Genomic DNA, 72,089 nt, shown 5'->3' with positions numbered 1-72,089 from the left:
AAGGGAATGATGCTAAAGCTGAAACTCCAGTACTTTGGCCACCGCATGCAAAGAGTTGACTCACTGGAAAAGACTCTGATGCTGGGAGGGATTGGAGGCAGGAGGAGAAGGGGACGACAGAGGATGAGATAGCTGGATGGCATCACTGACTCGATGGACGTGAGTCTCAGTGAACTCTGGGAGTTGGTGATGGACAGGGAGGCCTGGCGTGCTGCAATTCATGGGGTCGCAAAGAGTCGGACACAACTGAGCGACTGAACTGAACTGAACTGAACTGAATACAAAATAAAAGGCTTTTGTTTTTAAAAAGCACTGTCAGAAAAGGCCTTCTTCAGCTCAAACGTATAAAGATATTTTCCTTTTCTGTTCCTCTTATTTATATATGCCTCTTTTGCTGCACTGCACGGCCTGGAGGACCTTAGTCTCAACCAGTGATGGAAACTGGGCCTCGTGCCGTGGTGTGGAGCCCTAACCAGTGGCTTGCCAAGAAATAAGAAACTCCTTTTTCTTTTTTTTTTTTAGGTTTTATTTACTAAGTCTAAATGTTTAGTAATTTCTCCCACTAGATCTATACACTTCTCTGAATTGACTTACAACACCAACCCGACAGTAAGTTTCTGTAGGAGAACAGTTACAACGATGCTCGCAATTAATGCCTTCCATGCGCCAAGTCTTTCACCTCCTGCAGAGAGGTAAACCCTCTTTCTCCACTTTTCCTCTGCGCCCGCCTTGCTGCTTTGGCCAGGGGAGTGCAGCCCACGGGATGGTGTGCCACCCTCAAGGGGCCATGCCCACATCTGCGCGCTCTCTGTATCAACAGCCTGGATCAGCCAATTAAAGCCTGAGGGACCACAGAGAGAAGAACCCACATTCCTCAGCTCGTGCCGTTTTGAACCCGTTTACAGCCAGCTCACCCTCACACAAGCAGGAGAGCCCAGCCCAGCCTGGAACGGCCCAGCTGGCTTGGGGATCCATGAGCGGTAACAAACGATTGTTATTTTAGATCACTGAGATTTTATGAAACAACAGTGCTATCTGATAGGCACACTCCGTTCTTATTCATACACAGTCTTCCTGGATTTGATTGTCTCCCATCGACTCTTGGCATGTTCCTGCAGTGTGTATTTCCACCTCACCACTCTACTAGGGATTTTCTGCCAGATTCTCGGCCACATCCAGTGTGAGGTGTGATCAATGACAGTTTTCTGTTTGGGACGTCACACACTCTTCCACGTCCCCTAAATGCTTCTGGGCGAGTTTTTTCTTTCCTTTGTAAACGTCCATCCAACACCTACTGCCCGCCTAGCACCACACTAAGCTCTCTAGCCGCTCAAAGAACTCTCATGAACTGATGTCTTGGGATAAAACAGCACAACCCTCATGGTGCTTCACATACTGGATAACTTTGTACTCAAGAAATATTTTTTTTTAATGTTTATATCCTGTCCTACAGCAAAGCAAAACTCACTCTGATAACCAGAGGCAGAGCAGCACCCTCTTTGGCTCAACAGTGCTAGAAAAGAAGGAGAAGAAAGGGGGAGAATAAGGTCCCATAGTAAGTACTGGGTTGGCCAAAAATATCCTTTGGGTTTTTCTGGGACATCAATAGAACCCCAAATGAATTTTCTGATCAACCCAATACCTACTCTGAAGCCCCAATACTTTGGCCACCTGAAGCGAAGAGCCTACTCATTTGAAAAGACCCTGATGCTGAGAAAGACTGAAGGCGGGAGGAGAAGGGGACGACAGAGGATGACATGGTTGGATGGCATCACCGACTCAATGGACATGAGTTTCAGCAGACTCTGGGAGATTGTGAAGAACAGGGAGGCCTGGTGTGTTACAGTTCATGGGGTCACAAATAATCAGACATGACTTAGTGACTGAATAACAATACCTACACTAATAACTCAATGATGCTATTTTTTATTTAATCAGTGTAAAAACTGAGTAGCCCTGTGAAAAGAAAATTTTCCGTTTTCTCAAATGTTCTGAAAAGCAGATATACAAGTTTCCCGAGAGGGTAGCGGTCTAGATGATCCAGCAGCTAAAGGGTGTTCTATTTCTAACCTTCTTTAAATTCTCATTCCTTTTTCCATCTTACAAAATAAAGTCACAGACTCACTCTACTGTCTCTCACTTTCTATATTAATAAAATTGTAGCATCTTGTGAGGTTTAATTAGATAATAAAGCACTTTAAGGCTCCTCCTTGGTAAGTCTGTGAGAGTGAAGAATATTGCTATTTTAATAATCATCATATGCACTGAAAGTTTTTCTGCTAAAATGTGCATACACACTTTTAAAATTCTGGACAATCACATCCGCTCTGGGTAGAGTGAAAAATAAGGACTGATGAGAACCTTCGTCCCTGGATGGATGAACTATGTCGTGCTCACTCGCTTTTTAAAATTTCTATTTGTATTCCATCTTCATTTAAATGTTTAATTAGGGAGGAACGCGTCTATGCATTATAATTAAATGCAAGCCCAGATTCTTCACCACAAAAGAGTCATTTTCCATTCAGTTTCTACTAAGTTTTGTTTTGTTCCCGAATGAATCAATGTGAAAATTAAGCTGGTTGTCTGAAAACCTTAAAAAGAAGTATAGCTTTCATAATACAAGGAAGATTAAAATGAATTAAAAACCTCAAAGCATATCCTTTTAGAATAATCACTCGCTATATTCTCGCAACTCTTAAAGGTAGCTTTCCCAGAGAAAAGAAAAATGAACAAAGAGGGCCTCTCGTTCCAGTTTATCTGCTTTAGGAGCTGAAACCTTTTCAGAGTTTGAAGTACCATTTTTCACTTTCAGTTGGTGAGCTGGTAATCGGGAGGTTGCGGGGCAGGAAGGGACCGCTGTCCTGCTTAGTGATGCGGGAGACCTGTCAGGGGCAGGAGGCTGGAGGTAGAGAAGGAACAAAGGATCAAGTTTAGATGTGAATCTTCTCCAGACAGTCTAACCCTTTCAGAGCTGCAGAACGTGGCTGGAAATCTTGTACGTTCATGAGAATGAGCTGACACTGGGAAGTCCTCGCTTTACCTGTTCAGTCCGCTCCATGAGAATGAGCTGACACTGAGAACTCCTTTACCTGTTTAGTCCGCTCCGTGCTTCTGTTTGCCAGAATTCCCCTGCAGTATGTACACGTGTGCAAACCCGTGTGCGCACGGTATAAAGAGGATGAAAATGGTTCCTTAGTGCCTCAACTGCTCTTCGCTGCTGTGGTTGTTCAGTCACTCCGTCATGTCTGCCCCCCTGCGACCCTGTGGACTGCAGCCCGCCAGGCTTCCCTGTCCTTCACTGTCCCCCAGGGTTTGCTCAAACCCATGTCCATTGAGTTGGTGATACCATCCAACCATCTCATCCTCTGTCACCTCCTTCTCCTTTTGCCTTCAGTCTTTCCCAGCATCGGGGTCTTTTCCAATGAGTCAGCTCTTCGCATCAGGTGGCCAAAGTATTGGAGTTTCAGCTTCAACATCAGTCCTTCCAATGAACACCCAAGACTGATCTCCTTTAGGATGAACTGGTTGGATCTCCTTGCACTCAAGGGACTCTAATGAGTCTTCTCCAACACCACAGTTCAAAAGCATCAAAGCATCTGTTCTTTGGCCAACACTTCACTTCCAGCACTTCAGCCAGAACCTTGAAGTTAAAGCTACCCCAGTGGTAAATAACACACCACTACCAACCTTGAAAAAGTATCATGGGTATGAGTTAAACTTGAACTGAACATAGGAAGGCTCATAGTTTAACAAAACATTTTCTTCACTTTGGACATTGATGTTTAGTTTTGGTGTATCTAACCACTCACTATGTTTAAAAGAAGAACTGATAATTCCACGGTTGTCTGGGCCCAAATCACACAGAAACACAGATGGTGTCTTAATTGCTGTGGTGTCCAGAAGCTAATGTGTATGAATCTGTCCACCAGCATTTAAATGGGAGTGTTTTTGACTTGTCTAATTGCAGGGGTAAGAACAGTAGAAATCACCAACCCATTGGAGTAGGAAATTGCAAGACCACTGACTGAATTGATGTCATCTTGGTTTATTTTCATGTGAACTAGAAAGTTGAGATAGATCCCAATGGATTTAGGTTATGCTGAAAACAGATTATAAGCAATCAATAGATAAACAGATAATTGTGTGTGTGTGTGCGAGCTCAGTCCAGTCCAACTCTTTGTGACCCTGTGGACTGTAGCCCACCAGGCTCCTCTGTCCTCAGGATTATCCAGGCAGGAATACTGGAGTGGGCTGCCGTTTCCTTCTCCAGGGGATCTTCCCAACTCAGGGATCCATCCCGTGTTTCCTGAGTCTCCTGTGTGTCCTGCATTGGCAGGCAGATTCTTTACTACTGAGCCACCTGGGAAGACTATGTATAATTACAGATAATTACTTTTTTTCTCCTCAGTACATTACACACTCAACTGCCCCATACACTTTCATCATGGTCCTATGTTAGATAGTCACACATGAATTGCATGAAACATTTCATTAAGGATTTGATTGATGACTTTACTTACACCCACTGAGTCCAAGAAATCAGAGTTTACTTAACCAGCAGGTTTGCATAGCCACAAAACACAGAAGAAGGCAACCTCCCCCACGCACGTGGATGCAATACACCAACCTCACCTCCCCAAAGTGATACAGAGTCTCCTTCTAACCAGACGCTGACATCTGATTCAGCTGCAGAATCTCTTGCCAACACTCTTTGCTTGTTTTGTTTTTTTTCTTTTTTTTTTTTTTGCTTATTTATTTTAACTTTTTATCTTGCATTGGGGTACAGCCAATTAACAATGTTGTGATAGTTTCAAGTGAACAGTGAAGGGACTCAGCCGTCCAGATATATGTATCCATGCTTGAAGGTTCTGAAGCACAGGAAGTCGGGAGAACTGGAAGGAAGTGCAGTGGGTTGGCAGCTTTGGAAGCCGGAAGAAACGGGCAGGAAAGCAGGGTGTGACACAGCCGGATTGGCAATTAAAGTAAAAGCAGAAATTGCCTAGCGTGGTCTAGAAGCCCTCTGACTACGAGCTGAGAGCAGCTAAGCCGGTTAATATTGAAAGCACATGACAGGAGCCTGTTGGTGGACAGTTAACTGCTTTCCGTCGAGGTGGAGGTAGACAGAGGCTAGCGTGCTTTACGGAAAACCAGCTATTATGTTAAGAACTAAAGGACTGTCTGTATTTCCCAACTGGAAACCTGGAATACTGCCCTCAACTTCTAAGTGTTTGCTTGTTATATTTATGCTTTATTTTTTAAAGATGAGTCCAGAGTTATAAAGCCTCACCAAGCCATTTCAAAATGATACAAATGGAAAGAAATGAATTAACATAATTCCTTTGGAGCATGCAAAAATCTACAACTCCCATATGTGTTTGCTTTCCTAGTCAACAGGCAATTAAAAAAAAAAATCTGTTATTTAAAGAGCATTGGCCTCTGTTTGGGGCTTCTCAGGTGGCACTAGTGGTAAAGAACGCACCTACCGATGCAGGAGACATAAGAAATGTGGTTCGATCCCCTGGAGGAGGCACGGTGACCCACTCTAGGATTCTTGCCTGGAGAACCCCATGGACAGAGGAGACTGGAGGGTTATAGTCCATAGGATTGCAAAGAGTCAGACATGGCTGAAGCAGCTTAGCATGCACGCACAGCCTCTGTTTATCAGATGAGAAATCCAGCCTATGTAAGGTTCAAATCTTTCCCCAAATCCTGTGGTATGACAGAAGATGCAGAAAAATAAGAAAGAAAAAAATGGCAACATCTTGAAAGCAGAGTAGAGGCCTATCGAGGGGTCAGAAGTTCTGAAGACTTTCTAAGAGACACAGGGAAACTGGAATTAAAAATAGAGAGGCTTGATCAATGTGGAGCCTTCCAGTGTTTGAGCATCAAAGCACGGTAGGAAACAGGCCTTGGAGGGAGTCAGATGTTCTTCACCAACAGGACCCAGAAAAGCTCCTATAAGATCTTGCAGAGAGGGAGGTCTTATAATTTTAGAGAAAAGTTGCTGTGAAGAAAAGACCAGCACACTTGATTTGACAAAATATAAAAACTGGAGCTTCCCAGGTGGCTCTGTGGTAAAGAACCTGCCTGCCAGTGCAGGAGATGCAGGTTCGCTCTCTGGGTTGGGAAGATCCCCTGGAATAGGAAATGGCAACCCACTCCAGTATTCTTGCCTGGAGAATCCCACGGACAGAGGAGCCTGGCGGACTACAGTCCACGGGGTTGCAAAGAGTCAGTCTCAACTAAGCATGAGCCCTTCCCTCCTGATAGAGATACTGCTAGAAAGAAATCCTCTAAATAAAAATAAAAGCCATAAAAAGTGTGACATTTGCCAAAGGACCTCTCTGTCATAAGACTGCCCGTTTCTGAGTTCTGTCTCTTCCCGTCCATCATCCTACAGAGACTCCCTTTGGAGTGGGCCCCACCTCTTCTCAGGTTTTCTTCCTCCTCCACGCCGCCCTATGGATCGTCATCTCGCCTGAATCTCAGTTAAGGGCAGCCTTTACTCTGCAGTGTAGTGAGGGGGAAAGCAAAAGCCGCTCAGTTGGGTCCGACTCTGCGACCCCATGGACAGTATAGTCCATTGCGGTGTAGGATCAGCCATACATTTGTGAAGAAGGCCACCCAAGGGTGAAGCGCATCACTCATCAGACAGGTGTGTGTGCTCATCTCAAACATGTTTGGTAGACTTAGATCTAAGAAGGGTTCAAGGCGAGGCCCACTTTCTGGGGGTGTGGGCTTCTCATTGCAATGGATTCACTTGTTGCAAAGCATAGGCTCTTAAATCCTTCCCATTTTAATATACTTCCAATTTTTATAATTCCAGGCCTGTAAGCAACATCTGTGGGGCTTACCTTGTAGCTCAGAAGGGAAAGAATCTACCTACAATACAGGAGATTTGGGTTCAATGCCTGGGTCAAAAAGATCCCCTGGAGAAGGAAATGGCAATCCACTCCAGTATTCTTGCCTGGAGAATCCCATGGGCAGAGGAGCCTGGCAGGCTACAGTCCATGGGGTCACAAACAGTTGGACATGACTGAGCCACCAACACATTCCCTTTCAAGCAACATTGTACTTCATTCTGGGCCAAAGAGGAGAAAGCCTGTACTCAGCTAATCAAGAGTAACAGTAGTGACCACTGGTGAAGTCCCAGTTTTTATCTGCTGCTGTTTAGCTTTTGTTTTGTCTTCTAATTCATGCACTATGTTGTCTATACTATGTAAACGATAGAAAACATAAAATATTATTTTCAAATAATGTATTTTATCCCAGACAATTAAAATATCAATGAAAGTGAAAGTCTCTCAGTCGTGTCCAACCCTTTGCAACCCCATGGACTGTAGCCCTCCAGGCTCCTCTGTCCATGAAATTCTCCAGGCAAGAATACTGGAGTGGGTAGCCATTCCCTTCTCCAGGGGATCTTCCTGACCCAGAGATCAAGCCCGGGTCTACTGCATCGCAGGTGGATTCTTTACCAGTTGAGCTATTGTGTACACAATATGTCTATAAAATGTCTCTTCAATCTCTTATTAGTATCATTATAAATTGATTACACTCCCGAGCAGAGTTTGAAATGCAACAATGCACAGGTTTTTTCCTCCTGGGCACTTGCATGTGTGAGCTGTTCTTTTGACATTTTTGTTTGCTGCACACGCCTAATCCCTGGGGTGGAGACTCCCACCTTTGGAAGCAGAAATGAATGTCCTCATTTTGTTAAGGTCTGTTCCATCAGGGCTTCTACCAACACCTGAGCCCTGAGCATCTGGTGTGCAGGCCAGAGAGCAGGAAGGGAAGATACTTATGATCACACAGGTAGGAGGGGAGCATGTAAGTATCCCCTCTCAGCCCAGGGGTAGCCGAGGAACTCCTAGAGGAACTGAGGAGCTTGCTGCCCAGCATGTCAGCAGCAGGGGGGTTGTGTTTCCTGGTCCTCTCTCAGACTCTGAGCTTCTCAAAGCGGGAGCCACACCTTACTCACCTCTCCCTTGTCCTCTTTATCCCCAATAGACACCTGCCACAGACGAGCTCCAACAGGACACCTGCCAGGGATAAGATGGATGAATGGATATATCTGACGTCAACCTGGTACAACGACGTGAAAGTGCAGGTGAACCGAAGGCTTCGTGTTTTTGTAGTTATTGTCAGTTCTTCATTACCTGACCAAAGAATATGCAGCATGTAATAGAGGATGAAAGCAAGCAGAACTTCCTCGAGCCCTAGAGACATGAAGTATGACAAAATGCCAGGAGCCAAGAAGGGAGATCTGGGGAAGAATTGAGGTTAGGGGCTGATAAATGGACGTCGTATGGCCTGCCAACCTTTGATTCCAGCTTCCATGCCATCGACACTGTCAACGATGGAGAGGTCATTTTATCTCTTTTGAGTAAATATATTTACGTGCGACAGCGTGACAGTGAGCAGTGATGGATCTACGACGCAAAATGCAGTCAAGGGAAAGCTGTCAATGTATTAATTACACAGTGAAGGGAAGCATCCATCCAGAGGCTAGAGGAAAATAAATTTGTCCTGGGGAAAGGCAGGTAACAGGCTGTGGAATGTACCATGATCTGGACAAGCATAAGAAAGACCGTGGAATTCCCATCTAACCACCACTTCAGTCATTGCTCTAAGAGAAAAGGGACTTTTAACACTTAAAACACACACACACAGACCAACTTGTTATCCTAAAATTGATGGCTTATTTGGACACTTAATTTTTATAACTGGGGCCAAGCGTCTTCGCATACCGTGTGGATTTCTGCAGAGTGGTGGAGGGGATAAAGGATGGTTACCTAAGATGCTCGCTTTCTCTCAGGAGCAATTTCAGCAGAGACCACTAATGTCTCAGGTCTCAGAGGAGGCAGGGGGTCATATAATCAAACCCACAAACTCCTGCAAGACGGCAGGAGCAGTTCCTCGGTGTGCAAGGAAACACGGAGCACAAATATTTATAGGTTGCTGCCCAAGACTTATCAGCACAGCAGTCAGCCCCGCTGCAGCCCACTAACAGCTTTCACTCATGTGCGCTGGCGTGGGTGAAATATCACAGCAATTATACAACTCAGGATGCTGGAGAGCTGGGCTTTAGGAATGGCTCCAGCAAATTGCTTCCATTTTTCAGTTCACAGTGAGAAGAAAGGCAGAAAGAGAGAGAGGTGAGAAAGAAAGCAAAGGCACATACCTAATACACGCTGTATATTCTGCGTGTGTACATATATAAATATATTAAGCTTCCCTTTTGTGCCTGGGAGAGAAAAGAGACGGAATCAGCAAATCAGCGATGATCAAACAGATTAAAGTCAACACTGCATGTGTCTCTGAGGAGCCAGTTTGAACATCTTTATTCCTGCTCAGCTACCTTCCTTGCCACGCTGGGTGAGGGAATGTATTTTATTAAAAACATTTCTTTTACCTGGAGATCCTGTCAACTAACTAACACGATGAAAAAAGAAGAAACTGAGAGTGTTCTTTGCATGCCAAAAAATAAGCTCATGAAGGAGATACTATTTTTTTAATAGGGGGAAAAGAGGAAAGAAATGAGCCTGGATATTCCCCCTGTGAAGTTTGGCAGCATTTCTGCTACCACGAGGACCTTCCCTTAGTTTCAAGGTACGTTGCCCGTCAAAAATAGACTTTGAGCTAAAAATGAGCAATTTGTTGTTGTTGTTGTTGTTTTTAATTCCCTTTCAAAGATATAAGGAGTCTCTTATTTGCAAACATTTTCATCACTACAACACTAAACTTTTTTTTTTTTGCTAGATAGCACTAGTAAATGGATTTTACTACTGTAAAATTCGTTAATTTAGTTTTTTGAATGTCTTTTTATTGATAAAGAGTCAGATAATGGGATTTAATCTATTTTGACCCAAAACTTAAGATTACTCTGCTATGTAGCTGAACTCTCTTTAATATCCATGGGGTGAAAGTGAAAGTGAAGTCGCTCAGTTGTGTCTGACTCTTTGTGAGCCCACGGACTGTAGCCCACCAGGCTCCTCCATCCATGGAATTTTCTAGGCAAGAGTACTGGAGTTGGTTGCTTGCCATTTCCTTCTCCAGGGGATCTTCCCAACCCAGGGATCGAACCTGGATCTCCAGCATTGTGGGCAGACGCTTTACTGTCTGAGCCACAGGGCAATAAAAGACCTTTAGTGTATTTTATTTGATTTTTTACTTTTGATTTATCCTTCTGGAATTTTTTAAATTTCTGGATATCAGAACATGACAATAAATTATAATTTCAAATTTCATTATTTTAACTAGTGTTTACTGCCCGTTGTCAAAAGAATAAAGATGTAAGCATTAATTTCTATTTTCTAAAGATCACAAAATATTTTCAAAGAGATTATTCCTTTACAAATTGAAACTTTGTGACATTTCCCCCCAAATCTCTAATTGCAAATTGAGTCCCTCAAAAGGCAGACAGCTACCTGGGGTTTGCATGATGCAAAGTCAGCTTGGCATTACTGGAGGAAAACTTATACATCACACATCTGGGACTTTTAAGCCCTCAGCTGAAAGACAGTGGTTGAGGGCTTCCCTGCTAGCTCAGCAGTAAAGAATCCACCTGCCAGTGCAGGAAACATGGGTTTGATCCCCGTCTGGGAAGATCCCACACGCAGAGCAACTAAGACCGTGTGCTATGTGACTACTGGACTGGGCTCCAGAGCCCATGAACCGCAGCTACCAAGCCCACAAGCCACAGCTACTTCACCCCAAGCCCCGCGCCCATGCTTCACAAGGAGGGAAGCCACTGCAGTGAGCCCACACACCACTACAAAGGGTAACCCCTGCTCTCCACAACTAGAGAGAAGCCCCCACGGCAGCGAAGACCCAGCACAGCCGGTGGTGGAACAGATTGCCACTGAATTTCACCACAATAGGCTTTTTTTGGGGGTTGATTTTTCTCACTTGCAAAACGGGGCGGGGGTCAACCTGCAAGACCTACCCCACAAGCCCGCACTCCTCCAGAGGGCTGTGCGGTCTGCACCAAGTCAGACAGGAAGCCCACAGAGTGAGCTTTGCTACAGGTGTGAACGCTGAGGCTGACAGAGCTCACACCTGCGGCCCGGAGCCAAGAGGTGGGAAGAGAACCTCAGTGCTTGTGACCACAAAGACCCTGAGTCTCCTGCTAGGCTCTGCCTCCTCGTGGTCAGTTCCGAGGCCCACTGTTCTGGGTGCTTTGTATGGTCTTTCAGCTTTACTTCCAGGTCTTTCCACTGGATACAGGTCACTTTCACTCCATCAGTCTCCTGTTTATCCCTCAGTTACAGGTTTCCAATCTGCCGGAGAGGATGCGGAGAAAATGTAACCCTCCTATACTCTTGGTGGGAGTGATACAGCCGTTATGAAGAATAGTATGGAGATTATTTTTAAAAAACAAGGAATAAATCTACCATATGACCCAGTGATCCCACTACTGGGCATATACCCTGAGAAAACCATAATTCTAAAAGACACATGTGCCCCAATGTTCACTGCATCACTACTTAAAATTAGCAAGACATGAAAACACCCTAAATGTCCATCCACAGATGAATGGACAACAGGATGTGGTGCACAGATGCAATGGAATATTACTCAGCCATGAAAAAGAACAAAACTGGGTCCATTCTAGTGAGATGGATGAACCTAGAGCCTATTATACAATGGCACCCACTCCAATACTGTTGCCTGGAAGATCCCATGGACGGAGGAGCCTGGTGGGCTGCAGTCCATGGGGTCACTGAGGGTCGGACAACTGAGCGACTTCACTTTCACTTTTCACTTTCATGCACTGGGGAAGGAAATGGCAACCCACTCCAGTGTTCTTGCCTGGAGAATCCCAGGGACGGGGGAGCCTGGTGGGCTGCCGTCTATAGGGTCGCACAGAGTCGGACACGACTGAAGCGACTTAGCAGCAGCAGCAGCAAGTCAGAAAAAGAAAAATATAGCATATTAACACATAAATATGCAATCCAGAAAGATGGCATTGATGAGCCTGTTTGCAGGGAAGGAGTGGAGACAGATGTAGAGAATGGACTTGTAGACACAGTGGGAGGGGAGTGAGGGAGAGAGTGGAGAGGGCAGTGTCAGGACACACACACTCTCACGCATAGAACGGCTAGTTGGTGGGCAGCTGCCGTATAACGCAGCAAGCCCGGTCTGGGGCTCTGTGATGACCTGCAGGGGTGGGAGGGGGAAAAGGGACGAAGGTTCAAGAGGGATGGGTGTGCACAGGTGAGTGCTGAGTCACTTAGTCACATCTGCTTCTTTGTGACCTCAGGGACTGTAGCCTGCCAGGCTCCTCTGTCCCTGGGACTCTCCAGGCAAGAATACTGGAGTGGGTTGCCGTGCCCTCCTCCAGGGCATCTTCCCAACCAATGGGTCGAACTTCAAGTCTCTTCTGTGTCCGGCACTGGCAGGTGGGTTCTTTACTGCTAGTGCCACCTACGACGCCCAGAGGGATGGCATATGTGTATAACTGGCTGATCCATGTTGTATGGCAGAAACCAACACAACATTGTAAATAAATTTTTTTATTAAAAAAATAAACTTAAATGGGACGGTAGTCCCAGTAGACACGTGTATACATATGGCTGAGTCCTTCTGCTGTCCATCTGAAACTATCACAACATTGTTAATCAGCTATGTGCATGCTAAGTCACTTCAGTCATGTCAGACTCTTTTCAACACCATAGACTGTAGCCAGCCAGGCTCCTCTGAACATGGGATTCTCTGGGCAAGAATACTGGAGTGGATTACCATGTCCTAGATCTAGGGGATCTTCCCACCCCAGGGATGGAGACTGCAGCTCCTGCATTGCCAGCAGATTCTTTACCACTGAGCCCTCCGGGAAGCCCCTAATTGGCTATACTCCAGTACAAAATAAGAAGTTTTTAAAAAAATAAAACAAACTTCACATCCAGAAAAAAAAGAATGTATTATGTCCGCTTTCACTTTGACCAATTGCAGTGTGCTATTTCCTCCACCAACTCCTCTTTCTCCTGCAGGGCTGGGCTCCTGCCCAAATCTTAGGGCCCTGGGACCTCCATAAAGTTTCCCTTTGTTGACTGAAGTAGTAAAGTGCTTCTTGGGGTGGGGAGGGTTGGAGGTGGGGGTAAGTGTGTGTGCGTGTGTGAGTGTGTGAGCATGTGTATAATTAGCTTTGATACCTCTCAATAACCTCACGAAGCAGATGAGTCAACAACTGAGACCTGGGTTTTATCAACAAGGAAACTGAGACTCAGGCATTAAACAGACTGGTCCCACACTGATGGGGCAGCCCAGATCCTCTGCTTCCTGGCTCCTTGTCCAGCCTTGCTTGTGACCCCGTAACCTCATAAGCCTTCCTGGGTCAGAACCCAGCATGACGTAAGGTGGTGATTTCTTCAAGTCCTATCTGAAAAGCTAAGTCTGGCCAATAAACCCAGAAACACCAGGCTCAATGAAATTCATATACACTTGGAAACTATTTCCCCAATAGAGCCAAAAGCTTAAAAATACCAGAAGATAGACCATCCCCGTGTAGTCTAATCACCGTTTGCTTCACACTTCAGGATGCCTGTGAGTAATGAGACTGAGGACTCCAGCATCCCCTTTGATCATTTGTTCTTTCGTGGTTTCCACCTGGTAACAAACCTGCTTCTGAGACAGGTTTTATTAATTGCATATTGTTTTGTGTTGCTAATGTTTCATTTCACTGACTTCTGGGTTTTTTTTTTCCTTCATTTGCAGATTCCGGTTGTCTTCCATGTTTAACCATTTCTTCACCAGACCAGGCAAGAACAGACCAGGCTAACTGCTTGAAAACATTTAGGAAATTCTAATAGAAGAGTTTTGGATTTCCCTGGTGGCTCAGATGGTAAAGAATCTGCCTGCAACGCAGGAGACCCGGGTTCATTGCCTGGGTCAGGAAGATCCCCTGGAGAAGGGCAAACCACTCCAATATTCTTGCCTGGAGAATCCCATGGACAGAGGAGCCTGGCGGGCTACAGTCCATGGGGTCGCAAAGAGCTGGACGTGACTGAGTTGGACATCACTTCACTTCCACCATTTCTTCATAGAGATCTTTTTCATCTGGTTTAATCTTTGAATGGGAATTGAAGTTGGCCAAACTGCTTGCTGCAGTCTTGTCAGCGTTTCTGCATTCAGAAGTCTTTGTTGATTCAGTTGCAGTCATAAAGATTTTTCCCACACAGTCTGTTCGACACTTTTGAGTTCAGTATGCACCCACGTCTATTGTGTTAAGCAAATAACCACACAGCACTGAAATTCCACTCATTGTCAATGCTGAGGCAACAAGATTTTCTCCAGTTCACCGCCAGCCAAAACTGCAGTTATCAGAGAGTCCTCTCCAGATGCAAACTGAAAAGAATCATGTGACCCAGAAAAAAGATTGGTCTTCAGGAAGTCTTTGGTTTTTGCCATGTTTGTCAAGACATTCCCAGAGGGAGGGGAAAATAATAAAGTAAAACGTTTTCTGGAATGAAGCCCATTTCAAAATAGAGTCTAGGAACTTTTAAATTTGTAGACAGGGCTTCTCAAAATAAGAGCCACAAAACTAGGGCTATGGCAAACCCAAAGGGATCAGAAGCAATTCAAAACAAGGGATTTAGTAACTTTTAATTGCCTCATTTTCAATTCAAAAGGGAGTGTAAGTGTTGATATTAAGCTATAGTTCATCTGCACCCACCAATCAGCTAGTTTGCTCTGACACATGGATCCTCAGAGATTCGCCATTACCTGGGGTTTCTGTCATTTCAGATGAATCTTCCACCTTGTTAGAAATAACACACTGTCCTTCCCTGCTCTACTCTGTTTCTACATTCTATCTGGGGAGACGGATTTACATTAATGTTCCAGAAAAAGCCTGGATAGGAAACAAAACCACGATCTTTCATTGTTGAAAAGGCATGGTGTAAAAACCTTGTTCTAAAGGCATCACTGACTCGATGGACGTGAGTTTGAGTAAGATCCAGGAGCTGGTGATGGACAAGGAGGCCTGGAGTGCTGTAGTCCACGGGATCGCAGAGAGTCAGACACAACTGAGAGCCTGAACTGAACTGAACTAAAGGGCCTCTGAGGGACTTCCCTGATAGTCCAGTGGCTAAGACTTCACCTCCAATGCAGGGGATGGGGGTTTGGTCCCTAGTTGGGATCACAATAAACTGGAAAATTCTGTAAGAGATGGGAATACCAGACCACCTGACCTGCCTCTTGAGAAACCGACATGCAGGTCAGGAAGCAACACTTAGAACTGGACATGGAATAACAGACTGGTTCCAAATAGGAAAAGGAGTACATCAAGGCTGTATATTGTCACCCCGCTTATTTAACTTATATGCAGAGCACATCATGAGAAATGCTGGGCTGGAAGAAGCACAAGCTGGAATCAAGATTGCTGGGAGAAATATCAATAACCTCAGATATGCAGATGACACCACCCTTATGGCAGAAAGTGAAGAGGAACTCAAAAGCCTCTTGATGAAAGTGAAAGAGGAGAGTGAAAAAGTTGGCTTAAAGCTCAACATTCAGAAAACAAAGATCATGGCATCCAGTCCCATCACTTCATGGGAAATAGATGGGGAAACAGTGGAAACAGTGTCAGACTTTATTTTTCTGGGCTCCAAAATCACTGCAGATGGTGACTGCACCCATGAAATTAAAAGACGCTTACTCCTTGGAAGGAAGTTATGACCAACCTAGATAGCATATTGAAAAGCAGAGACATTACTTTGCCAACAAAGGTCCGTCTAGTCAAGGCTATAGTTTTTCCGGTGGTCACATATGGATGTGAAAGTTGGACTGTGAAGAAAGCTGAGCGCCAAAGAATTGATGCTTTTGAACTGTGGTGTTGGAAAAGACTCTTGAGAGTCCCTTGGACTGCAAGGAGATTTAACCAGTCCATTCTAAAGGAGATCAGTCCTGGGTGTTCTTTGGAAGGACTGATGCCAAAGCTGAAACTCCAATACTTTGGCCACCTCATACGAAGAGCTGACTCATTGGAAAAGACTCTGATGCTGGGAGGGATTGGGGGCAGGAGGAGAAGGGGGCGACAGAGGATAAGATGGCTGGATGGCATCACCGACTTGAGGACATGAGTTTGGGTGAATTCCGGGAGTTGGTGATGGACAGGGAGGCCTGACGTGCTGCGATTCATGGGGTCGCAAAGAGTGGGACACGACTGAGCGACTGAACTGAACTGAACTGAACTGGGAAGCTAAGATCCTACCTGCCTCATAGCCAAAAAATCAAAAACATAAAACAGAAGCAACGTTGTAGCAAAGTCAATAAAGACTAAAAATGGTCCAGATTAAAAAATAAAAATCAAAATTAATTTAAAAAATAATCTTGAGGAAACCTAAATTGAAAAAGACGCATGTACCCCAGTGTTCATTGCAGCACTATTTACAATAACTAAGACATGGAACCAACCTAGAAGTCCATCAAAAGAGGAAAGGATAAAGAAGCCGTGGTACATATACACAGTGGACTGTTACTCAGCCATAAAAGGGAAGCATCTGAGTTAGTTCTGATGAGGTGGATAAACCTAAAGCCTATTACAGAGAGTGAAATGTCAGAAAGAGAAAAACAAATATCATATATCAACACATATATATGGAATCCAGAAAGACAGTACTGATGAACCTATTTGCAGGGCAGCAATGGAGATGCAGACACAGAGAAGAGACTCGTGCGCACGGTTGGGGAGGAAGGGGAGGGCGGGACGAATGGAGAGAGTCACGTGGACGCACGCACACCATCACGTGTAGCTAGACAGCCAGCGGGCGTTTGCGGTACGACTCAGGGAACTCAAACCCGGGGTCTGTAGCAGAGTAGAGGGGTGGGATGGGGTGGGAGGTGGGAGGGAGGTCCAGAGGGAGAGGACGTCTGTACACCTCTGGCTGATTTACGTTCATGTATGGCAGAAACCAACACGATATTGTAAAGCAATTATCCTCCGATTAAAAATGATTTTCTTAAAACAATAACTAAATAAATGTATATAGCATTCGTTGACCACAGGAATACAAAGCTTTTAGAACCCAAGATTGGAACTGCAAATCATGACTTAACACAAAATGAGAAAGGAGATTTATAAAACCGGCTAATGAATGGACAAGATTTATGCCCAGGGACCAGCTGCTGGGATGTCAAGCCAATTCCAGAGACTCTGAGGTCTCTAGGACATGACTCCAACCAGAGAGCTTTACTAAGACAAGAGTCAGGGTGCACCTCCTTGTCCGTGACAGCTCCTTCACTTCACTCACAGGGGAGGAAGATGGCACTAACATCCTTCATTTAGGAGCGTCAGGAAGAACCAACGGATTCCTTCTGAGTCTGCTCGTGTGTTAGCTATCTCTTGCACGTGCCTGCATGCATGCTCAGTCACGTCCAACTCTTTGCAACCCGGTGGGCTGAAGCCCGCCAGGCTCCTCTGTCCATGGGGATTCTCCAGGCAAGAATACTGGAGTGGGTTGCCATTTCCTCCTCCAGGGGATCTTCCTGACCCACAAATCGAACCTGCATCTCCTGTGTCTCCTGCGTGGACAGGCGGGTTCTTTACCACTGCGCAATATGGGATGCCAATGACCATCATATTCACAGAGGAGGAATTTTCATCACATCCATAGCATATTCATTATATTCATACACTGTTGTGAAATGCTGAGACGGGATGATATTCATTTTGACCCATTGAATCAGCATGTTTCTCATATAACGCCATCTTGGGGGTGAGGAATAAAATTTTCTTTCAAGAGGAGAAGAGAGAGAAGAACAGTTGACGTGAAGGAAATGGATTGAATGAGAAGAGCTGGGCGTGAGAACTTCCCTGTTCGTTCAGTGGTTAAGACTCTGTGCTTCCACTGCAGGGGGCATGGATTCAGTCCCGGATTGGGGAACTAGGATCCTGCATGCCATGAAGAGAGGTGAAAGGGGCTCAGTCGTGTCTGACTCTTTGCAACCCCATGGACTAGACAGGCCATGGAGTTCTCCAGCCCAGAACACTGGAGTGGGTAGCCTTTCCCTTCTCCAGGGGATCTTCCCAACCCAGGGATCGAACCCAGGTCTCCCAGATTGCAGGCGGATTCTTTACCAGCTGAGCCACCAGGGAAGCCCTGCATCCCAAGCATCACGATCAAAAAAATAAATATGTACAGTTTAAAATAAAAACAGATTTGGAGGTGGCTGTAAGGTCAATATCTGCTTCGAACAGTGCAAGCATTCGCAGGACCAGAAGGTGACATGTAGAGAAGGTGATGAAGGAGCAGGTCTGAATGAGGTTGAGACTAGGTTTGAGGTGGGGGCCGTATGAGGGATTCGGAATGTCTGACTAACCAACCCGGGCTCTGTTGAAAGCAGCAAGGAACGATGACTTTTGAGGAAGGAGGGAAATGACATAATCAGGTCTGTGTCTCAGGAACCACTACATGTTTTTATTTTCTTTTCAATTTTTAGGATTTGATTTCTTTAAAAAATGTTTATCAGAATATAGTTTATTAGCAACATTGTGTTGGATTCAGGTGCACAGCAAACTAAATCAGTCATATACACATTCAGTTCAGCTCAGTCCCTCAGGCGGGTCCGACTCTGCACCCCATGGACTGCAGCACGCCAGGCCTCCCTGTCCATCACCAACTCCCGGAGTTCATTCCAACTCATGTCCATTGAGTTGGTGATGCCATCCACCCATCTCATCCTCTGTCGTCCCCTTCTCCTCCTGCCCTCAATCTTTCCCAGAATCAGGGTCTTTTCCAATGAGTCAGCTCTTCCCATCAGGTGGCCAAAATATTGGAGTTTCAGCTTCAGCATCAGTGCTTCCAGTGAACACCCAGGACTGATCTCCTTTAGGATGGACTGGTTGCATCTCCTTGCAGTCAAGGGACTCTCAAGAGTCTTCTCCAACACCACAGTTCAAAAGCATCAATTCTTTGGCACTCAGCTTTCTTCACAGTCCAACTTTCACATCCATACATGACTACTGGAAAAACCATAGCCTTGACTAGACAGACCTTTGTTGGCCAAGTAATGTCTCTGCTTTTTAATATGCTATCTAGGTTGGTCATAGCTTTTCTTCCAAGGAGTAAGCATCTTTTAATTTCATGGCTGCAATCACTATCTGCAGTGATTTTGGAGCCCAAAAAATAAAGTCTGTCCCTGTTTCCATTGCTTCCCCATCTCTTTGCCATGAAGTGATGGGAACAGATGCCATGATCTTAGTTTTCTGAATGTTGAGTTTTAAGCCAATTTTTTCACTCTCCTCTTCACTTTCATCAAGAGGCTCTTTAGTTCTTCTTCACTTTCTGCCAAAAGGGTGGTGTCATCTGCATATCTAAGGTTATTGATATTTCTCCCGGCAATCTTGATTCCAGCTTGTGCTTCATCCAGCCCAGCGTTTCTCATGATGTACTTTACATATAAGTTAAATAAGCAGGGTGACAACATACAGCCTTGACATACTACTTTCCCTATTTAGAGCCAGTCTGTTATTCCATGTCTAGTTCTAAATGTTGCTTCCTGACCTGCATACAGATTTCTCAAGAGGCAGGTCAGGTGGTCTGGTATTCCCATCTTTTTCAGAATTTTCCACAGTTTGTTGTGATCCACACAGTCAAAGGCTTTGGCATAGTCAATAAAGCAGAAATAGATGTTTTTCTGGAACTCTCTTGCTCTTTTGATGATCCAATGGATGTTGGCAATTTGATCTCTGATTCCTCTGCCTTTTCTAAAACGAGCTTGAATATCTGGAAGATCATGGTTCACGTACTGTTGAAGCCTGGCTTGGAGAATTTTGAGCATTACTTTACTAGCGTGTGAGATGAGTACAATTGTGCGGTAGTTTGAGCATTCTTTGGCATTGCCTTTCTTTGGGACTGGGATGAAAACTGACCTTTTCCAGTCCTGTGGCCACTGCTGAGTGTTCCAAATTTGCTGGCATATTGAGTGCAGCACTTTCACAGCATCATCTCTCAGGATTTGAAATAGCTCAACTGGAATTCTGTCACCTCCACTAGCTTTGTTCATAGTGATGCTTCCTAAGGCCCACTTGACTTCACATTCCAGGATGTCTGGCTCTAGGTGAATGATCACACCATTGTGATTATCTGGGTCATAAAGATCTTTCTTGTACAGTTCTGTGTATTCTTGCCACCTCTTCTTAATATCTTCTGCCTTTGTTAGGTCCATACCATTTCTGTTCTTTATCGAGCCCATCTTTGCATGAAATGTTCCCTTGGTATCTCTAATTTTCTTGAAGAGATCTCTAGTCTTTCCCATTCTATTGTTTTCCTTTATTTCTTTGCATTGATCACTGAGGAAGACTTTATCTCTCCTTGCTAGTTTTTGGAACTCTGCATTCAAATGAGTGTATCTTTCCTTTTCTCCTTTGCCTTTCACTTCTTTTTTTCCATAGCTATTTGTAAGGCCTCCTTAGAAAACCACTTTTTTAGATCATTTTCCCATATAGGGCATTATAGAGCATTGAGTAGATTTCCCTGTGCTATACAGTAGGTCTTTATTAATTATGTATTTTATATACAGTAATGTGTATGCGTCAATCCCAATCTCCCAATTTATCTCTCCTCTGTTACCCACTGGTAACCAAAAGTTTGTTTTTTTACATCTGTAACTCTATTTCTGTTATGTAGATAAGCTCATTTTCATCTTTTTTCTTTTTTTAAGATTCCACATGTAAGCAATATCATATCATATTTGTCTTTTTCAGTCTGATTTACTTCACTCAACATAACAGAGGAGGGCATGGCAACCTGCTCTAGTATTCTTGCCTGGAGAATCCCAGGGGCAGAGGAGCCTGGCAGCCTATAGTCCATAGGGTTGCAAAGAATCAGATACTACTGAAGCAACCTACCATGCACGGAACATGATGGTCTCTAGCTCCCTCCATGTTGCTGCAAATGGCATTATTTCATTCTTTTTCATGGCTGAGTAATATTCCCTTGTATATATGCACCACATCTTCTTTATCCATCCATCTGTGGATGGACACTTAGGTTGCTTCCGTGTCCTGGCTTTTGTAAATGGTGCTGGAGTGAACACCGGGGTGCCTGTGTCTTCATGAACCACTATTAGTCATGTTTTCTCCAGTTTAATATTCTGTGTGCAACTTCACTGATCTTAGGACTGAATCAACATCTCTTGGATTTGCTGTGAGAACTTACCACATTAATATGTGAGAATTAAATAATAAGCAAAGGGCTAGAACAGCTTTGGTAAAAACATAATGAAAAATGTTTGGAAATGCTTTCAAGTGTGAGAGCTCTTTAAATCCTTCCACGTCATTTCAACAGGAAGAAAACAACAAAGAATCCACACATTGTGTGTAAAGAAGGAAATACTCATGGCTTCACATTCTAAAACAACAGCTGAACAGATTTTTTGAAGGTTCTTTTGTGATTTTCCCTTTAGATTTCACTGCCCATCTTCAGAGGTTTACAGAAATGTTAACACACCGTCGTCAACAAAAACATGTCAGAAAAACAACACTGAATTTCCCTCATTTTCTCCTTTGAGTTCCTTTTTCTCCTGGACCACGTCCCATGTGAACCCAGGTCTTCAAGCTTCCCTGTTGGGACAGCATCTTCCTGCCCACTGTGGGTTCAGGGGAGAATTCCGCAGGTTCTAAAATGCTGGAGCCCACAAAAGGCAGGCACACAGCATCCTTCTTTTTTAAAAAAGGAGCTTGTACTCTTTTTAGGGTGTTTATTTCGGCTGCGCTGGGTCTTAGCTGCGGCACGGGGGATCTTTTTCTTAGTTGCAGCACTTGGACTCTAGTTCCCTGCTGCTGCTGTTGTTTAGTTGCTCAGTCATGTCTGACTCTTTGCAACCCCATGGGCTGCAGCCCACCAGGCTCCTCTGTCCATGGGTTTCTCCAGACAGGAATACTGGAATAGGTTGCCATCTCCTTCCCCAGGGGATGTTCCCCACCCAGGGATAGAACCCATGTGCCCTGCATTTCAGAGTGTGCAGTCTTAACCACTGCATCACCAGGGGAGACCCCAATGGTACACTTTTAAATTTATTTTTTTGTAGGGCTTAACTTTTTTAAAAAAGAATTATTATCAAAAACTGGTCTTTTATTGAAGCTCAATTAGAACAGCAAGCAGAAAACACCAGGATCTAACTCATTTTTCAACCAGCGTTCCCAGGGTATTTGTTGTTGAATGATTAATGGCTGGGTGTGGGGGTCACGCAGAAGAGCTCAGAGGTGAAGGCTAATGTGCATAAAATAAGCACTTGAAGGAAGAGGGCAGAATCACATCGGTCTGGAAAGCAGACTAGCTTTTCTAGAGAATGAAACAACTTCTAAGAGATAAAAAAAGAGATGTTCGTTTAAGAAACAGAATCAAAGGCAGGATATAGCCTATATTGATTACAGACACAATGCAAAATGGGAGAACTACCCCCTTGATCATCTTAATTACTGTTTTAATACACTCTGGTCAAAGTGTAGACTGGGAAACAAAATGTAAAATCTAAAAATAAAACCAGGAGAGATATAATAATAATGATTATTGTATTTATTATATTATAATAAATTATCATCATAATAAGTGATTCTTCTTTCTAGAAAAAACAAATATCATATATTAACGCATATATGTAAAATCTAGAAAAGTGGTACAGATGAACGTATTCATGAAGCAGAAATAGAGACACAGATACAGAAAACAAGCGTGTGAGGAAGGGGGTGGTTTGAATTGGGAGACTGGGATTGGCATATACACACAACAGCAAAGGTCCGTCTAGTCAAAGCTATGGTTTTTCCAGTGGTCACGTATGGAGGTGAAAGTTGGACTATAAGAAAGCTGAGCACTGAAGAACTGATGCTTTTGAACTGTGGTGTTGGAGAAGACTCCTGAGAGTCCCTTGGACTGCAAGGAGATCCAACCAGTCCATCCTAAAAGAGATCAGTCCTGGGTGTTCATTGGAAGGACTGATGCTGAAGCTGAAGCTCCAATACTTTGGCCACCTCATGTGAAGAGTTGATTCACTGGAAAAGACCCTGATGCTGGGAAAGATTGAGGGCAGGAGGAGAAGTGGACGACAGAGGATGAGATGGCTGGATGGCATCACTGACTCCATGGGCATGAGTTTGAGTAAACTCTGGGAGTTGGTGATGGACAGGGAGGCCTGGCATGCTGCAGTCCATGGGGTCGCAAAAAGTCGGACACGACTGAGCAACTGAGCTGAACTGAACTGAACTGATGTGTAAAATAGATAACTACGGAGAGTCTACTATACAGCACAGAGAACTCTACTCAGCACTCTGTGGTGATCTAAATGGCAAGGAAATCCACAAAAGAGGGGATATTTACCTATAGCTGATTCGTTTTGCTGTACAGCAGACACTAACACCACATCATAAACCACTTATATACTCCAGTAAAAATTTTTAAAAATCATTCTTCTTTCTAAACATTGCCATCTGTTTTCTTAATCGAGATTATATACAAATCATTGGTGTGGTATTTTAAATGTAGTTAAGTAATATCCTTTCTGCATTCAGGACACCAAGCTTTAATCTGCTACATGCTAGTAACAATGAATACAGTTTTTAGAATGCAAATTACCATGGGCTAAATGTCAGCTTTAAAAGGTCTAGAAAGGCAAAAACTTAGATTATTAAATCAGCTCCTCTACCACCTCACAAGCCAGCACCCTTGTGTCCTTAACACATAGATGTGAGTTAAGACGTCCACGAGAGGAAAAATAACCACACACGAGTCTCCCTCTTGCTTCTCCTGAAGCTGAGCGGGAGAGATCTGCTGAAAAAGGAGCTTCAAATAAGGGGGAAATAGGCCAGAGAATTAAGGAATATGAAAGCACATGTTTTCCCCTGGCCTCTGCGCTGTGTTGATGATGGCAAACAAAAGGGACTTCTTGAAATACGGGATCCTTTTTCTCCTCCCATAGAGGCTTTTATGGGAGGGCAAAAGGGGACCAGGGGGTTTCTGGTTGCTCCCGCTTCTCTCTCTGGGGCCTCTTTGCTTATCTCTGATAGAGCTGTCTCTGGGGTGGTGACGTCAGCATTTTCGGTCGTCTTCCCCGAAGGATGCAGGATGCGGAGTTGCTCTGCGGGCTAAACCACGCCCCTCGCGGCCCCAGGCTTTTGCGTCAAGACGAGAGGCCCCTGGAGGCTGGCGGCGCTTCAGGCTGATTTCTCTAGGGCTGATCCACAGCCTTCTGGAAGACAGCAGAAGAAATACATGGCACCGGTGCTGAGCTGCGTCCCTGCCCACCTGGACCCGTCACTAGGCTGGCACCTGAACCCCTCGCTCTAGCGTTCTCCTGTCTGGAACGTGCCAGGGAGCCGGCTGGCACAGGAGCCTCCACGGCTTTACCTCTGCATGCCTGTGGTGGGAGTCCTCTCACCGAAAAAAAAACCCAGATGGTGGTGTTTCAAGCCATCGCTTCCAGTGGAAAGGTAGATGGGAAAGTGATTGAGGAAGAGCGCCAGGTGGGGGGAAATGCCCGGTATGAGAGTGACACCACCGAGTCGGAATGAAAGAGAAGTGAGCGCAGGTTTAGCTGACCCGTAGCAGGTCAGCTACTAGGAAGAAACACCAATTGTAGACGATGTGTGGCAAATATTTTCAGTCCACGAGAACACCAGCACTGTTTTCTCTCTTAAGTCTGTCCCTTTTAAAACTGCTGAATATCGGTGTCATCTCATCAAACCAGAGAGCAGTGGTATTCAGCTTTGGAATCTGGACTCGGATTTCCCCCAGACAGTCTCCTTGCCACCTGGCGGCACAGGACACGCAAGGCACGACCAAACACTAGCAAAACGTTCAAGAGTCGCACTGGTCAGTGCATCCATCCTTAGCTATGCAGACGGGCTACAGAGTGTCTTATACTTTATTGGATGTTAAAAGCAACTTAGAGCACAGAAACTGTTGTAGTTGTTCAGTATCAGTTGGAGTAGTCGGAGTATCAGTTCAGTTCAGTCGTTCAGTCGTGTCTCTTTGCGACCCCATGAACTGCAGCACGCCAGGCTTCTCTGTCCGTCACTATCTCCTAGAGTTTGCTCAAACATTGAGTCCGTGATGCTATCCAACCCTCTCAGCCTCTGTCGTCCCGTCCTCCTCTTGCTCTCAGTCTTTCCCAGTATCGGGGTCTTTTCCAATGAGTCAGTTCTTCGCATCAGGTGCCATAGTATTGGAGCTTCAGCTTCAGCATAGTCCTTCCAATGAATATTTAGGGTTAATTTCCTTTAGGATTGACTGGTTTGGTCTCCTCACCATCCAAAGGACTCTCAAGAGTCTTCTCCAGTCCTTAATGTTAATTTCATTAGGAAAGGCAGAATGTGAAGCAGATAAAGAAGTTCAAATATATTATTGGGGGGAAAATGCAGTATGATATTCTGTGAGCAAATATTTGCTCTGAGTTAGATTGAGGCTTTGAAATGGGCAAGGTACTACTGCATTAGGAGATCAACTGACTTGGTCTTCTCCTCTCTTCCTCCATCTGTGCCCACATGGGCCAAGCAACTCATGACCCAGGATGTTTGCACATGCTATTTCCTCTGAAAAGAACACTCTGTATCTTCAGGCATCCGTGTTGCTCTCCTTTTCAGCAACTCAGGTCCTTTGTTCATCTCCCCAGTTAAAGGCTTTCCTGAGTCAAGAAAACCACAAGCGTCCCCACTGTCTTCTGCAAAACCTCTTTCTTTCTTAACCTGATTTGTTCTTCTACAAAGATGTGTTACCACCTGGCGGACTATGTATTTTTATTCCTTTATTGTTCTCTACCCACTAAGTGGAGAAGGAAATGGCAACCCACTCCAGTATTCTTGCCAGGAGAATACCACAGACAGAGAAGCCTGGCAGGCTACAGTCCACAGGGTCGCAAAGAGTCTTGGACACGATTGAGTGACTAACAGTTACTACCTACCTAATATGTACGCTCCATAGAGATCTTTTGTTCACTGTAGATTCCCAGGCCTGGAATATATTTTTACACACAGTAGATGCTCAATACATATTTGCTGAATAATCCAAAGAAGGTGGGGTTTCCCCTTTACCCTGGCGCAGTGGTAAAGAATCTGTCTGCCGATGCAGAAGACCCAAGAGATGCAGGTTCAATCCCTGGGTCAAGAAGATCCCCTGGAGTAGGAAATGGCAACCTGCCCCAGTATTCTTGCCTGGAATATCCCATGGATGAAGTTATCATAATTAAACCTCCACTAAGCTTCATGTTTTCTGCCCTTAACCACACAAGTGGGAAGCTGGTCATTTTCTCAGGGCACAGATGTGAGCATGTCACTTCTTTGAAAACCTTCAACAGCAAACAGAGAAAGGAATAACAGGAAATGCCCCACATAAGATAAGCCTAGTGTTGCTTGCTCAGTCGGGTCTGACTTATTGCGAGCCCATGGACTATAGTCTGCCAGGCTCCTCTGTCCATGGAATTCTCCAGGCAAGAATGTAGAGTAGGTTGCTATTTCCTTCTCCAGGGGATCTTCTTGACCCAGGGAACAAACTCAGGTGTCCTGCATTGCAAGTGGACTCTTTACCATCAGAGCCACCTCACAAGTCTGATAAGCCTAAATAATGCCTCGATCTCTTAAACTGGCTCACTAGGCTTTTGATGATCTGCTTCCTGGGTATACCTCCAGATCTGTTTCCTACTACTTTGCCCATCATGTGCTAGACACATGAATTCTGCAGCTAAAGTACCAGCTCCAGAATTCAGCTTTATCACATGACCTGTGCATCGTAACATTTCCATGTCATTTCACTTGTATAATGGCAAAAATAATGGTGCCTATGTCATAGACTGTGTTTTGAAAAAAGTAGGGAATGAAAGAAAAATATCTCAATAATCACCTACAATGTGACCCACCAAACCCATCCCTAGGGATTTACCAAAAAGAAATAAAAATGTAAGTTCACCAAAAACGGGTACTAAACATTCATAACAGTCTCAAACTGGAAAAAACCCAGATATCCATCAACAGGAGAGCTCATAAACACCCTGTCGTATATCCACACAAGGGAATACTACTGAGGAGTGAAGAAGGCTGAGCGCCCAAGAACTGATGCTTCTGAACTGTGGTGTTGGAGAAGACTCTTGAGAGTCCCTTGGACTGCAAGGAGATCCAACCAGTCCATCCTAAAGGAGATCAGTCCTTGGTGTTCACTGGAAGCACTGATGCTGAAGCTGAAACTCCAATACTTTGGCCACCTGATGCAAAGAGCTGACTCATTGGAAAAGACCCTGATGCTGGGAGGGATTGGGGGCAGGAGGAGAAGTGGACGACAGAGGATGAGATGGCTGGATGGCATCACCGACTCGATGAACATGAGTTTGAGCAAGCTCCGGGAGTTGGTAATGGACTGGGAGGCCTGGCGTGCTGCAGTCCATGGGGTCGCAAAGAGTCGGACGTGACGGAGTGACTGGCTGAACTGAGGAGGGAGTGAACGATGGTTACAGACAACAAGAATGGATTTCAGAGGCATTATGCTGAGTGAAAGACGTGCTACATGAAGGAAAATACCCTGTATTGACATGAAATTCTAGAGGAGGGAAAACTTGTCTGTGAAGGAAGAAAGTGAGGCGTGCTCACATCAGGAAAGTGGGGGAGGCCTGAGCGGGAAGAGGCCAGCGGAGTGTCCTGGGGTGAAGGTGATGCTCTGCACCTTGATGGTGCTGGATTGGTACTGGGTTACACAGATGTCAACACACGCCAGCATTCAGAGAACGTACACTTGGGAGTTTGTGCACTTCATTTTATGTCAGTCTTACATCACAAGAATATAAATGAATATTAAGTTCCAATTCATGATATGCATGCTTAAGTACTTAGGAGAAATTACAGAATTCGCAATTTACTTTAAATACGTCAAATACATACAGCTGTATCTGCAATTTACTTTGAAATGCATCCAAAAACTAGGCTGATTAATTGATGGATAGAGGAGTGGAAAAATGGCTAGACTGATAAAGGAAGTTTAGAACCCAGGTGGTGAATATGTTGATGTTCACCTAAAGACGCCTTCAACTTTGCTGTATTTGAACATCTTCATAATAAAACATTGGGAAAAGGTACAAAAGGTGTCTTACAAAAACATATATTGAGATTATCATTTATGCAAAATGATTACACACTTGTGTTTTCCATGGAAGTAAACCTAAGCCAAGTGTCCTTTAGTCCTTTGAAACTCAGTATTATGTAGTCTGACAATTATTGACAGAATTACCCTACACTAGCACTAACCATATTTTTCTTCACTGACCATTTTTATAGAACAGAAGTTAAATGAGCCCAGTCTTTTGCAATTAATTTTTATAGCATCATTGATTAAATTTCCCCCAATAATTTATTTCTCACTTCATACTCTAGAAGGTAATCCCATTAAATATAGTAGTGTAACATTTTAAACCAGAGTGCTTTCGCTTCCCATTGAAAGATTTGCATAGGCCTGAAACAAGAGCTATTTCTGTCTAATGATCTGTATGTAAAGGCAACAAAAATATAGAAGGTAGGAATAATCAATCTATAAAATGCTGTGTATCTCCTCAGAGTTGTCTAAGTAATCAACGATTTCCTGGTGTGGGTCATTGTATATCTCCATGACTCCAGTTAAATAAACACTGCAAATATATGTTTCTCTTGAATTTAACATTACCTCTGCCCATCTGGGCTAGTAAAACATTTGGTGTGGGCCATTCAAATATATAGCTTAATTATCTAATGCAGTCAGTAAATAAAATGAAGCAATTGTCTGCGGCCTACACAGCACCAGATAGACTCTGGGAAGTCATAGAAGGCAGAGGCACAGTCCTTAACCCTGGAGAGTTTTCCATCCAAAGACAGTTAAAAACGCAGTGTGAAAATGAAGCCAACCTTACTATAAACGAATTGTCTGCCTTGTTCAGGGGCAGCGCGGGGGTAATGACAAAAACACACCGAATACGATGTCATAAAAATATAACATATAAAGCGGTCTAAAGCATCTCTCCCTAAGGATGCCAACTGCAAGCTACAAATGTAATTTTAGGCTGTTAATGAATTCTCTGTGGTTCGGTTGTTTCAGTGTAATAGCTTAATGTTGAATTTATAGAAAGGAAAATGGGTGTTTTCTAATCCCATGCCTGCTAATCACTAATACTCACTGGACACTTTTTTAGGCACTCTGTTAAACATCTTTATCCCGCTAGCAGATAAGTCAGACAGTCTTTTCCCCACCTTGTACTGATCCTTAAGGTCTGGGAGTTGTTATCTGCCCAAATCTACATCATTGAAGAGTCGGGGAGAGAAATGAGAGCTGGTGAATGTATGATCCCAGAGTCCATCAGCTGGAAGCCTCCCGTAGCCAGCCTTGCTGAAATGCTAGAACGGCAGTACCACAGAGACCAGACCTGAGGTCAGGACTGGATCAAATAAAGAATGTCTGCAGTATTTCTCCAGGTATTGTTGCGTATTCTAAAATGCCCCAAATAGCAAGTGACCTAGATAAGACAGAGATTTAGATTTCGAGATGTCATGAGGACATTAAGTATTTTGGAGAATTTTTTTTTTTTAATGTGAATAAAACATTCTCAGGCATCTCTCTCTCAGTCGTGCCTGACCCTTTGCAATCCCGTGGTCTGGGACCAGCCAGCCTCCTCTGTCCGTGGGATTTCCCAGCCAAGAATACCGAAATGGCTTGCCATTTCGTTCTCCAGGGGATCTTCCCCGACCAGGGATCGAACCGGCATCTCCTGTGCCCCCTGCCTTGCAGGCAGATTCTTTACCTATTGAGTCATTGGGGAAGCCCTAAAGTTCTCAGGCATACTTCCCCACCCCCCCCCCCCATTTAATTTAGAAGCCGGGAAAGGAGCAGTGTCAACTCCAGATATCCAAGCTATCATGCATACGCTCACCTCCCTCTAAATACAGCTAACTTTTTCTGGGGGTGTGCTGTGTGCCAGACACTGTTTGGACCCGTAACACACACCACTCGGTACTTGTTTCACAGACGAGAAATGGAGGGGTAGAGAGACGGGGGGGGACTTGCCTCGGGTCATGCAGTTGGCAGAGTGGGGCTCCATCCAGCTTCTCTCTGTTCATTTCTATCCATACCAGTCACTATTCCATGTGGTTCTACCCTGATGCTATCTTTTCCTGAGGCCACAGGTACGTCAACTCAAATATACTGCCTCTTCCCCAAAAGCAAACATGCAGTTTTTGACCTGCACAACTCCTCTGCGTGGAGGCAGGACTTTCTTTAAATAGTATGTGCTTGGGGCTTCCCTGGTGGCTCAGATGGTGAATACCATGTGCTATACCTATTAACCAGGTCTGACTTTATTTCTGAAATTTCTTGGGAAGACTATTTCTCTCCCAGCTCCGTATAACCCATGGGCTTCTTCGCCTTCCCTCTACAGGTTTCAGAATGGAATGGGAGAAAGAAGTATATGTGTGTGTGTGTCTGTGGGTGTGTATTCAGTCATGTCTGACTCTTTGCAACCCCATGGACTATAGCCCACCATGCTCCTCTGTCTGTGAAATTTCCCAGTCAAGAATACTGGAGTGGGTTTCCATTTTCCATTTCCTACTCCAAAGGATCTTCCCGACTCAGGGATCAAACCCACATCTCTTGTGTCTCCTGTATTGGCAGGCAGATTCTTTATCACTGAGCCACCTGGGAAGATAGATATACATAGATATGTCTATCTATATTCATGCCTGTATCTATGTTATCTGCTCATACCTTTTCTCTTTTTCTGCAGGGAAAATCACTGTAGAGAGGCTGACCTTAGTTGCAGATGTCTAAAAGTAACACATGTTTGTGATGAAACAATGGTTACAGTGCTCACTTCGTCTTTAACAGCAAAAATCAAAATCTCTTTCTACAAGTTGACATAAACAAATATATGTGTATACGCCTATGCACATAGAAATATTATGTATAGACATTTCTATAGAAATGATATATAGGTATCCATGTCTCCGTACCTAGGTATACATATAGACATGTGTTGATAGGTAGGTAGAGAACAGACAGATAGATGGATAGATACACAGAAAGACAGAGGTATGGGCATTTTTAAGGGTGCCTAAAGGAAAGTTTAACGCTCACTTTTTACGATGATTCTTCCAAATTAACTGATTTTTAACCTTAGCTATTAGTGGCACGGAAATGTGCTCGTTGCTCGTCTCAGGTTTGGGATCCTGGCTGTACAACACTGACGGTCACAGCACTGGATCCGCTCTGTGCAGCCACCTTGGTATGCCTGGTGTAAGGGCAGGCTTCTCCAAGTTATTGGTGTAAACCAACCCTCAGCCCTTGATGACTTCTAAACTTACCATTCCTGGGCCTCTCTGACTAGCACTGCTGCATTTTGAAACTGGACTGTAATTCCTCTTAATCCCAAAACATTATATGCTGTCTATAGACATCTCCGGCTTCCCTGGTGGTTCAGACAGTAAAGCATCTGCCTGCAATGCGGGAGACCCAGATTTGATCCCTGGGTCGGGAAGATCCCCTGGAGAAGGGAATGGCAACCCACTCCAGTACTCTTGCCTGGAAAATCCCATGGACAGAGGAGCCTAGTGAGTTATGGTCCATGGGGTTGCAAAGAGTCAGACACGACTAAGCGATTTCACTTTCCTTTCCTTTCCTTTCCTTATAGACATCTCCATATACAAAAAATAATATGCAATGTTTATAACAGTATACCATAACGTTCTCTGTATGGAGTTGGACACAAGTGAGCGACTTCACTTTCCTTTCCTTTCCTTATAAACATCTCCATATACAAAAATGTAATTTTTATAACAGTATACCATAACGTTCTCTGTATAGCTAAACTGTAAAGTTCTACACTCAATTTAATGAAAAAACAAAAAACCTTAATTTTATTTTTAATTAGTTTCTGGATAAAGAAAGACAAAGCAAATACAGCTTTAAAACCTTTAGAAAGGAATCCCATGCAAATAATTATAATCTATAACTCAGAGATTTGTTTTTTCACAAAGTTACTAGATTACACATTCTCGTTTAGCTTTCTTTATTGTGCAAATGACACTGATGGGGTCAAACTGTTCTTTCTACCATGTCTGACATGCCAGGCACACGTATTAACATTTCCAATGAGAAGTGGAAAGTGTTCCAGCCTTTGAAAAGGGATGAGGGGATAGTAACCTAAGATTAGACGTTGGCTAAGTAGTCTCCCCTCCGTTGACACCTTCCAGATTTTTTTCTATGAAACACTGATGAGCTGAAGGAAAGGAAAGCAACATGTGCTCAACAACACTTTAAAATTTCATTTGAATGTCATTCCAAAGAAAGAAATGACAGGCTAAGCCATAGCCAAGGCGTTGTCAGGAACGGTGTTTCAGTGAGTTTCCTCTTCACATCATGAACTCTGCAATATTGTTCTGTGCACATGCATGCATGCTTAGCCACTCTGTCATGTCCGACTCTTTGCAACCCCTATGGACTGTAGCCCGCCAGGCTCCTCTGTCCCTGGGATTTCCCAGGCAAGAATACTGGAGTGGGTTGCCATTTCTTCTTCTAGGGGATCTTCCCAACCCAGGGACTGAACTCTTGTCTCTTATGTCTCCTGCATCGGCAGGCGGGTTCTTCACCATTAATGTTGCCTGGGAAGCCCGTGCCACATGGGAAGCCTCTTCTATGCACAAGCCTCCCCAGTTTCTGGGGCTTCCTGGTGGTTCAGACGGAAGAATCCACCTGCAATGCAGCAGACCTGGGTTCGATCCCTGGGTTGGGAAGGTCCCCTGGAGATGAAAATGGCTACCCACTCCAGTATTCTGGCTTCAAGAATTCCACGGACAGGGGAGCCTGGCAGGCTACTGTCCATGGGGTTGCAAAGAGTCGGACATGACAGAGCAACTTTTACTTTCCCCAATTCCACTCCAGAGCATCCCCTTATCACAAAAAAAGTCAACAGCATGAACCCTTCTTTCTGCACCTTCAAGTGTCCTGCTGAGTGAAGCAGGCCCTCCTGATTACAACATATTCTACCAGGGCAACATGATACACAAAATATTCTTACATTAAGAGACACCTGTTACAAAATGCATTGCGAGTTGCTTTAAATATTTCTTAATCCTATTTTAGTCCCCGCTCCCAAAATTTGCCTCCACAGACCTGTGTGTTGCAATCAGCCTCCACTGGCTCGCGCACATATCCAACAGTAAACGCGATCACGGTAACTGACCTGTGTCCGGAGGTGGGCTCTGACAGTGCAGCAGGACTGCCTACCCACAGGGCTTAGTTGGGGGAAGCCTCCACAGTCTTCTTCTGTCTCGGGTTCACGGTTCATTTGTCAGTGCCTTTGGAGATACAAAGATCACAACAATGAGAGCAGAAAATCATGAACCCTTCACTTCTCCCAGACGAGAAGCTCAGGCTCAGAGAGGGGAAAAAGGGATTAATGGATCTTGTTCAAAAGGTTGTCTGTGCTGAAAACGGTGTCTCAGTGACACTCCGTGGATGTGTCATAGATACTCGTCGGAACTCCCTTGCATCTAAAAGGAAGCTTCTTCCCTTGGAAGGTGTATCCATCGTTCCTGTGCATCAATATTTCAAAAGATTCTAAGAACTGAAAGAGGAAGTGAAGAAAATGCATTTTTTAAAGAGGAAAGAGAAAGATTTCCTTTTTCAGGGTCATGATGAGGATGAAATAATGAGAAGAGATGTCAGTCCCATGGAATGGCTACCAAACTGCACTTTTCTTGAATTTAAATGATCATATGACAGGTAAATCGACATTAAATATATGTATTTGTAGAATATGTACTCACACCAGTTCATTATCTTTCATTTAGATTTATGTAATGGAATGACAGTCAGTATTTGGGAGTTACTCATTTGATTACCTTTTAAATGTATCTCCTAACTTGTTAGGAGTTTCCCCTTTGGCTCAATGGGTAAAGAATTTGCCTGCAGTGCAGGAGACACAGATTCAAGCCTTGGGTTGGGAAGATCCCCTGGAGGAGGAAATGGCAACCCACTCCAGTATTCTTGCCTGGGAAATCCCATGGACAGAGGAGGCTGGTGGGTTACAGTCCAAAGTGTTGCAAAGAGTCAGACACGACAAAACGACTGGGAACAGTACAATAATCACCAACTACCACAACCTTTTTGCCTGAGTATGCCATATACACACACACACACACACACACACACACACATATATATACATATACACACATACACATATATTATTGACGTTGATTTGGCTTGGCTAAATTTCCACTTTCATGCTACACTTTCATGCCAAGTAAACCCCCAACTTCAATTCAGGCTTCGACTAGAATTTTATTCTATCTTTTATAGTTTCTAAAATAGGCAGTTTTATAATCAAAGCCCTGATGTACTTTAAACACTTTTTTAAAGTTGACATACACAATTGAACTCCTTAACATAGAAGTATTTTATATAAAGACACTCATGATATATTGCTAAGCTAAGGAGTAGGCTATATATAGCCTAGTGCCAGTTTGTACGAACTCACACGTATACTCATAAAGGCATGCAACAAAGGTAAGAATAGATACGCTCCAAAATGTGAGCACCACTTATATTTGCCTTCTGAAGCAACAGGAGAATCCTTGGCTTTTGTTTTTCATATTTTCTTCAGAGAACATGGGTTATTTTCCTAGAGTTGTGAGAGTTTAATACCTTTTCACTGGAAAAATGCTTAATAGAAGTTACTTATTTTTTAGTAGTTTCTTCAGCAAGCATCTGTTATTTTCCTAGAGTTGTGGGAGTTTAATAGCCTTCATTGGAAAAATGCTTAGTAGAAATGAATTGTTTCTTCTCCATGTTTTTCCCTGACTGCACTTAAGGGAGGCGGGAGTGGGAATGACTCTTGTATCCTCTCTTCGCTCAACCCTGTTCAGCTCTGTGCAGAATACTAAAGCATCCGCTCAAACTCTGCGACCAACTGCACCGTGGCCAAGGGCACTGTACAGACAGATATCCTGTGCTCAACTATGTGGGGTCATATTGGTTCTTTTCGGCCGAAAGGGTCCGCTGGGCTAACCCACCCCCAAGGCCAGCTTGCTTTCTCTCTGTGTCCTCGAGCTCTGCTGTTTGTGTTTGGATTCCTTTATCTCCTCCTTTCTCAGGGTAAGTCAGCCTGGGTCGGCAGGGCGTGAAATGGGAAGATTCTAAAACCGGGTTTGGGCTTAGTGTCGTGAAGGGGAGACAGCGGCTTTAATACGGGCCGTGTTCTCCAGCCCCGTGTACCAAAGTGCTCTGCAGATTTTGTGCAAATCCCAGCAAATAATAGGATGGGGTATGCAACTTTGTTTTTCACCCATTGTCTCTAATGTTTCTAATTCCCTCGGAAGCCTCCTAAGCTGGAGTTGCTGGGATTTGAGATCGAGTTGGGCATTCCTCAGACCGCTAAGCAAAGGCCACTGAATAACTGAGAATTGGCTCCAACCGGGACTGGCACCATGAACCCTAGAATGGTCCCTGTGCTGGGTTTAATGCTCTGCTGTTGCTAGCCTTGAAATCTTCAATAATTTACTATTGTTGGTGAGTCACTCAGTCGCGTCTGATTCTTTGTGACCTCATGGACTGTAGCCCATCAGGCTCCTCTGTCCATGAGATTTCTGGACCCCACAAATTATGGAGCTGGTTCTAGCCCCAGCCTCAAACCCCAAATGTTCTTTCTGATGAAAGCAGTGAAGTCGAAATTCACAAAAAGATTCATTTTGTATACTGGGGAAAGAATGTAGGAGTCTTGCTTTCCTTTTGGATAGCCTGTTAATACAAATAATAAGTGACTGCCTTTCCCAGAAAGCCCCGTGAGTCCTTACCTCTAGCACCTAACTATAAATTTGCATTCAAGAATCGTTTTCAGAGATGAAGTAAAAGCCCCAGGCTCTCTGCACTGTTATCAGAAGAAGGGAACAGAAAAAGCTATAAAACAGGAAACCAAGAATAATCCGTGACCTCAACATCTCAGTTTTGTAAGTGTTTTCACTTGATTGTGACAGGGAGAGTACTCTTTGGAGGCTTCTAAACTTCTGTGCAGATTAAATTCACATGTAAACAGAAAACCAAGGCTTGTATCGTGAGCTCAACAGGGCTCAGAAAGTCTTAACCAGTCAGGGACTGGCGGGCAGGTCACCTAGTAAATCAAATTATGACATCATAGAAGGCTCCAGTATTGATTCTTTGTCGTGCCATTTCTAAGAAAAATAACATCACTCTCGTCCTTACCCAGGACTTAGTTCAGAGATCTATGCTCATGGCCTTTCTAATTCAATGTCGAATTTCCTTTGGCGTAAAGCCAGGAATAGCTGTCCTAACTGCAGCAGTAACCGGAGGTGAGAGGGAAGTAACTCCTCTCCACGGCCAGCACCAGGCTATGTTTACCTTGTCTCTTGCAATCCAGTGCCCTGCCAACAAATTTATGTTAAATGCGTGTAATATTCCAATCTGTTTAAGAGATTTGGTAGAAAATGAAAGAATCCAACATATTATGAATCACTGTCTGTTGACAGGCTCTGGGAGACGCACTGTACTTTTTTAAATCCGTCATTTTAAAACGGCTATGGTTCTCAAACGCTAATCCTCACTGCAATTTGTTTATAACAAATGGGTCAACGGACCATTAATTCAGTTGCAAAACTGTCATCTCTGGCTCTAGGCTTTGGACAGCTAATGAGACTTCACTGGTATCGGCGCGTACAGCCCGCTCAGCACTCCGTGTTAATGATGTCTATTGACAAGGTTATTGGATTCCAAATGAATGTTTACCCTGGAATGGGAAGCAAGTGGCAAATATGAAGCTGAAACAGGTACTCCAAGCTGGAAAAGCCGATGGTGGCTAAACCCTCCCTGGTCTCTTCCCCCTAATGAAAAACAAAGACAACAGGGGACATGGGGATAAATGTAATGAAGGGAAACAATACCTGGGTTCTGAGAGGTTAATCCAGGCACAACAGGGTTAATCTGGGAGAGGCTGGGCGAGGATTTAGGCTAAAGACCTAGACAAGACTTGTTACTTTTGATCCAGTTGTAACCAACGAATGACTCTATTTGCAAAGAAGATTTTGGGTTTTGAAACCAGCAGGGCAGAAGTTACATCCTTGATGTTTCTTATTAAACACACTTCGGTACTTGTTTTCAGAACAAATGACGTTAAAGATCTTCATTTTCTTTTTCAAGCAACAAGACAAAAGGAACATAACAATACAGATACTTAAGAGGATGTAGAATTTGACCCCGGACCAAAAAGTCCCTGAAAGCCAGATTAAAACAGAGAAGAAATGCTATGTTATTTTAATGTTCTGAAGGTTAAAAAATGAAATTTACATGTGATGAACAATCCCTTCAAGGAAGTGCTTTTAAACATTTATTTTAAAACTGCATATTCTGCATTATAATCTCTGACATAAAAAGTCAGATAAATGAGGTTACATTCAAAGAGTTAATTTTTAGAGTATGGCTCTGCTTCAGGGCTATTTGCAAAATCTCCACTTCATGAAGCTAAATGCAAAAACTTTCAAAATGTGAGTGAATTAAACTCACTTAGGATTTTCCCAAGGTAAGAAATCAACTGTAACCTGACGGGGGGAAGTTATATTAAAATCAAATTAATGTTTCCAAGAACGATCTACGTTCTCTGAATTCAATAGCATCTCTTCAAACGTATCATTAAGCACTTACATAAAAAGCCCCATGAGTTAGATCTGAGACTATATCACATAAGCTGTCAACAATTACACCATGTGTCACATTTGAAGGAATGGGAAAATCTAAAAATAAAGTACTGAAGACAAAATAAAAATAACATCACTGCCATTTGGATAGACGGGTATCAAAGCCCTTGGGTAGGTCTCCAAGAGGGGCATGTTCAATCTGAATTGTCCTAAATCCAACGAAATGTTTTTGTGCATCTTTCATATTTCTAACAGAAAGATTTTCTCTTAATGGCCATTCTCATCTCCCTTTCCCGAGTTGAAATGTTAATGTGGAAAAATATTTTATGGAATATGAAAATAATCTTCTTATAAAAGATTAAATTCACCTGCAATTTTAAAAGTATATCTTAACCTAAAGAAGTAATATAAAAACCATGATCATGCCAATGCTATTTGAAAGTCTATTTATTATCATTACTTCTAATGTTTAATAAAATAAGTTCAAAAGCAAGTAAGGCATCTTTATGTCCAAAGAATATACAACTTTCCTGACATACTTACAAGTGCACTCGAAAAGTAAACACGTTTATAGAAGAGTCCTTTCGAATCACGTTAGTGAGATCACATTTGATCTTGTTGTTTAAAGTATTTTCATCTCATAGGGTATGATCTTTACGAATACAAACTATCAGTGAATAATTCTCTGATTTGTTGGTGAAAGTGAAAGTCACTCAGTCGTGTCTGACTCTGTGACCCTATGGACTGTAGCCCACCAGCCTTCTCTGTCCATGGAATTCTCCAGGCCTGAATACTGGAGTGGGTAGCCGTTCACTTCTCCAGGAGATCTTCCCAACCCAGGGATCGAACCCAGGTCTCCCACATTGCAGGCAGATTCTTTACCGTCTGAGCCACCAGGGAAGCCCAAGAATACCAGAGTGGGTCGCCTTCTCCAGGGTATCTTTCTGACCCAAGAATTGAACTGGGGTCTTCTGCATTGCAGGTGGATTCTTTGCCAACTGAACTATCAGGGAAGCTCTCCAGAATGCATAAGTTCAAAGAAAAATTAAAGAAGATCGTAAGATGGTATTAATTCAAAATGAATAGGTATGTGTCAAAATATCATTGAAATAACAATCCAGGAACAATATTTGAAATACATGTAAGAGGTCAGGGATCCGTAATTCCCATTGCTACACTGTAGGACACTGAGCCCTTGTGCAAGCTCACCCTGCTGTCGATGTATAACCAGTCTTGCATCGGTTGCTTTGTTTGCGGTATCTGGATTATTGCCTCAGCGTTCTGATGTGCTAGGGTATTTCACTGATTTTAGAATTTCTGTCCACACACTTGACTGCCTGGCCTTGATGCTAATACCCAGGGGAATTCTTACCATGCCCATCCCCCAGAGTGCAGGCTCCATCCCCCTGAACCATCTCTTGAATCAGGACTGGGCCAGTTCCGTTTCCCTTCTGATACAAATTCTGTTACAGACATCCTCCTTCAGCAGTCAGCTCTATTAATTTTCTCTCCTTCCCAGAATTTCTCCGCACTGGTCTGCAGCTGAGATTCAAGGATGCCACAGAACTCAGCCTACCAGGTGGTGACAGAGATGCTTAGAAAAAGCATCAGTGTTCATTTTAAATGGCAAAACTTCGTTTTTTGGTCTTCTAAATAAACAATAGTCCTGGATCTCTGCTACGAAATCAACTGGAAGTTTTCTTAAGGACATAAGACCTGTGGAGCAGGAAAAAAGGGGTTCACTCTCATCTGATAAAGGGTGAGCTTCCAGGTACCAGAGCAGCACTTCCCCCCAGAGTGCACCCCAAACCACCAGCCAGCCACAGGATTTGGACAATTTTTATGAAAAGTTTTGTTCCTCATCGCGTAGCAATACTTACCCTTTAAAACCATACCTTCTTTTACAAGTGACAATATTAAGGAAGAAAAAAATAATTAGGTGCTTGTCTCCACGTGTTTACATTCTGTTCAAGCCTGAGACTCCTGTCAAAGTCAGAAAGCTAGGAGGCTAATGGAGATAGGAAACAAACGGCAACAAAACACTTCTAACCAGCAAGTTTCCGGCCTTGTTAAAATTGAAACGCTGCAGGAGCAGGGAGGTTGCTGATGAGTGTCCTCTAACCCAGGGGCCAGAGAGCCAGCTTCCGGCTCCTCCAGTGATGGGACTTGCGTTAATGGGATGTTTATTTGCACCTAGGGGTTAGGTTACCAGTGGAGGGGTCTGCGGCGGGAGTATTTAGTGTCATTTTGCGTGTTTGTCAATGAATGAAAAAACACAAAACATTGCCCAGGGTTAAGACTTGGGAAGTTTGTGATATTTGAGGGCATGGATTATGTTTTTGAAGGGGAAGCTAGAGTTATTTTAATGTATTATTAAAACCCCAGTCTAATCGTGAGAAAGAAAGCTCTAATAGAGGGACAACCTCATGCTCAGTCGTGTCTGACTCTTTGCAACCCCGTGGACTGTAGCCCACCAGGCTCCTCTGTCCATGGGATTCTCCAGGCAAGAATCCTGGAGCAGGTTGCCATTTCCTTCTGCAGGGGATCTTCTCAACCAAGGGATGGATCTGGTGTCTCCTGAGTCTCCTGCATTACAGGGAGATTCTTTACCACTTTGCCGCCTGGGGAAGCCTGCCAAGTTGCTAAGCTGTCCTCCTCAAAACTGTCAAGGCATCAAAACCAAGACTGAGCCAAGGAGATGAGGTGCTGACAGCCAAATATCTTGTGTGTCCTGAGTGAGACTCTAGAACATTCAAGGGACACTAGGTGAAAACTAAGGAATGACAAATTACTTCTAGACTTTCAACAAGATAATGAGTCAGTATTGGTTCATCATTGTAACAAAAGATGTTAATAACAGGAGAAAATGGTAAAGGGCATATGGTGATTTGCTGAGCTCTAGTCTTCATTTTTTCATGTATCTAAAATTTTCTAAAATATAAAGTCTATTAAAACTAAAAAAACAAACAAAAAAACAATTATTGAGGCTAAAGTTTGTTACTAAACCTTAAGCAAGATAAACAACTTTGACTATATAAGATAATCATTCCTCTTTTAAAACAGTTTTCTCTCCATAGAATAGGAAAAACTGCAATGATCCATTTTCACACCCTTCTCCTTTTAAATCTATGGTCTTAACTAATTGTATTGAATTCTTCCCTTTAATCGAAAGATAATGATTGGTCATTGTAGAAAATTAAGATGATAGAGGTAAAAAGAGGAAAATCAAAATCACATGAACACATATAACAACTGAAGTAGAGCTAGTAACGGAAGGTACTTTGTAAATTTGTTAAGTTCATAAGACTGTAGCCCACCAGGCTCCTCTGCCCATGGGATTCTCCAGGCAAGAATACTGGAGTAGGTTGCCATGCCCTCCTCCAGGGGATCTTCCCAACCCAGGTATCAAACCCAGCTCCTGCATTGTGGGCAGATTTTTTACCATCTGAGCCACCAAGGAAGTAGTTCGTAAGTTTAAATACCTGAATTTCTCTTGAAAGTATACCAAAAAAACATACAATACAGATATAAAGTATAACTATTGCATTGCATTTCATTATACGATGGACCATTCTTATTTGGCCAGAGCATTATTTTGGGACCTTAACATTCTTTACATTTTTTAATGTTATTTAAAAAAAACCTCACTCAGCCAAGCATTCTTCCTCTTAATTGTTGCATATGTCTGTAATTATTTCCTTAGCATAAATATCTAGAAATGGGGTTTCTGAGTCAAAAGCGATGAATAATTTTAAGATGTTTGCTAACCACTCTCTAACCACTTTAAGATGTTGTCAAACCACTCCCCAAACTCTGTGCCACTGTACACATCAATAAACCAATGTGCAGAGTGCCTGGAATGCCTTTCACTCGTTAGCTCAGCCATTCAACAAAAATACCTAAAACCCTTCCACATCCATGTTCTTGTCATAAAATGCTCTCTTACAAAAAATATGAAATAGGTTACAGGAGGATTTTCAAGAGATTTTTACATTTTAAAACTATGGCTTTCTGCAGTACAAAATGTTTTTTTCCCTGTTGTTCTATTTTGAAATATAAATTAACATTGTTAAATACAAAATAAATTAACTAATGAAGGGAAAAATAGACATCTAGGTGCCTAGGTATACTTTTCCACTTTCCCAAATCATAGTGTTTCCATTAAAATTGGTTTATAAACACGTCTACTTTGATACTTTGGCAAACTGGAAGTTGATCAGTCAAACTCAGGGCATTTTATATAAAACAATATATATAATTACTGTAGAAGGCATGCCTTTTAGCCACAGAATGAACTGGCAGGAATGTTACTTTATTTTCTGTAACTGAGGCAGCTCAGGCCCTCCCTGAACCCTGGTTGGGCGGTATGATGGAAAATGCAATTTCAGCCCTGACTCGGTCATTCCCAAAGTCTGTAAGGATCTTCCAGAAGCAGCCGCTCCAATTCCATGTGGTGGGTTCAGCCAGGCTCCTTCAGGGCTCAGTGTTCCAGGGTGTGAGGGACACAAGACCCCTTTCCCCTTCTAAGTCCAGAACCCTGCATAGCAGGGGCAGGCTCCTGCCTCCTATTTCTCTTCTGCAAAAGGAGACCCATTCTCAAAGCCAAGCAGTTTCTGCTTTCCAACCCCACAGAAATTTCCTCAGGCAAAATCTCCCTTAACCACAGCCACCTGCTGAAATCCAGAGGAGGGTAAAACACCCAGGGAAGAAAAGACACAAAATAACAAGTCAATCGTTTTGACTGTTTTTTAAAGGATCCTGCCTAGTGTAGATGGTGTTATCAGCTATCCTGAGCTGACCAATCTCCCAAGAATTAGCAGGTTAAGGGGCAAAACAGTCTTTGTGCAATTTAAATTAAAAAAAGAGCCGTCTGGGCTTGGAGTCCGAGTTCCTGGCCTTACAGGAGGATCTTCAGACTCCAATATGGCTGTTGCTGTTGTGCAGTTGCTCAGTCTTGTCTGACTCTTTGCAGCCCCCATGGACTGCAGTACTCCAGGCCTCCCTGCCATTCACCATCTCCCGAAGTTTGCTCAAACTCATGTCCATCGAGTGGGTGATGCCATCCAACCATCTCATCCTCTGTTGTCCCCTTCTCCTCCTGCCTCCTTCCCAGCATCAGGAGCTTTTCTAATGAGTCAGTTCTTTGCATCAGGTGGCCAAAGTATTAGAATTTCAACTTTAGCATCAGTCCTTCCAATGAATATCCAGGGCTGATTTCCTTTAGGATGGACAGGTTGGATCTCCTTGCTGTCCAAGGAACTCTCAAGAGTCTTCTCCAACACCACAGTTCAAAAGCATCAATTCTTCGGCGCTCAGCTTTCCTTATGGTTCAACTCTCACATCCATACATGACTACTGGAAAAATCATAGCTTTGACTAGATGGACCTTTTTTGGCAAACTAACGTCTCTGCTTTTTAATACGCTGTCTAGGTAGACAACCAGGGGAGGTCTGTTCTGTTTTCCTTTTCCAGGAAAGTCCTCATTCACCTGGACCACTTCATGCCTGAACATCCTCATGTTCTACTGGTTCCTGGCCTCTTCCTTCACATTTTCCCTCAAACCCAGGCTCCCTGTGTTCTCTAGGTGAGCTCAGTAGACAGCTTCATGCAGGTTGGCACCAAAAATAAAAATTGTTCCGGGGCTCCTTAGCATTCACTCCAGAGATGGGACTTCCCCGGGGAGAATGTCACGTTTGTTCCTAGGAAAGGATGATGACACAAAAGCATGCTGACGCAGCAAGCAAGCAGAGGAGACGTCTGGAGCGGAGTGATGAATGGTCCCTTCTGTAAACTAGGGAACACAGTGTTCAGTTTCCTGCTGTTGCCTCACCAGGAACATGAAGTTACTTTGTTACATGAAAGGGCAACAGTGAACCTGTGGGGATCACTTGGGCAAGGAGGCGTCTATTGACCGTAATTCTCTACCGCAGTTCAGTTCCGTTCAGGCGCTCAGTCGTGTCCGACTCTTTTCGACCCCATGAATCGCAGCACGCCAGGCCTCCCTGTCCATCACCAACTCACTCAGTTCACTCAGACTCACGTCCATCGAGTCAGTGATGCCATCCAGCCATCTCATCCTCTGTCGTCCCCTTCTCCTCCTGCCCCCAATCCCTCCCAGCATCAGAGTCTTTTCCAATGAGTCAACTCTTTGAAAACGGTTTTTTTCCCCTGCACTTAAACTGAAGATCCTGCCTCTCCACAACCAGCCTTCTCCTGGAGTCATACTTAGTTAATCCATTTCGGACCCCTTGTCTTACACCGGTTTGTGGACTTAAGTTGACTTGTTACGGGTGTGTGTAACACTAGTCTCCTCTGTATGGCTGTGACTATTCCAGGCAAGAGTCCAGGCTCGTCTTCATATGCACTCATTCATTCAAGCAGTGTCACCTGCTCTGCTGGAAGGGATGTTGTGGTTAAGTCAATGAGTTGGATACATTGTTGTTTAGTCACTCAGTCTGTCTGACACTCTTTGCCACCCTAGAGACTGAAGCCCTCTGTCCACGGGATTCTCCAGGCAAGAGTACTAGAGTGGGTTGCCATGCCCTCTTCCAGGGGATCTTCCCGACTCAGGGACCAAACCCTTGTCTCCTGCATTGCACTCGGACTATTCTCTACCGCTGAGCCACAGGCAGTAATTATAAACAAAGATGGGGGTGTAGAATTTCAGGTAAAGATACTAGGTTTCATGCACAGGTCAAGCAGCCAGGCTTTTTGTCCCTGTGATCCTAACACTCAATGCAGAGCTTGGCATGGAGAACTGTGTATAATGAACGAAATGAACAGACTGCGGAGATTAGATTGAGTCTCTTGTCCACTTCCTGCTAGTCGTGTAACATATGGCGGTTACTCTGGCCTTTCCTGTTTCTAACACTAAAAACAGAGTATCTCTGTAAAAAATGCAACACTGTTCTAAGAAAAAAAAAACCCTGCTACCCTAAAGACACGTGAACACACAGTGCTTCTTCAGTTTCAGTCCTGGGATACAGTCTTAGTCTCCAAATATACTCATACTAGTGGCCATAAAGTAGAGAGAAGATGGAATGAGATGAGCTGGTCCAGTGTTCTTGTAATATGCCTGGTGACCCTGAGCCCAGACAGGTGGCGAGAAGGGCTAAAGAGCGCAGAGCTGGAGAATTCTGCAGTCTCTGTAAACATGGAGCAAGTGCCTCTGGCTCAGGTGTTTGGAGATTGTATTCACACCCCCACCATCCTAGAAATTAATATTCACAGATTACAAAGAGTTTCATGCTCTGTCTTGCTGCTGCTAAGCTGCTGCTGCTGCTAAGTCGCTTCAGTCATGTCCGACTCTGTGCGACCCCATAGACGGCAGCCCATCAGGCCCCACCGTCCCTGGGACTCTCCAGGCAAGAACACTGGAGTGGGTTGCCATTTCCTTCCCCAATGCTCTGTCTTGACGTGCATTTAAATCACCTTCATTTTATGTTCTTATCTTTCACAGGACTATAAAGATTTTGGTGTAGGACTTAATCATGTGCATCTCATCTGAATATCCTCACTGACTGCTATCTGAAGAACGAATGAATGAATCCTATCTTTGACGTGAATGCCTTCGTACTAACATCTTTCTTCACGTTGGTGCTTTGAGTCAAATTGAAGAAAATCTGTCTGATCAACATGATCCTCTAAAGAATTAAGTTTCTTTTGGGAAATTAACAGAATTAAGTTCATACAGATCTGAGAAAGAACCTAACATGTAAACTTAGTAAGCAGATACATATTCCTGTGGCCAATAAACGTGCAATTATTTTGTAATCAAAGCTCTGGATCCTTTATTAAGTATTTTGTTCTTAGGCCATACACAGAAAAATTAAATTGACTTTTTCCATAGAAAAACTGGGTGAAACTGAGTGAGTGCTATTTCACAATTTGCAACACCTTTACTGTGTAAATCACTAAAAAAAAAAAAAAGAATCTTAAACACGCTTCATCCTTGGTAAAAACTGATTTAAAAAAAAAAAAAAATTCTGACCCTGTAACATTTTGGCATAGCTACCTCTTCCTTTTGTCAGAAACAGAAATGATTTGAAATAACTCTAAAGGCGGTTCAAAGATAAGTGCTTTTAAAAATCACACACAACAGTTAACCACCCCAAAAGAGGGGCCTGATCGTCCTGATGAGGAGCAAATAGTGTTTAGACAAATTCAGGAGATGACATCTAGACCCAGCAACACCTAGAAGATCTTTTCACACATCATTTGGTGTTTTTTGGTTTTTTTTCCTTTTCTACAGATGGATGAGCAAACTTTAAGGAGTTAATAGGCAGATAAAAGTCGGATGGAAAAGGACAGTAATGTTAAGACAAGTTAAAAGCTCTTTCCGACACCAGCTCCCAATCCGGCCTCCCCAGCCGTTTCCCCTGTGAACTTTTTGTGTTTCATTCATTTTGCTGGAATTGGAAAGAGAGAGGCCAAGAAAAGGCTGTATCCTGCCTCATTGACTAAAGCTCTCCTGTAAGCGAGTTTAATGGGCTAGAAGCGAACACCACTGACAGTTCTAAGAAAACTTACCCGGCGCCTCCAGTGCCCCGAGGGCTCCCCGCGGCTCCAACTCTCTCCGCTTCGCTCCACGCTCCTTTTCCTCGCATCTGCGGAAGCTTCCGCGACCAACCAGGAGCATCTATTAGGAGACAAACCCCGCGCCGATAGAAGCGCTCCGGGCCTCATTAACGGAGGGTCCCGGCCGAGAACTGGCTGTAATTACAGCCGACTTAACAGTGATGCTCACGTGAGCCGATAAGCTCTTAAGACCGAAATCAAATTTCCTTTACATTTGCAAGCCGTTGTTTCCTCTCATTTACCCTTTAAAAAGGGGTCCCTCTCTGCTTGATGGGTACCTCTCAGCCACACTCACTTTCTGTGCATGCTGCTCTTGTGACCCCTTTCTTGTATCCTTTTTCCACAAGGTTTCTTCTGAAGTACATCAAGGAAGGGGCCACAGAGACTGAAATTCTTGTCACCGAGCACAAGAAAGGGCCTTCTCCTCGCCTTCATCCAAGCAGAACACTTGGTGGTTTGGTGCGTGTGTGTGCGCGTGCGTGCGTGTGTGCGTGCGTGTTTACCTTGTGTTGCGGTGCTGTATTCATGGAGAAGTGCAGAGTGCACCAGGGCGCAGCTGAAGTGTCACAAACTGAAAACTCCCAAATAACCACGACCAGCACGTCAGTTACCTAGGGCTGTGGAAGCAAAGTGCAGCAAAGGGGCGGGGCCAGGGGTGGGTGGGGTGGGGAATTTGCTCTTTCACAGTTCTGGAAGCCAGAGGTCAGAGGTCAAGGTGTTGGCAGGGTTGGATCCTTCTGGAAGCTGGGAGGGGTTATCTGCTCTGGGCCCCTCCCCTGGCTCCTGGTGATAGCCAGGGTTCTCCGCGGGTCCTCTCTGCAATCTCTGCCTCTGTCTCCGCAGGGCCTTACCCTGCGCATCCCTCTAAAGATGGGCGTTAACCTGAGTACATCTGCAAGCAGCCTGTTTCCAAGAAAGGCCCCTGTCTATACGTCTCAGTGACTCCCCTAACTGCCTCTTTTAAGCTGGCGTTCCACTAGGGTAGCAGCGATGAAGAAATCGGCTGCCAATGCAGGAGACACGAGTTTGACCCCTCGGTCAGGAAGATCCCCTGGAGAAGGAAATGGCAACCCACTCCAGTATTTTTGCCTGGGAAATCCCGTGAACAGAGGAGTCTGACAGGCTACAGTCCATAGGGTCGCAGAGAGTGGGACACAACTTATCCATTAAACAACAACCTTTACTTATTCAATGGCAACCCACTCCAGCACTCTTGCCTGGAAAATCCCATGGGTGGAGGAGCCTGGTAGGCTGCAGTCCATGGGGTCGCTAGGAGTCGGACATGACTGAGCGACTTCACTTTCACTTTTCACTTTCATGCATTGGAGAAGGAAACGGCAACCCACTCCAGTGTTGTTGCCTGGAGAATCCCAGGGATGGGGGAGCCTGGTGGGCTGTCATCTCTGGGGTTGCACAGAGTTGGACACGACTGAAGCGACTTAGCAGCAGCAGCAGCAACAGCTTAAAAGTCAACACACTTCCTCCACTTTTTTTGAGCACTTGATTTGAAGCCATTTTTAGGAGGCCTCCAGTTTGGTATGCAGGTACTTCTCTAAGTGGTTTTTTCTTTTCATTTTTAAACAGATTTATTCATGCATTGGAGAAGGAAATGGCAACCGACTCCAGTGTTCTTGCCTGGAGAATCCCAGGGATGGGGGAGCCTGGTGGGCTGCTGTCTATGGGGTCGCACAGAGTCAGACACGACTGAAGCAACTTAGCAGCAGCAGCAGCAGCTTCGGTTGATTTATTTGGGGGGTTGGGGTCTCGGTTCTGCTGGCTGTCTGGTCGGGACACGGGGAAGGGTCATTTCCTTGCTGAGATGTCCACAGCCTCTGATCGCAGGCCGTGAGTGGACTCAGCTCTGGCGTCCCCCCTACGTTTCTGAGAATTTTTATTCTGGCTGCATGAGGGCCCTGGGATCTTTAAGCCCAGTTCTTTGCTCCCATCTCCCCTGGGCTTCGCATCTCTCCAAAAGTCCAGGGGGAAGCAAGATACAGAACACCCTGCTCTGCTCCCATCCCCTTCCCTCCCGACGGTGCACCCAGCCCGGGAGAATCATCCTTCTTTTTTGGTGGGAGGAGGTCTCTATTTTGATTATTCTCCCATTCATTTTGTCTGAGCCTTGATTTTTCTAAGATGCCTTGAAGATTTTTTTTTTTTTTTTACTATATCCCCATGTTAAGACAATTAACACAAGGTGGACAGGCTGGTTGTGTGACTTTTAGAAGTTACTCATTCTAATTAAAGAGCATCCTTGTCTATAAAGAGAGGATAAGAACAGTTTCCACTTCATAAGATTTAGGGACGGGGAATTAAATTAGCTTAGCTTAGCAACATAAACATTTATAACTATGCCTGGCACATAGCAAGACTCTGATGTCAGATACCACCCATTTATTTATTAACAGCATGAAAGGGGATGGGAAGACAAAATAATAGGAAGAAAAAACTCAGTTTCCAAAATAAGAACAAATAGTTATTTCCTAAACTTATAAAAGTCATTCTGAACCCAATAACAGGATAGTTGGCATGAAGGACTGCCGTGAGATACCAAGAATAGAAATGTTGATTGTGCTCTCTTTGCATCAATAACAGTAGCTAAGGGTTTGGAGGGAAACCTACATGTTTCCTAGACAAGGGACTCCCCTCTTGGAGGTAAAAATCTGCAAGCAAATGAACCAAAAACAATTCCTTACAGGGGGCTTCTCTGGTGGCACTAGCAGTAAAGAATCCACCTGCCAATGCAGGAGATGTAAGAGATACAGGTTCGATCTCTGGGTCGGGAAGATCCCCTGGAGAGGGGAATGGCAACCCACTCCAGTGTTTTTGCCTGGGAAATCCATGAACAGAGGAGCCTGGAGGGCTACAGTCCATGGGGTCGCAAAAGAGTCATATACAACTGAGCGATTAAGCAACAACAGTTCTTTTTCAGTAAGGGCAAGCCATTCAGAAAAGGTCAAGTTAAAGGTGTACATGATCTCATCTAAAAATATGGAAAGAGAAACAACAGTGTCATAGAAACTATAATTAACTTTTCAAATGACCACAGAACTAGCCAATGAAGGAGAAACCTCACTGGCTGAGCAAACACAAGGCAGGAAGCAGTCGCTTCTGAGCGCCTTTTCACTTTATCACTCTCTACTGTGAAGACCCAGGCCGCACGTTAGCTGGCCCTGGCCTCACTAATCTGAAGATCACTTTCACAGGAAACACTTTGTTTAGAGTGTCATACATTCAGCGGGAAAGAATAAATATCAAATGAAATGATGCTGACACCGAAGGGATCGCTGATCTGACATGTCAACAGTCATCTCGGCCGGAACACGTGGAAACCCAACGGGACATCTGTTCCACTCGGCAGGGTCTCCTCGTCGACAGGTGGAGACGTGTTTTTGAAAGAGGGACTCAGTGACCAGCTGTCCTTCCTCCACGGGAAGACGAGAGGGGGAAATGTAGCCAGCAGGCCGAGGGAGGGGTTTAGGCTGCACAGGAACTACAGTGGAAGGCTGGACAGAGGAGATCCCAAACACAGGCGAGCTCCCGAACGTCTTAAAACTCAAGTAGGAAGCAGCAAGCAGGAACGTCTTGACGGATGCTGAAACTCAAACAGCAAGCAGGAACTTCTTGAAAGATACTGAAAAACCAGAGGCATAATCTGTGCTGATTCAGGCACACTAATGCTTCACAGTAAGAGGTATGCATTGAAGTGAACGGATTACGGGAACTGGGTGACCTAGGACTCTCTGAGATTGCTTTTATCCCAACATACTGCAACGACTTTAAGGTTTTAAGGACGTAAATATTGAGAAAGTCAAACATCTCAAACTTTCCGCACATTTTAGGAACCTAATTCCAAATTCAAGTATTGTAGCTACCTTCCACAGCTACTTTCTGTGCAGGAAGTCACTACTATAAAGTAATTTGGTGGCTGTCATAGAGACTTAGCCACAGCAAAGTTATCTAAAAATTCTAATACGATCATGAATTTATTACATGGTCTGTGCCATAAACCATGAATTACCCAAAAAGTGCTTTCCCAGTAACTTAAAAAAAATCTCTGGTTCATTGCCTTCTTTTGTTAAGATAAAATGTTTATTAAAATAAAATTCAGTGCAGTGGTGAGTATTATGTAGTTGTTGCTGTTCAGTTGCTAAGTCATCCCTGATGCTTTGTGACCCCATGGACTGCAGCACACCAGCGTTCCCCGTCTTCCACTGACTCCTGGAATTGGCTCAAACTCATTTGTGTAGAATAATATTTAATGGGTTGGGGTAACATTTATGATATATTTATTGGTCTTAAGAAAAGTAGGTCACCTAACTATGTAAGTAATCACTAAAATTTTTTTAAAGACACATTTATAAGCACAAAAAAATGCATGAATAAAGGGATATAAACTATTATATTAGCAATATTTCTCAGTGACTGAATTACAGGTGACTTTCCTTTTCTCCCTCTTATGTTTTCTAAACTTTCTACGAGAATATGTACCATTTTATAATGATAAGCAAAGTCTATTATAAAGAACATTGTGTCTTTTAAAGAAATTTATTTTTAATTGGAGGATAATTGCTTTATAATAGTTGTGTTGGTTTCTGCCACATACCAACATCAATCAGCCATAGGTGTGCATATGTCCCCTCCCTTCCGAACCTCTCTCCTGAACCTCCTCCTGCCTTCCGCCCCATCCCACCCTTGTAGGTTGTCACAGGGCACCAGTTTGAGCTCCCTGTGCTTTACAGCAAATCCCCACTGGCTATCTCTTTCACATACGATAATGGATCTGTCTCCATGCTACTTTCTCAGTTCACCCCACCCTCTCTTTCCCCTGCTTTGTCCACAAGTCTGCTCTCTATGTCTGCATCTCCAAGAACATTGCATCTTTTTTTTTAAGTTAATTAATTTATTTTAATTGGAGGCTAATTACTTTACAATATTGTAGTGAACACTGCATCTTAATGGTGAAGAATAGACTAATGTTTTCCAAAAGAAACTGCTATGGTGAAGCAGAAAACACGAATGATGAGTCTAATGGACACGCTTTTATCTCCCAGACCTTTCCTCCAGCCTGGGTGGAGGCAGGTATATTCTTGTGGCCAGAGAGGAGAGGTGATAAGATCTAGTTTAAAATATCAACCGGCTAAATGTTGCAGAAATGGCCTGGCATTCTAGAGTGTGATGAATCATTTGGGTGGGAGCTTATACTGATGAAATAGATCTACCCTCACGAAAACCCTCCACCCAAATGCCAAACTATCCCATGTGCCTTGTACTGTAGCTGAACTTGACTCATGTGGGCTCCCATAATGCAGCATTTGTGAAAGGTTGGACAAAGAATGAGCCAAATCTTCACCTTTGCAAATCTTTCCCCACGTTCCAGATGAATTACAGGGCTCGTGTTTAAAATTCACGAGAACCCTTTCAAACAACATCACGTTCTAATTTATTAGAGCAAATTCCTCATGAAATTCTTTCTTGAGCTAACTTAAATTATATGTACTTTGCAGTAATAAACTGTGCTTTTTCCATTCAAATATAATATAATTTTAATAGTCAGTAATTTATATTGCACTTTCACATTAGAAACAGCATGACCATATAAAGGACTGAAAGAAACATCAGTTGCTCTCTAACCGTCTTTAGAGATCACCAGCAAAGGGAATCAAGCCTCTGCTAATGCACTTTGCATGGCAGAAACTAATGGTCAATATTTTTTTCTTAAGAGAAAGCATATTGAAAAGAAAATTGGATGTAACCAAGGTATTAAGGTGATAAGACAATGACTGGATTCAGCGTAGGAAAATATGAGTCAGGAGCTCAAGTCCACAATGATTTAAGGGCACGTTCGAGAGTCTGGTCATCCAAAATGAAGAGAAAAGGTACTGAGAGTCCCACCTGAGGGCACAAGCCTCAAAGAAAGAAGATATTTTGAGGGTAGGTGACAGCCAACATAGCAAGGATGTGTTCATTTCTTAGGGATGCTATCAGAAAGTGCCACAAGTTTAGGGCTCCAAACCTCAGAAAAATGGGTTCTGTTACAAATCTGGAGGCCAGAATATCTAAAGGAGTCTGTGTGGCTATAGTCAAGGAGTCAGTGGGCTTCCATGGTGGCTCAGATGGTAAAGAATCCGTCTGCCAATGCAGAAGACATGGGTTTGATCCATGGGTCAGGAAGATCTGCTGGAGAAGGGAATGGCTATCTACTGCAGTAGTCTTGCCTGGAGAATCCCACGGACAGAGGAGCCTGGTAGGCTATAGTCCATGGGGTTGCAAAGAGTTGGAGATGACCGAGCACACACATGTGCGCACACACACACACACACACACACACACACATACACACACCAGGAGTGGTCAGAGCTGCTTGGCCCCCGAAAGCTCCAGGATAGATTCCCCAGGCTCATCTACAGTTTCCAGTGTCTGCTGGCAGCCTTGTTTTCTAGGCTCCTAACTACCATCTCTACCTCTGTGGTCACTGCGCCTTCTCCTGTTCTGTCTGGATATGTCATCAAACATCCCTCTGCCCCACTCTTATAAGAATAAATGTGCCTGCATTGGGGGGTCTACCTGAATTACTCAGAATGCTCTCAGCATCTCAAGGTCTCTAACCACATCTGCGAAGACCACCCCCCTCCTACTCCCCACCCCTCTTCTCTCCCTCCCTCTCTCTTTCTCTCACCATATATGGCAACATTCACAGGATCTAGGGATTAGCACGTGGCCATTTCTCAGGGTGCCTTGGTTCAGTCTACAGCAAATGGTGAAGTGGATGTGTCACCCGGGTTAATAGGAAAGAGCTGGAGTTCAGCTAGACCAGGGGTCTGCAAACCACAGCCCGCAGGCCAGTGCCAGCTTCTGTAAACAAAGCTGCATGGGCGCCCAGCTGTGCCAATTTGTTTACATATCGTCTCTGGCTGCTTTCTTGCTACAAGGGCAGAAGCGAGGAGTTGAGACAGTAACCATATGGTCCTCAAAGCTGAAAATAGTTACTATCTGGCCGCTCACAGAAGAAGTTTGCCAAGCCCTGGGTTGGACCCAGAACATGATGGCATGGTCCTAGGAAGATGGCGGAGTTTCTCTCTCCAGCTGATCACAAGTCCTAGTCCTGGGTGTGTGAGAAGGTCAGTGGGAGAAAAACTGACAAAATGCGATTGGACTTTACAGTGAGACCTTGCTGCTGCTGCTGCTGCTGCTGCTAAGTCATTTCAGTTGTGTCTGACTTGGGGTAAAATATTTCACTAACATTGTCAATGTATAAAACAGGTATTAAATGGAACATGCTAAGAAAATGGATATTTGTGAAATATTTTGTTGCTTGTGTAGTAAAATATGTTAGCTATCCTCTATATTTATATACATAAAAACATATATTTAGTAATTATTTATTAGTTGATAAAATATATTTGCTTGAAAATGTTTCCCAAGAAGTTTATGTGTCCTATTAAAGGAAAAAGAATAATTAGAATCTGAGTAGCATAGCATAGCGGGATAAAAAATAAAGGTAGGCTTGTGATAGTAAGTCAAGAAAGACTTGAAAATGTAGACCAAGAGGAGAGGGAGAGACTGAAGGAGCTGGAGCGGACAGAAAAGGTGGTAAGTGAGGTGCCAGCCCAAGGAGGATGGGCACCAAGGCCTCAGGAAGGGGGACCCCCGTAATAAGCACGGGGGGGCCTGGAGGAGGGGCCATGGAGGATGGGTGGGCAGAGGCACCCCGACACCCTGAGGGAGAGATCCCAGCTGAAAAGGCTTCTGAAACTTCACAACACATGCAATGCACCTGATCCTGGATTTTAGGAACCCAGAGCTGTGTAAGTGTGTGTGTGTGAAGTCGCTCAGTCGTGCCCGACTCTTTCGACCCCATGGGCTATAGCCTGCCAGGTTCCTCCGTCCATGGGATTTTCCAGGCAAGAGTACTAGAGTGGGTTGCCATTTCCTTCTCCAGCTGTGTAAGGGGTCCTGATTAAACTGAGACCCTAGAGGACCAGATGAGACATTTTATCAGAAACCAAAGAGCAGGATCATCCGCTGGTTTGTCCAGAGTCAGGCCCTGGGCAGGGGCTGGAAGACCTGTCAACACGTACAGCCCGCTGGGACCACTGGTGATGGGAAGGCTGGTCCGGGGCTGCCGGGAGCTGCCAGGAAGGGGCAGAACTGGAATCGGACTCAGGTGCCCCGCCCCTCTGTCCTTCCCACACTCAGGATCCCTCTGATGTACCCACTCAGGACGGGGGCGACACACAGTGGTGGCGGGAGCATGAGGGGTGACATCGACTGTGGTTTTGTACTATGAACTGATGCTCTGAGTGTGCAAATTAAGCCATGTCATTAATAGGCATCCTTCCCCATTTTGGTGGCTCAGATGGTAAAGAATCAGCCTGCAATGCAGGAGACTCCTGTTCGATCCCTGGGTCGGGAAGATCCCCTGGAGGAGGGCACGGCAACCCACTCCAGTGTTCCTGCCTGGAGAATCCCACGGACGGAGGAGCCTGATGGGCTACAGTGTATAGGGTTGAAGAGTCAGACACAGCTGAGCGGTTAACACTTTCATTTTCAGACTTTCCCCATTTTACTGCCCACTCGTGTAGCGTCTGTTTGTCCAGACTTCCCGGCAAGCTCAGGCCCCCAGGGGCTGAGGCCGTCTCTGCCCGTGGTGACTCAAACAAAGGGAGGACAGAAGAAAGCATTTGGAGGGCAGATCAGGAGCCATGGAAACAGTCCAAACAGAGGATCCTGAAGAAACATCTTCGGGCCTGGGCAGAAAGGGAGGCTCTCGCAGAGGCAGAGGAAGGGGACCCGGGACCGTGAAGCCAGCAAGCCTTGGAGTTTGGGGGTGAAGTAGGAACAGAATCTGAAGGATGCCAGAGGCTCAGCCCCCCGAACCAGACCCCCTTCCTGGGGCTCCGTTTGCACCAGGAGATTGGAAGACAGACCCTGAAGTTTCTGTTGTTGTTGCTGTTCAGTCTCTCAGTCGTGCCCGACTCTTTGCGACCCCATGGGCTGCTGCACACCAGGCTTCCCTGTCCATCACCATCTCCCGGAGTTTGCTCAGACTCACGTCCATTGAGTCGGTGATGCCATCCAGCAGTTTGGATGATACCAGATGCAGTTTCTCTCATCCCAAGTGGGCCCCACGCTCTCGCTGTGCTATCGGTCTTCCTGTGTGATAGCTGCCTTGTTGCCCAGGGTACCAGCCTCTGAGCAGGCCTCTCCAGTACCCGTCTTCTCTCCCTGCCAACTTCACCCTCATAGCTGGCCAGCCACTGCTCTGAAAGAAAGAACCAGGCGTTCACACTTTCCCTTTCTGATGATGCACAGTTGCTATGGTGACAGAGACGGCTTACAGGCCTCCAGACTCACTTAGGAAAGGCATATCGCAGCATTTTCCAGAAGCGTCATTGCCTCGCACGTTGGGCCTTTCCAAGTCTGCCCCGACCTGCTGCTCGAACCTTTCCAGTGATCCTGCCGAGGCTGAGCACGGGGCCTCCTCCCTGCCTCCTGTCTGCAGTTCCTGCAACACGTGTGCCTCACACCAACCTCCACGGCCCTCACCACCTCCACGGCCCACACCACCTCCACTGCGGACCTCACCCACCTTCCGCTGGCCCCTGCTTTCAGGATGAGCCCACATTTTATACAGGAGAACTTTTTTCTTAAGATTTTTTTTTTTTTTTTGATGTGGACAATTTTTAAAATATTTGCTACAATATTGCTTCTGTTTTATGTTTTGGATTTTTGGCCTTCAAGTATGTGGGATCTTAGCTCTCCAGGGAGTGAAAGTGAAAGTCAGTCATGTCTGACTCTGTGACCCCGTGGACTGTAGCCTGTGCCAGGCTCCTCTGTCCATGGAATTTTCCAGGACAGAATACTGGAGTGGGTTGCCATTTCCTTCTCCAGAGGGTCTTCCTCACCCAGGTATCGAACCTGGGTCTTGCACATTGCAGGCAGATTCTTTATCATCTGAGCCACCAGGGAAGCCCCTTGGCTCCCCAACCAGGAATCAAACCCACACGCCCTGCTTTGGAAGGTGAGGTCTTAACCACTGGACCACCAGGGAGGTCCCAGTGGAGAAGAAGTTTGGAAGCACATCAATTGAGCAGGAAGTTTTACAGTAATAGGTGCTGTTTCAGTCCCCAGTGGCCACTGAAGACTGCGAGTCAGCTGCAGCCCCCCAGGAAAACGTGGAGGAACAGCGCCATCAGTATTGACATCATGGTCATCTGCCCTCCAGGTGTCTGCAGCGCCCAGCGGGCACCCACTTCAGAGCCTTGCATGCAGAAGATGGAGAAGCAGTACCCAAATCACAAATCAATCCACCCAGAGGCTTTTCAAGTGACTCAAAACGGCTTTGAGCTGTTTTCTTCTCTGAGTCTCCCTGCCCTCCTTCTCCCGCTTTCAAGTGTACCCCGGCGTCTCTACAAACAGAAATAACCAGGGCGCCCAGGTTCTTCAAACAAAGCCAGCCATGGTCCCTTTGTGGCTGCCGCATCAATGGATGAACGGTGCTCCCCGGACTTGAGAAGAGCAACATCAGATGTGGTTAGGGATCTTAATAACACGATCATTAAGGACTAGACCAGTGCTGAAATTTGTTTTTCCTGTAGCACCTGGAGCTACAGAAGTCCAGAGGGAGCAGGAAAAAAATGGTTTTCCTTAGGTCTGTCTTTGAAATTCATTTTCCCTCTGTAGTAGAGACCTGTCAAATTCCTAAAGTAAGAAAACTGTTTATTCTTCCTAAAAAGCAACTGAGGGAAGCGTGGGGGTCTCACTCAGGTAGAAGCCAGTGTTTTGCATGCTCAGGTAAAGGAGAAATGCCTTCTTGGTGCTTTAGGACTACTTTTGAGAAAACGTGTACCATATAAATGAATCAGGGACTTCCCAGGTGGCTCAGTAGTAAAGAATCTGCATGCCAGTGCAGGAGCCACAGAAGACTTGGTTTGATCCCTCGGTCAGGAAGATTCCCCTGGAGAAGGGAATGGCAACCCACTCCAGTATTCTTGCCCCGGAGAATCTCATGGACAGAGGAGCCTGGCGGGCTACAGTCCACGGGGTTGTAAAGAGTCAGACACAACTAAGAGTGCATTCGTAAATGAATTATCAATACAAATCTTGTCTAACACAGGTGCAGTTTCTGCCTCTTGGCCAACCTGCCACTCAACACGGAAATCTTACTGAACACTAGTTCCTCTTAAGGTGTGCCCCTAGAATTTTTTATTTCAGACATAGCAGGAGAAAAGCTTCCTGTCCATTCTTTCTGCGTCCACAGGAAACACCCTCCTGTTTCCTCCCTTAGTCCCTTGTTCCTAATCATTCTTTCCTTCCCTTTCCATTTAAAAAGAAATTAGAGCATTCACAGAACTCTACATTTAGAGAATCGTGGAATATTAAAGTTGGAAGAGGTTTTAGCCATCATCAAGTCCAGCTCCCTCTTTTTATAGACAAGAAAATTGAGGCTTAGATACATTGAAACAGATCCAAATTCTATACCTAGTTAGTGGCAGAGCTGGAAATAAATCATAGATCTTTCACTATCCATATAGTCAAAGCTATGGTTTTTCCAGTAGTCAGGTATGGATGTGAGAGCTGGACCATAAGGAAGGCAGAATGCTGAGGATTTGATGCTTTCAAACTGTGGTGTTGGAGATGACTCTCGAGAGTCCCTTGGACTGCAAGGTTATCCAACCAGTCCATCCTAAAGGAAATCAGTCCTGGGTGGTCATTGGAAGGACTGATGTTGAAGCTGAAGCTCCAATACTCTGGGCACCTGATTCGAAGAACTGACTCATTGGAAAAGACCCTGATGCTGGGAAGGAGGCAGGAGGATAAGGGGACGACAGAGGATGAGATGGTTGGATGGCATCACCGACTCGATGGACGTGAGTTTGAGTGAAATGCGGGAGATAGTGCAGGACAGGGAAACCTGGCGTGCTGCAGTCCATGGGGTCGCAAAGAGTCAGACAAGACTTGGCGACCGAACAAAAACAATTCACCGTCTAGCCTGGTGCTTCACCCACCACATGAAAGATCTTCAAAACTGCTTGATTATCCCAATTACTGCTGGCCCTTGTGAGAAGCATGGACCTGTGTCATCTTTGGAGATTCAGTATGCATAACAACTTCCCATGATTCTGAGGAACAGACATTGTCCAGGAAACTCTTCATGTCAACATGCACTGCTGTCTTCCTCCAAGGGCATTCTCTTTCTCCGTCGGCAGTGGATTCTGGAATGGAAGAGTTGGGAGGAGAGGGGAGAAGGGCTTGGCTTGTTCGGACTTTTGGCAGCATCTCAAGGGGAAGGAAGCAAGGAACGGAGACTAAGCTCAAGGTGACCACTACAGCCCCCAGAGGGCTTTCTTTTCCCCTGTCCAAATTTTCAAAAACTTTATCGTCTCTTCCAGTAGCAGTCATTGGTTGCCTTTATTGGGTTACTTTTTCTTTTCATTTCTATTTCTTGGTCACATGGATAAATTGTGAGATTATTGAGAAGAGAAAGAAAAAACAAAAACAAGGACTTCCCTGGTGGCCCAGCAGTTAAGACTCCATGTTTCCAATGCAGGAGGCGTGGGTTTGGCCTCTGGTCAGGGAACTCAGACCTCACATGCTGCTGGGCACAGCCAAAGGAAAAACAATAAAGAATTCATCTAATTCACGTTTACTTATCTCTTAATGGCCTTCCCTTGTAGCTCAGTCGGTAAAGAATCTGCCTTCAGTGCAGGAGACCCAGGTTCAGTCTCTGGGTTGGGAAGATCCCCTGGAGAAGGAAATGGCAACCCACTCCAGTGTCCTTGGCCTGGAAAATCTCATGGACAGAGGAGCCTGGTGGGCTGCAGTCCATGGGGTCGCAAAGAGTAGGGCATGACTGAGCGACTAACACTATCTCTTAATATATAACATGATGCCTTATCAATTAATTGACAGAGGCCCATTTTGACTTCCAATTTATAAGACTTCCCTGTAGCTCAGATGGTAAAGAATCTGCCTGCACTTCAGGAGACCCAGGGTTTGATCCCTGCATGTGGAAGATCCTCTGGAGAAGTAAATGGCAGCCCACTCCAGTATTCTTGGCCTTGAGAATCCCATGGACAGAGAAGCCTGGCGGGCTGCAGTCCATGGGGTTGCAAAGAGTTGGACACAACTGATCAACTAACACTACTACTTATAAGACAAACAACAGGATGGTATTTCTCTTTTCCTGTCTTAGTGACCCCAAAGCAACTAGAAGAGTTGAAAAATGAAGACACATTCCATTTTTAAAGAAAACAGTAATACCTGGGAAGTGCATAGTGTATGAGAAAAGGCAGCCAAACACAGTGAAGTGCGAATGGGCTCTGGGCCATATGAGAGGATGCTGCGGCTGCAGACTGCAAACTCCGTCAGGAGAACACTGGAGTTTCAAAGGAGGGGAGCACAGCCACACCCTGATGTGGAGCAATGGGAAGAGGCTGCAGGAGTTTATCTGGCTCTGTTTGGACCTACAGAGGAACCAGGCAGGAAGCTGGGCAGGGAGCGGTACACACCCGCCATGTCTCCAGGAAACTACGTGTTGCTGAGGCAAGTGGGGCGACAGGAACCCTCTGCCCTGCAGACAGCCTTTCAGCTCCTGCCTCTGAAGGCTAAAACAGCTAGAGCACATGGGTATTTTTCACAGGGAGAATCCTGCTATCCTGCAATTCACCTTGTCCAAAAATGAGAAGGAAGAAGAGGAAAGAGGAGGAGACAGTATAGAACTACACAGAGCTACCTGGCAGCTCGGCTGGTAAAGAATCCGCCTGCAATGCGGAAGGCCCAGGTTCAATCCCTGGGTCGGGAAGATCCCCTGGAGAAAGGAATGGTTATCCACTCCAGTGTTCTTGGGCTTCCTTGGTGGCTCAGCTGGTAAGGAATCTGCCTGCAAGGCAGGAGAACCGGGTTCGATCCCCAGAGAAGGGAAAGGCTACCTACGCCATTACTCTGGCCTGGAGAATTCAAATTCATTACTCTTTGCCTGGGTCGCAAAGAGTCAGACTGAGCAGCTTTCACTTTCACTCTATGACGGTAACAAAAAAGAACAAAGCAAACACTTACTGTAAAAAACAATGTCACAAGCAGATGAAAAAGCATGACTAAATATACAGCCACATACAAGCTCAAAAGCAAACAAAGAAAACCCTACATCATGAAACTGCTTCTATAAAACAAAAGTTCTACGTAGTGATAGAAAAACTCAGGGAAGATATGTCAAGAAAACAGGAAAAGTTGCAACTTGAGCTAGCAGAGGTCAGGAAAAGAGTGGAAAATTACAAAACACTATCTCAGAAATGAAGGTCATACTAGAAGTTGCAAAATAGAAGAGACATTTTATAGAAACCTAATAAAGGCCAGGGAAAGTATAATTTAAAAAGTAGGAAAAATGAAATGGAAGTTAACTAAGTACTGAAAAGGATTAGTGAGGAAAGGTTAGGTAATCATGGATGATAGAAGTCAGACAAAGGAAACCCAACATATGAATAATCAGTTCTCCAGCCCCACAAAAGGAGGCTCCATATACTTTCTGGGATTCAAAAAGACTTCATGAAATGGCATACAACATCTGAGAAAAGAAACAACAGAAGGAAATACACAAAGAAGTGTTCACGATACGGCATACCCTTGCAACATGACTGGATATAAAAAAATCAATAAAGGAAGGAGCCTGAATGCTTACGTAACCAATTTAAGAACCTAGAATGTGGGTGACACATTATTATTGTAAGGTCAATGAAAAACAGAATTTGTCTTTAGATCTGCACTGTTACAAAGAGAATAGGCTTAGGATCCTATGAAAGTTGCCACAGCCTGAACCAAGAGAGTTGCAAGTATCAGGAAGTTCTCACTTCCTAACTCTCTGCTACACAAAGGAGGGAAGCAGTGTCCTCCCCAGCCTGAACCTGGACCTGCGGGGCGGACTGGAGCCAAGCGCCAATCACTCATCCCGTCATGTCCAAACACCTGGAATCTTGGGCCTCACTGGCAGGTATATCAAAATAATACAGTACCTTCTAATCATGATGTAATAAAACGTATTTTTAAAATTAAAAAAAAAATCTTCCACTTAAACTTTCAAAATGTTCTTAAAAAAAGTTTTTTTTAATTTTTAAAAACTTTTTATTTTATATTGGAGCATAGCCAATTAACAATGTTGTGATAGTTTCAGATGGACAGGAAAGGGATTCAGCCATACACGTGCATGTATCCATTTTCCCTGCAAACTTCCCTCCCAGCCAGGCTGTCCAATAACACTGAACAGAAGTCCCCTGTGCTATACTATAGGTCATTGCTGGTTATTTGTTTTAAATACAGCAGTGTGTACAGATCCCAAACTCCCCAAAACTTTCTAACAGGAGACACGGAAAAGCATAGTCTCTTTGAAATAGTGACAATGAGGATACATAGCTAATAAATATGGCATATTTTATACCATAAATAGAAATTAAATATTAAATTGGAGTATTCACTCTTTTACATTATTTAATATACAAATGTATAAATATATAATTTAATGTTACATAGCTAAAATAGTTTAATACTTAAAGGCAGCAAAAAGGGAGTGCATTAAGTATTTATATGAACCACAGAGAAAGAATAAAAATAGATGAGATAAGGATCTAACTCACAGAGTCAGAGAAGGAAGAAAAAAGCCCAAAATGATTTATCAGCCTGGAATAAGCAGAAACCAAATTAAGAAGAAACAAAGCCAACAATGGCTTTTCACCGTATTTCCTTTGTCCTATTTAGACGTTGCTCCATGTGCCTATATTGTTTTTTTTTAAATGGAATAAATATGCTTTTTACAAGGCAAGGGATTTTTTTCCAGATTTAAAAGGTTATGATGGGCTCTCAAAAATTAAACCACGTGTCAGGAAGAAAAAACTAGAGGAATGACCTCTGGGCTCCTAGGCTGGCTGCTCCAAGGTGGTCCCGACCACCCCCGGGGCACACCTGTGAAGTCAGCACGTCCTGTCTGAGGACATCTGTGTCCCTCCCAAGCCTGTCCTGTGAGTCTCAGACACCCAATGCTGATGAGCGCCGCTCTAAGACAGCCATGCAGATTCTCACTTGTTAAAATAAGGAAATGATGTCAGACTCTTGCTATTGATAATGTAGCTGCTCTATAAAGAGGTGAGCAAGTTATCACAAAAACAGGTCTAATTTTTCAATCTTCTCCTTCAGGGGCATGCTCCATACATACCCAGTGTGCAGATACACTTTCTGTACATAGATGACTGTTATACATATGAGGTCTTTTTTAATGGGTAAGACATGGATTTATTCAGATTCAGAGAGAAGCACACTCCATAGAGTGCGGGTCATCGCAGAGGGTGAGTGCCCATATGCAATCTTTTAACGTTAGCTTAATCCAGAGTCTGTGTTGGTGTCCTGTCTTTTTTAATGACAGCAGATAAAATAGAATGAAACTATTCTTTTTTACCAGCAGGCATAGCTTAATCCTTTCATAGAAAGTCTAGTGAAAGTGTCAGTCGCTCAGTCATATCTAACCCTTTGTGACCCCATGGACTGCAGCCCGCCAGGCTCCTCTGTCCCTGGAATTCTCCAGGCATGAACACTGGAAAGGGCTGCAAGTCCCTTCTCCAGGAGATCCTCCTGATCCAGGAGTCGAACCTGGGTCTCCTGCATTGCAGGAGGATTTTTTACCGTCTAAGCCACCAGGGAAGCCCAGGAAAGTCTGAACCGTATAAACAGAAGCACAGCAAGTCCAATGCCAGACTGTGTGCCAGGAGCTGGGAGTGAAGAAGGTCAATTAGTGCTGAAGACATAAAGACCTGAAAGGATCTGCAGCATAAAAGCCGCCCGGATGGACCTGGAAGCTGCCCTGGAAGCTGTCGCCACTGAGTCCATCTCGAAGCTGCTTCGGGAGGTCTTTGCAGCATCTGTGCCTTATCGTCCTGGAAGCCAGCCACGCCCAGCTTCTATTCCCTGAGTTGCGGGCAGCTTGGAGGGGAGAGAGATGGGGACATAAGCAGAACCAGCCAGAAGCCTGGGGGTCAGATCCGAGGGTGCAGACAGCTGCTCCTTCAAGAGACTCCTTGGCCACAGGCTGCCAGGGTACCCATTTGCGTGACTTTCAGGCAATGGGAACTTGGCCTTAAAACAAAGGGACTCGCTTAACTCTTTAAATGCCAATCATAGCTGCTGGGTTCCTGTTAACATGTTAGTTTGTGCGGTTTTTGTTTTCCACTCTGTGATCCCTCAGGTCTACTTAATTTACTTCATTCGGGGGAACAAAATCCAACCTGTCTTTTATCACCAGACTTTTTCTGTTGTCTCTATTTTATAGCTGTAGCTCATACGGTAAAGAATCCACCTGCAATGCAGGAGACCCGGGTTCAATCCCTGGGTCGGGTAGATCCCCTGGAGAAGGGCGTGGCAACCCACTGCCGTAGTCTTGCCTGGAGAATCCCCATGGACAAAGGAGCCTGGTGGACTATAGTCCACGGGCTGCAAAGAGTCGGACACAACTGAGCGACTAACACTACTACTGCTACTATTTTTTTTTGTTTTCTTTTTTTTTAATTTTATTTTTAAACTTTACATAATTGTATTAGTTTTGTCAAATATCAAAATGAATCCGCCACAGGTATACATGTGTTCCCCATCCTGAACCCTCCTCCCTCCTGCCTCCCCATACCATCCCTCTGGGTCGTCCCAGTGCACTAGCCCCAAGCATCCAGTATCGTGCATTGAACCTGGACTGGCATCTCGTTTCATACATGATATTTTACATGTTTCAATGCCATTCTCCCAAATCTTCCCACCCTTTCCCTCTCCCATAGAGTCCATGAGACTGTTCTATACATCAGTGTCTCTTTTGCTGTCTCGTACACAGGGTTATTGTTACCATCTTTCTAAATTCCATATATATGCGTTATTATACTGTATTGGTGTTTTTCTTTCTGGCTTACCTCACTCTGTATAATAGGCTCCAGTTTCATCCACCTCATTAGAACTGATTCAAATGTTTTTTTTTTTAATGGCTGAGTAATACTCCATTGTGTATATGTACCACAGCTTTCTTATCCATTCATCTGCTGATGAACATCTAGGTTGCTTCCATGTCCTGGCTATTATAAACAGTGCTGCGATGAACATTGGGGTCATTTCTCCAAAGAAGACATACAGATGGCTAACAAACAGATGAAAAGATGCTACTATTTTATGGCAGCCCTGCCGACCGTCTCAGACCTTCAGCGTAGATTCAGTCTCCGAGTGCATGCACATATGGATACCTTTGAGAACACATTTCCTGAGGCCACAGAGCTCACATAAGGAGCAGTCATCAGAGCCTAACCCAGCAGGCACTTGGCTTTCTTCACGGGGTCTGTAACCACCCAGGTCACTCATGAGCTTGACTCTGAAGACAGAATCTGGAGGAAGCAACCAGGAGTAATAAGACATCAATCGTTTTCTCTTTCTTAAAAAAAAAAAAGAAAAAAGAAGCAATGTAAAGCAGGGGTCCCCAGCCTCCTCCGGGATCTAATTCCTGATGATCTGCGGTGGAGCTGATGCAACAATAATAGAAATCAAGTGCACGATAAATGCTTGAATCCTCCCCAAACCACCCCGCTCCCCGGTCCATGGAAGCATCGTCTTCCATGAAACAAGCCCCTGGTGCTAAAATGGTTGGGGATCACTGATAAACGATGCAAAGAGTATCCAAAGAGGGCGGTTCCTTCCGGGTCGCTTTGGGTCTGTGTCTCTCAGTGGACTCAAAGAACAACAGGAAGAAGTTCCAAGGATGGGGTTCTGAAGAATTCTGGGGTTTTCAGCTCCACGTGGACCCTATTTCTCCTGTCATGGGTTACGTGCATCAACTATGAGAGCCTTTCCTTCCCTACAAAGTATTAGGACCAAGGTTTATCAAGCAGTGGGTCCCCTCGGGTGCAGAACACACCTGCAGGTGTCGAGGCAACTGCGCCCGAAGAGGAGGGCAGACACCTCCTCTTCCTAACCAACCGGATGTCTTGGCCCTGGTATAAAACGTCCACCTTTTGTTTACAAAATATTATCTATATAAAGACCAAAAAGAGGAAAATAACAGGAAAGTAAGCATTCTTAGCCCTGTCAGATAAGTGCAAAATTGGTGATTGCAGACTGGAAGGAAGCTACATGCAGGGTGACCGGGGAAATCCGCACAAGGACGATCTATTTTCATTTTTAAAATTCAAGCTGTGTCCCCCAAAGTGGGTGAAAATACCACCTAGAGTCTGAGAAAGCCACATGGTCCAAATGGAAACCTCCAAGACAGAGGTTTAGGACTGCTTTTACTGCGTGTGAAGCCCAAAACAAATTTAGCATTTTATGTACCTGGGTCTTCTGCATTGGAGGCAGGGTCTTCACCATCTGAGCCCCCAGGGAAACCCATCAGAAGAGCTGGCTTCCCTGGTGGCTCAGTGGTAAAGAATCCAGCTGCCAATGCAGGAGACACAGGAGACCCAGGTTCAATACCTGTGTAGGGAAGATCCTCTGGAGAAGGGCATGGCAACCCACTCCAGTATTCTTGCCTGGAGAGTCCCATGGACAGAGGAGCCTGGAGGGCTACAGTCCGTGGGATCACAAAGACTCTGACACGACCGAGCGACTGAACGACAACAAAGAGAACAGCACCAGGAGAGGGTGTCAGTGGGAAAATCTAGAAAGAAGAGCTCCAGGTAGAAATAGGGGAGAGCACAAAGGCCTTTATTCCAAGGCAGCTGAAGGTGCAACACACTCACACACAGCTGCACGGGGAGGAGCCCGAAGTGGTCAGCGTTAAGGCAACTTTCCCCTTAAATTCCTGCTGCTAAAGAACTGTAAGCAAACTAAATGCCAACAAGGTGATTGATGAAAGAAATTATAATGGGAGTTGTTAAAGAATAATGAAATCAGAAAACATTCTTGTTTCCATATGTAAAAACAAATTACAAAACAGATCCCATTTTCAAAAAATACTGCCATTGATAGATGAGTACACAGTGACTTAAAGAAAGTATATGAGCACAGACAAGGAGCTGAAATCAGACAAGTCAAACATTAGCAGGGGTTACTGACAGAGGGGTAGATTATGAAGGACTGTTATTTTCTTCTTTGCATTTTTTTCTTCAAATTTTCTGAATTGAATATATACCAAATTTTATTTTTAAAATGTCTAGTATTTTTATCCTCCCCAAACATGAAGCTTCTAATTGCTGTTCCTCTTAGAAGGGATCTCTCTTATTAAAGCCAAACTTTTCACCTTCTAGTTTTCCAATGAACATTAAATTAATGTACATAATTACTGTTATGCATTAATAAGCAGTTGCTTTACTGATAATAAAGAAATGGCCAAATTCGATTATTTTCCACATAAAGCTTATTTTAATATTTTTGCAACTTGATCTGAATAAAATTTATTAAGTGGGTCTTGGTTCCTTTGAAGTTTCACAGAGAAGGAATCAAACGTTTGGACCTTCTTCATGAACCACATGAGCACAGTTTCGTTTACACACTGAAGTGAATACTCCCTCACACACACACACACACACACACACACCCTTCCAAAAATTCCTGTCATTTCCAAAAACTTGTATTCAAAGTCATGAGTTTTAAAGCCATCCTGAAAGCAGCATGCGTGGGGAAGTAATTGTTAATTTCCCACTGTTAACACGTATTCATTCTGAAAGGCTAAAGAGTTTGTTCAAGTCTGTCTTAAGCAGGCATGGCACCTTATTACCCAACCATAATGAGCATTATGTGTAGAAGTATAAACCCAAGTGGAGTATGCAAGTCACCCACAAGTGACGAGATTTTCAAAATATGCTCTGTTTAACAATTGTACAAAATGCCACAACATCAAGATAGGCCGAATCAGAACCAATGGGCTCTCGCCGGCACTCACAGGCAGTTATACTTTCCTCAAATATTTACTTGTTTCCATCTGCCAAGATATGTGCTCAGGGAAAAAAAGTCCTTTGGAAAGGCAGCTGCAGAGAGTCAGATGCAATCTTTCATTTGGCTTACCTGTTAATATCCTAATACTCTGCGTTCTTTATCAATTTTGCTTTAATTATATATGTGATTCTGATCTCGAGCAACAGATGTCTACCTCCGCCCAGAAACTCTTTTATTTTCAATATTCCAGTTACTTTGCCAGTTTCTACTGAGCTTTTCTCCCCCCTGTGACTCCACCTTGATTTCCTCCTATTTTTCATCCTGACACACACACAAATGATTGTTAATATCCTTTCTAGAAACCGACTCCTAGCTACAGTTCTCTTCAGCTAATAGCTTGAAGAAAGCAGGCAGGAGTCCATAAAAATACAATCTTTAATCTTAAGGACTTCCCGTCCAAGTAGGCGTCAGAGCAGACCCAATGGCACCAAGCAAGCGGTGTGACCCGGCGTGGCTCCCAGGGTGGATAAACAAGCCTGATTAAGAGTTACACGCGGAGCTCTGTTCTCCACGTTTCTGCATCTCAGTCATGTTGCCTATGCCGGGATCTCAGTTTGTTTCCCCCAGAATCAAATGAAGCTTGTTCGGAGGGTGAACACAGGAGACTATAGAATTTCCTTCCCTGGGTTTGGGAAACATGATAACTCTACCATGGGCCTTCCCACTGGTCCCCAGAAACCGCTCTACAGGAGGAGGGACTGTCTTACTCACAGACCCAGCCGTAAGTTTTTCCTGTAGCTTTTGTCTTCCAGCTTCCCTCCTTGCTTTTTCAAACTCACCTGTAACTTGTCTCTGTGTCACAGTGGAAACAGTTCGTACGCAGATGAATCCTGAACGTCGGTGTGTATTTTGAAACAGGCCCACCTATTACCAGTTCCTCCTCGTTTTCCGAGCATCTCACTCCGGGTCCTCTCCGTTGCCCACAAGAAGCACATTCTCCCCTGAAAACCATGGGCTGCAAGTTGAGAAAAGTGAAGAGTCAGCGACGGTTTCACATAAATTTAATTTCCACTTTGGGTTCTATGTACAAAGCCTAGGACACTCTCCTGTGGAAGATGCTTGTTTACATTCTCAGACCTGCCTCCACTTCCTCAGCTTCTTTCTCCTTGGTGGAAAAAAGTAATAAAACTCAGCAGGAGAATTCTAGAAGGAGGTTACTAGAAATGGGTAGATTTATTATAGGGTTTGCCTGGTGGCTCAGACAGTAAAGAATCCAGCTTTAATGAGAGGAGACCAGGGTTCAGTTCCTGAGCTGGGAAGATTCCCTGGAGGAGGGCATGGCAACCCACTACAGGGTTCTTCCTCGGAGAATCTCCATGGACAGAAAGAAGCCTGGTGGGCTGCAGTCCATGGGGTCACAAAGAGTCAGGCATGACTGAGCAACTAAGCACAGCACAGAATTATTAAAATGTCTCTTTTTTTATCCTGGCTGGATGTGGGAGGGGAGACATGCTTATCCATAGCAAATGCACAAGAATGCTTTCCTCTGCTAACTTGCAGTTGCCCTGATTAAGTCCACATTCTTCTCATTCTTTAGAAAAAGATACTAAAAGTATCTAAAAAAAGTATGATGATATGAAATAATCTTCCCATGAGGGGTAGTCTGATAAAATTTTCCTAATTTTGACACAACATGAAAATATAAAGTAAGATTTTCTTAGATACTGATAAAAAATAACATACAAATATTGGAATGAATATAGTAAAACCTATAAACAGAAATAACTCTACAAGAATTTTCTATCATCAAGAGGTCAGATTCACTATAAACCCTTAATTTTAGACTTCTTAGACTCAAACTCACATTACAGAGACATCTTATTTATCATAAATAGCATATGGTATTTCTATTTGGTTAAAATCCTTTTCTCACTTTTGTGACAAAAAATTAAAACATGTGATGCTAAAATTTAAGAAAGTATTTTCTTCTTTTAAAAATGCTGTTCATTTAATACGCATATCATGCCAACCTTTCAAATCATATGGCATGATGAATATCCCTTAAGAGCTCGAGGGAGATGTCATCATCTAGATCCAAGTGTATAAGTCTTCCTCTTCAGCATCTTTGCTGAGACAGCTCAGTGGGCCTGCTTATGGCATCATGTAGCTTTTAATAATTCACATAGATTCTATATCTGACCATGAAAAGTTTGATAATGACTTTGATGACAATATAAACCGGTAGTTGAAATATAAAAGATATAAAGTGGAGAATCTGCTAAGGCTGATTTATAAAATAATTAAAATCTTGCCAATGTGAGTATGTCCTGGAATAAGAAAAATCTCCCTCAAATGTAAATTGGTGCAGCCACTAAGGAAAAGAGTAGGGAGGTACTTAAAAAAACAAGGGCTATCAGGGCTTGCCAGATAGCTCAGTTGGTATGCAGGAGACCCTGGTTCAACTCCTGGGTCAGGAAGATCTGCTGGAGAAGAGACAGGCTACCCACTCCAGTGTTCTGGCCTGGAGAAGTCCATGAACTGTAAAGCCTGTGGGGTCACAAAGAGTCAGATACAGCTAAGCAACTTTCACTTTCACTTTAAAAAAATAAAAATAGCGTTTCCATGTGATCCAGCATCCCCATTTCTGGGCATATATCTGGAGAAAACTCTACTTTGAAAAAACACCTCACCCCAATGTTCATAGCGGCACTATTTACAAAAGGCAAGATATGGCAGCAACCTAAATGTCCATCCATATATGGATGGATAAAGATGTGGTACATACACACAATGGGATATTGCTCAGCCTGAAAAAAAAGAATGAGCTATTGCCTTTTGGAAAAAAATGGATGGACCTAGAGATTATCACACTAAGTGAAGTTAGTCAGACAGAGATATTCAGTATCTTGTAATAACCTATAATGGAAAAGAATCTGAAAAAGAATATATATATATATATATTCTCTGGTGGCTCAGAAGGTAAAGAGTTTGCCTCCAGTGCAGGAGATGCTGGTTCAATGCCTGGGCTGGGAAGATCCCGTGGAGAAGGGAATGGCAACCCAGTCCAGTATTCTTACCTGGAGAATCCCATGGACAGAGGAGCCTAGCGGGCTGCAGTCCATAGGGTCACAAAGAGCTGGACACCGCTGAGCGGCTTCACTTTCAGTTTTCAAATATGTGTGAGTCACTTTGCTGCACACCTGAGACTAGTACAGTATTTCAGATCAACTGTTGTTCCAAAAGAAAAAAAAATCCCCCTTTAAAATTAGTTTCTGTTCTCTGATTAATAATGCAGGAGGTTAAAAACTTTAAAAATTAAAAAAAAAAAAAAGTGAGAGCAGAGAGAACACAGGACAGAAATAAGGGGCCTGGGTCCCCATCTGGACTCGGCCAGCGTGACTCCAAACAAACCCCTCCCCTGCTTTGGGCCCACGTGTCCCCCTCTGGGAATCTCCTTCAGGAGCACAAGGTCCAGGCCGACTGAAGAGCAACAGCCAAGCTGCACGCCCAGCCCGTTCTCCTGCTTTTCATTCAGTCAGTCTTCCCCAGACTCCAGGAGGAGGTGCTGGCTGGTGAGAAGCCAGGCCCCGGAGGCTTCAGGCAGGAGCCCAGCTGCTGACCACTGCGCTGCTCGGCCTTCCACTTAAAAGAGCGCAAGAGAAGGCATCACTGTCAGGGGGTGGCCTGAGTACGTTTACAAACCAGGAGACTCACTGGTACCCCCTCCCCGGCTCCTCATCTCGTCAGGAGGCTGCTGGGAGCAGGTGGACACGGGTCAGGGCAGCAGAAGGGCTGGGTGACCAGATCCCACCATCTCACCCTGGAGTTTCAGAAGCCGGATTTAAAAGTTAAAGTGTACAGAATGCCAAGAGGTGAGGACGTTTCCGTGGAACTGACCGCAGACCTGACATTGATCTGAGAGTCGCCGTGGTCATCCATGAAAGAGCCATTCAAATTCTCTTTGTCTCTGCAGTGGTTTTCACAACGTTCTAAGAGATTCAAACAAAGCAAATTTTAAAAAAAGACAGTAACGTACTGCGTCTCATCTTTTATGAGAAATTAGTGATCAAAGGCGACAGTTTCAGGTGTAAGCCCCGCAGGATGGATGTCCCACTGCGAAAGTCCCGAGAAAAATCTCTGAACACCTGCAGTTTTCCCCGCTGACTCCAGCCTGTTTCTTTCTTTCTTTTAATTGGACTATAGGCGCTTTACAGCGGTGTGTTAGGTTCAGCTGTGCAGCAAAGGGAATCAGCCACATGCATACAGATATCCCCTCTTTTTTGGATTTCCTTCCCACTTAGGTCAGCCCGTTTCTTAAAGACACAAAGTCATTCACTTTAGGAAAGGCTTACTTGTGGTCCACCATTTTTTTTTCCCCCGTGGGCTGTATCTGAGCTTGATCCCTGGGTTGGGAAGATTCCCTGGAGAGGGGAAAGGCTAACCACTCCAGTACTCTGGCCTGGAGAATTCCATGGACTGTATAGTCCATGGGGTCTCAAAGAACTGGACATGACTTTCACTTTCACAGTACAATCGGTGTCTAGAAAGTAAGCTTCCTGTTTTCACCAATCTATGTTTCTTGTCAAAGATTTGGAAATAATAGTGCGTGCGTGCGTGCGTGCTCAGTCCTGCCTGATTCTTTGCAACCCTATGGACTCTAGCCTGCCAGGCTCCTCTGTCCATGGGAACTCCCAGGCAAGAATATTGAAGTGGGTTGCCATTTCCTTCTCCAAGGATCTTCCTGACCCAGGGATCAAATCCATGTCTGCTGAATAGTAGTGCAGATACTCATTTTTTTTTTCAAATATCTCTTTATATAAAAATTTTCATCCTAAGCTTTTCTTGTTTAATTTGTTTGAGCTGCTTATTGCTGATTAGAATAATTAATTGCTTAAAGATCAGAGAATTGAGATACTGACAGTATTGCCTTATTTTATATGTTTAGCTGTGTATTAGTCCCACAGTCGGGTTCAACTCTTAGGGACCCCATGGACTG

General features: G+C 44.3%; 1 long non-coding RNA gene across 1 annotated transcript; it reads right to left on the bottom strand.

The window, feature by feature from the left end:
• Window positions 1-38,065: 38,065 nt before the first annotated feature.
• On the bottom strand, window positions 38,066-46,845 carry LOC147362049 (uncharacterized). The gene is made up of 2 exons (XR_015137742.1): window positions 46,166-46,845; window positions 38,066-39,352 (listed from the first exon to the last, which is right to left on the bottom strand). It is a non-coding gene; the product is annotated as an uncharacterized LOC147362049 (long non-coding RNA).
• Between the last annotated feature and the right edge of the window lie 25,244 nt (window positions 46,846-72,089).

This window comes from Bos grunniens, chromosome 12 (genome assembly GCF_055505025.1).
Source record: "Bos grunniens cultivar Pamir isolate PY7600 chromosome 12, Bosgru_T2T1.0, whole genome shotgun sequence".
NCBI lineage: Eukaryota > Metazoa > Chordata > Mammalia > Artiodactyla > Bovidae > Bos > Bos grunniens.
This window is presented reverse-complemented; position numbering and strand designations above follow the sequence as displayed.